Source organism: Mytilus edulis, chromosome 11, assembly GCF_963676685.1.
Source record: "Mytilus edulis chromosome 11, xbMytEdul2.2, whole genome shotgun sequence".
NCBI lineage: Eukaryota > Metazoa > Mollusca > Bivalvia > Mytilida > Mytilidae > Mytilus > Mytilus edulis.
Window position 1 is genome coordinate 23,666,243 of NC_092354.1, and position 72,089 is coordinate 23,738,331.

The window sequence follows — 72,089 nt, forward strand, 5'->3', positions numbered from 1 at the left end:
TGCACATCAGCTGATAACGGATGTGAGTGGAAGTGTATCCAAGAGATTAGGCCATCGGTTGGTGTGGAACAGAACCGTAAACATGAAAGGGGACAATAATTTCAACATTGAGATGGACCTTCAAATGGAATTCTTCAATAGAGAATTTAAAGGTAATACATGTATGATAAATAAGTTTATGTTTATTATATTATGAATAACCATATAAAACAGCTTTATACAAATACAAAGATAACAACAAAATATGTGAATAATATGTGAAAACTTGAATTAAATAACTTAGCTACACGTAGTAACAGTAACTCTTATGTAAATTAATTGCATGATAACTGCACATTGTCATTAAAAATAATTCAAAATTGTTGCCTGTTATTAACACCGATTTATTCAGTACATGTATTTTTCTAAATCATCATACATATAAGAAGATATGATAGGATTGTCAATGAGACAACCTTGCATTCAAGTCACAATTTGTAAAAAGTATCAATTTAATATATATTTCAAATTATGGCCTTCAACACATATTTAATATATAACAACTCATTTAAAAAACACAAGGTTTCAAGACTTTTGGGATAAGAATGTAAGTACATGCACAAAACCTTATTTATTAATAATTATAGTCAATTGATAAAGTAACAAATACTTCTTTTTTTTGATAAATTTGAAAATTTTATAATCTATGTTAGACATGATTGAATTTATGGAGTGCTGACCAAGTGTTGTTACTTTGTAGCCGATCCATCATCCAAGATGGCCGCCAGCGGGGGACTTAGTTTAACATAGGACCCTATGGGAAATGCATACAAATGACTTCTTCTAGAGAACCACTAAATGGAATGAAACCAAACATAGCATGAATGTTCCTTATGGAGTGCTGACCAAGTGTTGTTACTTTGTAGCCAATCCATCATCCAAGATGGCCGCCAGCGGGGGACTTAGTTTAACATAGGACCCTATGGGAAATGCATACAAATGACTTCTTTTAGAGAACCACTGAATGGAATAAAATCAAACATGACATGAATGTTCCTAATGTGGTGCTGACCAAGTGTTGTTACTTTGTAGCCGATCCATTATCCAAGATGGCCGCCAGCGGGGGACTTAGTTTAACATAGGACCCTATGGGAAATGCATACAAATGACTTCTTTTAGAGAACCACTGAATGGAATGAAACCAAACATGGCATGAATGTTCCTTATGAGGTGCTGACCATGTGTTGTTTCTTTGTAGCCCATCCATCATCCAAGATGGCCGCCAGCATGGGACTTAGTTTAACATAGGACCCTATGGGAAATGCATACAAATGACTTCTTTTAGAGAACCACTGAATGGAATGAAATCAAACATGGCATGAATGTTCCTAATGTGGTGCTGACCAAGTGTTGTTACTTTGTAGCCGATCCATTATCCAAGATGGCCGCCAGCAGGGACTTAGTTTAACATAGGACCCTATTGGAAATGCATATACAAATGACTTCTTTTAGAGAACCACTGAATGGAATAAAACTAAACATTGCATGAATGTTCCTTATGAGGTGCTGACCAAGTGTTGTTACTTTGTAGCAGATCCATCATCCAAGATGGCCGCCAGCAGGGGACTAATTAGTTTAACATAGGACCCTATGGGAAATGCATACAAATGATCGACTTCTTTTAGAGAACCACTGAATGGAATAAAACTAAACATTGCATGAATGTTCCTTATGAGGTGCTGACCAAGTGTTGTTACTTTGTAGCCGATCCGCCATCCAAGATGGCCGCCAGTGGGGGACTTTTGAATGAAATTAAACATGTTCCTTTCCTTATTAATGAGGTTGTTTCGTCACTTTTAGCCAAATTATATATTTTTTCATATGATTTCAAAAACCCAAGTAGAATCAGGTGAGCGATACAGGCTCTTGAGAGCCTCTAGTATTTTTTAGTAAATTCTAACCTTTTCTAATAATTCATTCTGATATAACATTATATCGACCATATTCTAAAGATAGTTGTATAGAAAAATATTACCAAACCTGTCAACGGTTTTAATCACGATTTTTTGAAAATTTCACTGCAAATTTGACAACTTTTTCGATAATTGTAAAATTTATAATATGTAATGACAATTGTATCTGAAGTAAACTTGAACCAACTTAATTTCTTTTAACAATTTATATTTTTTAGTAAATTCTACCCCTTTTTGATAATTCATTCTGATATGACATTATATCGACCATATTCTAAAGACCTTTTATAGTGGCATAGCACATTCATTGTAACTTGACCTAGACTATAACGGAGATTATACTTGGTTTCATAATTAAGAATTGAATGCTTCTTTTTGTAAATTTATTGGGTGGTAAAAGCGTTTACCGAAGTACATTTTGTATGAAGCGCGGAAGCGCTTCATTCTAAAAATGTACGCATGGTCAACGCTTTTACAACCCTATAAAGTTTCAAAAAGAAGTATTCAATACTTATAATTACATTTTTTTAGCTAAAATCATGAAAACACGATTTTTATCCAGTTTTATTTAATTAACCTGTGCACTTTTTTATGGGACCTCGTGTCATCATGCATGATAAATGTTATTGTCTGATGTAATTGTTTACGGAATAACATGTTAGCCAATCAGAATAACGTATTATAATGAAACTTACATCTAATGTAAATATTTCAATATGAACAATATATAATTTGAATTAACAAACTTTTTTCAAAATTGATTATTGATATTCATATCCGTTATGAAAATACAAAGAAATATAGGAATTTATAATCTAATATATTTTTTTTATATTTTTACCTGTGATTACCTGTAAAATGAATGCGCGCAAATGTAATCGAAAGCTATGCGCAAACGTAAAACATTTTAATCCCCAAATGCGCGCAAACATAGTGCGCCAAATTTTCGAGTTGACCTCTATAGTCATGTGATGACCATATAAGCGATGTAAACCTAAATAAAGTTAGATAATAAATTAAGCGAACTCGTGCTGTTGGATGATACTAGGTCTATTTAATATCATTTTTAAAATGAAAAATAAATGTTTATCATTGTTTTTACGTGTATAAAAAGGAATGTTTGTCACGTTTGTAGAACGAATCTGTCAATCAAATGATTTACCAAAAATGCATTGTTTCACTTCCAATGTTAACATTCTTTTCCTTTAACATTTGTTTAAATAACTTAACATATATACAATTCACATGAATACAGATTCAATGAGGTTGCTTAATTCACTTGCAAGTGAATAATTTAAAACCATTTTTTTTGGATTATTATGACAAACTTGAATAATACCGGCTGCTAGAAGGTAATTGTTTTCACTTTTTGAATTGCATGCACTACAACTATGGACAGGATATTAAAAGAATTTGAGTTAGGGTTCAACCTTAACTACAATTTTATTAGACTCATCAGAAACTACATTACTTAAAACTACCATGAGAATAGATACTTTATTTTAAAGTTCAGTGAGCCCTAAAATTGAGTTCAAAACTTTTACTTCGCACGAATACTTGATGGAAACAAATATTCATTACATAAACTTTAATTGACACTTACATTCAAAACATTTGTATCTTCTTTGGTGGATGGAGAGGCATATTTGTTGGCTGCAACTATCGATTCCAGAGGTATATCTCTTGGTTTTACAAATATAGACTTGTTGACATTACTTCTTTTAAATGCAGTTGGTTTTTCTAGTAGATGCAACATATTTTGTCGAGGCTGTGTTGGGTTACACTGGTTGCTGTCGTTGTTCATTAACGATGCTTGGTTCCACTGGTAGCTGTAGTGGTTTCTTTGCTGGTGGGGTTCCATTGGTTTAGATTCAGGTATCTTTGAGGGTTGAAGTGGTCCCATTGATGTGGTATCTGTAATTCCTGTCGATGTTGATGTGGAAAAGTTGGATAACCTTGAAAGTTGTAGCCATTGGGAGATAAATGATAACCCTGATCGGTAGGTTGCCTTGCCTGCGGATTTACCAAAGAAGGAAGTGGCTCTGCAAAACAAATGTCATCATAAGATATGTGGTTGATCAAAACAAAGTTTAAGAATCTGCAATTTTTTTAGACATTTTTTTTCAGTTTACAATCTTAGATACTTGGCCAAACTTACAAAACACGAATGTATCCCCAGTACATTGAGGCCTCACTGGTACTATCATTTTCTATGTTCAGTGGACCTTGCAGTTGGAGTAAAACCTCTAATTTAAAATTAAAACTAGAAAGGACCATCCCCGTGCGTTCCTAACTCCAAGCCGCAGTTACTCTTAGTTTAAACGGTCTTGTATTCTGTCTTCTGACCCATTTCTCTCAGAACTGTCCTGAAAGTTGTAAGTTTCTTGATTCTTACGACTGATCATTTTCTATGTAAATACTTATCAATTCGTATTCCTTCAGTTTTCAATTTTGTTTGCTTTTGTTCTTCATAATTTTAGATTTTTTATCACAAATGTTTGTTTGAACAATGACAATGCCAGGGTGCGGGCCTCTTGTTACTTTTCGTTGCACTGATTTGAGTGTTATGTCCCGAAGTGCTTACCCTTTCTTAAGAAGTCCTTGAACCTTGTTAATTGTGACGACATTGTTATCTTTTTTATGTCTGGTCGTATTTAAGATTTCTAATGACAAATTTATTTCCGTTGATACTTTCAGTTTTTACATGTAAAATTTTACAGATACTAACATCTCCAAAAGAAATTATAGTTTCCGCACATATGGTTATTTATTACTGCTAAATTTATCATGGAATCGTGTGTTTCTGTAATTTTAACGAACAATACGTGGACGCTCCTCAGCACATGCATTAGAGTAAAATTATGTGCTTTATGCCACCCGCGTTAGCTTTTGAAACATCCTCTTTGTACAACAGATATCTTAATTTAGCATCCTTATCTTGAAACGGGCCAGTATTTGCGGATTGGAATTAAGTCGGAGCCGTCAGTGTTCAGTGCCTTCCCTTGATGCAAAATGTAAACCATGTAGATAAAGCAATGTATAAGTTGTTGGGAATTATCCACGCCAAGGATAGCCTTATCATTAATGACGTTTCTTCATCTACCAATAGCACATCAGCCTGCTTGCGCGTATTTGCACAAAAACCTTTAATTGCTCTTTGTTTCATGACAGCATGTAACACTTGTCTAGCCCTAAGAAATCTTCTCCCGTAATCAAACCAAATGGCATATAAAATAGAGGGTCAGTGAACTCGTTTTCAAGTTAAATAAGTTTAAATGATAAAATGCAGTCAAAAACTTAATCTTTTCCCGATAGTCATAGTTTGACGTGGTGAAAATAGCAATTTACGATAGCAACGTCATAACCTCCCCTGTAACTGTATGCCTTTAACCTGTTGCCACATATTGCAATAATTAACAAAGTTTAATTAATATCAATTAAAAAAATTTGGACCTGAATTTTATTTGTCTTGTACATCCTTCATCGGCAATGGCCCATAAAAGTTGTGTCTAACCCTTTTGTCGTTTTTGTCAACAATAAAATATGTTAAAACTTTCGGCTCATTTGTTTAGAAGTTAAGCTTACAAAACATGTGGATAGACGTGCAAAAGTTATAAATATAAATAATTATTATACATCTACCTTTGTAACTGTACTGCTGTAAGTTTCTAGGACAGCTGCATTTCAATAATGTCTGATGGCTTTATGTAAGCAACTTCTTTACCATAATTTAGGCAAACCTTTTGATAATATTATTTGTAGAAAAGATCAGTGTGTTATTACTAGATGTCGTATTGGTCATACTAGAATAACACACGAGTATCTTTTAAAAAATGAAGATGAACCACAATGTGTTCCTTGCAACTGCAAGTATACTATTAAACATGTTTTAATTAATTGTATTGACTCTGCTGATATTCGTAAGAAGCATTTCAATGTCAATAATATGTATGATTTATTTAATAATGTTCCATTTACAAATATTGTCGCTTTTTTAAAAGAAATTGGAATTTATTATAAAATATAAAAATGTTATTATATTTAAATCGATTTTAATTTTTATCACGTTATTTTACTGTTGATTTTTATTTGTATATACTCAATTTGCTTTAGTCAAGAATTTTAGTATATGGAAGGACTTTTTGTCTTATTTTAAAAATATGCTTTACATTGTAAAGATATTCGAATTAGCTCTCACCGCGATATAGCCTTTTTGTGCTGATGCGGCGTAAAGCAACCAACAATCAATCAATCAATCAATCAATCAACCTTTACCATAATTAGAAGACTGTAAATAATATATAATTTTCATTTAATTCTACAAAATTGAATATATATACAATGCATCTATGCAATATTAGGTAGACTTAAAAACTGGCTGTTATCCTTGACCCCATGTGTTTTATACAACAAATCTTATACAAATATCCAAAGGATCATTCACAACAAATCTTATACAAATACCCAAAGGATCATTCAGCTAAAGTTTGGATGTCATTGGCTCATTAGTTTAAGAGTAGATGATTTTTTAAGTCAACGATGAAAAATAGTGTATTTAACACACATACTTTTTTGGTTCGTCCTAGGCCAAAAGTTTCATTTTAAACCTTTCAATGTTCTATTTTCAGCCATGGGGCAGGTTTTTGCCCAAAAAAAATAAAAATAAAACCATACACGTTATACTAGATACCTTGATTATCATTCAGCTTGAGATAAGTTGAAATTGGATCAGTGTTTAAGAAGTTCTATAAAATTAGTTTACATTATTTGAAAGACATATGCCAAATGATGGCATGAGCGCACATTTTAGAAAAGGTGAGCTAAACATTTTTTTTTATTTAAATCATTCATAAAAGAAAGAAAACAAACGAATCGATGAAAATTATCACATTGCTGAATAATAAGAAAAACATAGCATTCAAATGCAACAGTTTCCTCTTAAAGTACATCAAAATATAAATGATATGTTTCACACTGGTATAAAAGAGGGACGAAAGATACCAAAGGGACAATCAAACTCGTAAATCTAAAACAAACTGACAACGCCATGGCTAAAAATGAAAAAGACAAACAGAAAAACAATAGTACACGTGACACAACATAGAAAACTAAAGAATAAACAACACGAACCCCACCAAAAACTAGGGGTGATCTCAGGTGCTCCAGAAGGGTAAGCAGATCCTGATCCACATGCGGCACCGTCGTGTTGCTTATGTTATTACAAATCCGGTAAATAGTATAATTCGGTAGGTCAAATTCATGATAAGTCTGCTACATTCCAATGAAGAAGCATAAGTAATTGTCTTAATTTATAAATTACTTCTGAGAGAATAGGTATAGTTTAGGGTTGAACCCAAGTTGAAATTATTGACTACAGTCATTTTATTTCATTTGTTTTAGACGGGGATTGCTTACATTGTAACTATTGAAATATGTTTGCAATTGTTTGTGTTCATTTATATGAAAGGGCATGCTACTTTACATAAATTGACTTTTTTGGTGTCGTTTTTTCAATTGGTTGGTTATTTTTTGTTGTTATTGTAGTACAGTGTGTACATAAAGTTTTCATCCTCCTTATATAGTTAACCAACATTTAAGGAAAATCATTTTAAAGTGTTAAAATATTTGTCTTTTTTAAGGAGACAATAGGAAAAATAATGAAATCAAAATAAGAATTTGAAAATAACCATAATATACCGACTACAACCTTGACAAACACATATGGTTTGCAATCTTACAATTAATGAGAGATAATATTTTGGATTGTCTCTCTTTGATTGTTGAAATTTAGTTTGAGTGGGTATAAATTTGTTAGGTTTGTCTCCATTTACCCTTCTCTTTGGAAACAGAAAATCCAAAACTTGTTTTTATTTATAAAAATCAGAAAACATATCATAAGATTACAATCATAATTTTTGTGACTCTTGCTTTTTAGCTCACCTGACCAAAAGCTTTTCTCATCACTTGGCGTCCGTCGTCGTCCTCGGTGAACTTTTACAAAAATCTCCTCTGAAACTATATTGCAAATTTAACCAAACTTGGCCACAATCATCATTGATGTATCTAGTTTTAAAATTACCAATTTCAGATAACACCAAATAAAATTATCAAAAAAGTTGTCAAAATTACAGTAGCATATATGACAAATTACCTCAATACACTGATGGCATGGTTCCTGTCAAAATTTCTGTCCCTATCCAAGATACCCTTATTTTCCAGTGGCAGCCCAAATTTTCCCGACCATCATCCAAGATGGCCTCCATCATATAACCTTCCTATTGTATTTATTGTGAACTTGTTCTCGTCCTGAATATGCATGAAATATTTGCCACTTGAAGTTAAGCAACCAATAATCAATCAATTAATGCATTTCGTTCTGGTTATTAAAATAACAGTATCAATTCAATTGCTTCCATCATGACAAAAAAGGGTCTTTGTGAAATTATTATAAAGGTTGTAATACATGTCAACACTAAAAAAAAATGAAATTCGAATTTGGTCTAGAATTTGTCATTTGTATTTAATCAATATCGTCAAGCATGAAAGAAACTGATTTGCCATACTGAAAGATGGACAGAGTTCTAACCTATAGACGTAGTCAGTATGTAAGACTCACCAATAACCATGGTAACCCCAAGGGGGACTGGTGTAGAGAAATATGGTCACTTGGTCTTCTCCCGACCGGCAGTAAAACGCTTGCCGATGTGTGGCGTCCGTTTGGCTGTGCGGGATGTATCAAGTTCGCAGTCACGTCCGGTCAGATGGAGGACGGTAAATCCGATGCCTCGTGTAAAGAGAGTGCCACCTTGCAACAACTCTTTGAGGGGTCCGTAGGTGGCCTGTTATAAGGCAAAATTTCTGTCCCTATCCAATAAACCCTCTTTTTCCGGTGGCATTCCAAATTTCCCCCAACATCATCCCAGATGGCCTTTATTGTAACAACCTACCTATTGTGAACTTGTTCTCGTTAATTGGAAATTAAGGGCGGTATTAATGAATTTGTCGTGAGGACAGTTTTGGTTATACAGTTCAAAATAGTTATCAAAAGTACCAGGATTATAATTTTATACGCCAGACGCGCGTTTCGTCTACATAAGACTCATCAGTGACGCTCAGATCGAAATAGTTAAAAAGCCAAATAAATACAAAGTTGAAGAGTATTGAGGATCCCAAAGTCATGATAACGCGTGAATATATAAGATACATTAACGCAAAATGTTGTATTATTTTAGGAATAGCTATATATTAGCAGTTACAACTATTCATGAAAATTTTAATTATTGTTTTGATTTATGCATTTTTGCTTTATAAATTTTATAGATCATGCTTCTTATTTTTTGTTTTCTCTTATTTTTGAGATTTAAAGATAAGACGTGGCACGGTACTTGTATATCCCAAATTCTTGTATTTGGTCTTGATGTTATATTTGTTATTCTCGTGGGATTGTGTCTGATGCTGGGTTCGATTCTGTATGTGTTACGTTTCGGTGTTCTTTTATATTTAATGGTTTTCAGTCCATGGATTTATGAGTTTTGAACAGCGGTATACTACCGTTGCCTTTATTTATTATAATACCATATAATGTTCCAACATGACCATCGCACTTCAGCGAATGGACCATCGCACTTCAGCGAATGGACCATCGCACTTCAGCGAATGAACAATCGCAATTCAGCGTCCCATCGCATCTCCGAGTTATATATATATATATATAGACCATCGCACTTCCGAGTCCTACATACATATGAACATTATATATACAAGAGTGCACACACTGAAATGTATCGCCTTCTTTACTAATCCTTGATACTATCTTGATAGACCAAAATATAAAGCTTTATTACAGCTGTCACATAAACTCAACATTAACCAAGAAAAGGAAACATTGATCAATCAACCATGAAAATGAGATCAATGTCAGATGAACCATGCCAGGCAAACATGTACAGCTAACAATTCTTCAATACAACAAATATAGTTGACTTATTGCTTATAAATAAAGAAAAAAATAACAGACCAAAACACAGAAACACTTAAAACTTAGCAATTGACCGTGAAAATTAGGTCAAAGTCAATTAAAACCAGCGTAACCGACATAAAGATCATAAAATATGTCCATACACCAAATATAGCAAATCCGGTCTGACGTTTATATTTGGCAGACTTATAGACCTTGCAAGGAATTGTCCAACTTTTTTTTATTATTATATTGTTTACTATACTTTTTCTATTAGCTTATATAATTTTATCTTTGAACTCATTTTGGAATAATTAGGGTATTTTTCAACCGCTGCATTCCATGATTCTTCCCCAGTTTGTTCTGTGGAAATTCTCTCTAATGCTTGTTCTTTTTTTATTGAGTAACTTCCAGCTGTTTTCTGTAGGCTTTTGTTGTCTACTGCCATATGAAGAAAATTGGCACATGTAACATTGGATTTGCCTGCAGAAATCGAAATAGCTGTGAAAAAAAAAATGAATGTTAATTACTATAGTCCGGCGGCTACAAGCATATTTCAGACGAATTGTGCACATCCTGCTACAAGCATGAAATTTGGCAGATCTTCTTCAACTATTACTCTTTTATTTCAGATAGGGAGGCATGTGAAACCAGATGCTCCGCAGGGCGTAGCTTTATACGACCGCAGAGGTTGAACCCTGAATGGTTGGGGCAAATATGGACACAACATTCAAGCTGGATTCAGCTCTAAATTTGGATTGTGATTAAATAGTTGACACAGCATAGGTTTCTGACACAGAATGAATATGTTCTAATGAACTTAAAATTTTGGTTTTCTCTTACAGCAATTCACAATGCTGTTGATTGATTGATTGGTTGTTGGTTGCTTAACGTCCAGTGGCAAATATTTCATGCATATTCAGGACGAGAACAAGTTCACAATAAATACAATAGGTAGGTTGTTGTAATAGAGGCCATCTAGGATGATGGTCGGGGAAATTTGGACTGCCACTGGAAAATGAGGGTATATTGGATAGGGACAGAAATTTTGCCTTGCAACAGGTCACCTACGGACCCCTCAAGAGTTGTTGCAAGGGTTCTTAACGTGCAGAGAGCGTGGCACTCTCTTTACACGAGGCATCGGATTTAACGTCCCCTTCTGACGGACGTGACTGCGAACTTGATACATCCCGCACAGCCAAACGGACGCCCCACTTCGGCAAGCGTTTTACTGCCGGTCGGGAGAAGACCAAGCGACCATATTTCTATACCCCAGTCACCCTTGGGGTGCAATGCTGTTGAATATTAATCCTCTCAAAAAAATGTTTGAAGAAATTTTCTTTTTATTTATGAAATTTCAAAAGAGAAAATTTAACCCTTTTTTTTTAATCACATCCCCCTTTCCCTTATTCCAAAACTAATCTCAATTAAAATTTCTAATGGAGTTTGCAACAATAACTACTCATTTAAATACATCATAAAATATTAAGATGTAAAAAAACTGCTTGTTATCACTGAATGGTAAAGATTATTTTAATTTATCAGTTGGTAGTAAAAAGTGAATATACATTGTATATTGTATATAACAAAGATTTAAGTTGATTTTGGACAAAGAAAGATAACTCCAATTAAAAGAAATTCTTGCAATTGCACAATATTGTGCAATTAGATATTTCTTGCTTACTATTCTGGACAAAGAAAGATAACTCTAATTAAATTTTTTTTTGCTATTTCACAATATTGTGTAATTAGATATTTCTTGCCATTGCGCAATACTGTGCAATTGAAAAGACTTGCTATTGCACAATACTTGATATAATAATTTTAGATCCTGATTTGGACCAACTTGAAAACTGGGCCCATAATCAAAAATCTAAGTACATGTTTGGATTCAGCATATCAAAGAACCCCAAGATTTCAATTTTTGTTAAAAACAAACTAAGTTTAATTTTGGACCCTTTGGACTTTAATGTAGACCAATTTGAAAACAAGACCAAAAATGAAGAATCTACATACAGTTAGATCTGGCATATCAAAGAACCCCATTTATTCAATTTTGGACCCCGATTTGGACCAACTTGAAAACTGGGCCAATAATCAAGAATCTAAGTACATTTTAAGATTCAGCATATCAAAAACCCAACCAATTCATTTTTTGTCAAAATCAAAGTAAGTTTAATTTTGGACCCTTTGGACCTTAATATAGACCAATTTGAAAACGGGACCAAAAGTAAAAAATCTACATACACAGTTAGATTCGGCATATCAAAGAACCCCAATTATTCAATTTTGATGAAATCAAACAAAGTTTAATTTTGGACCCTTTGGGCCCCTTATTCCTAAACTGTTGGGACCAAAACTCCAAAAAATCAATACCAATCTTCCTTTTATGGTCATAAACCTTGTGTTTAAATTTCATAGATTTCTATTTACTTATACTAACGTTATGGTGCAAAAACCAAGAAAAATGCTTTTTTGGGTCCTTTTTTGGCCCCTAATTCCTAAACTGTTTGGACCTCAACTCCCAAAATCAATACCAACCTTCCCTTTGTGGTTATACATTGATTGATTGTTGGTTGCTTAACGTCCAGTGGCAAATATTTCATGCATATTCAGGACGAGAACAAGTTCACAATAAATACAATAGGTAGGTTGATACAATAGAGGCCATTCAGGGATTATGGTCGGAGAAATTTTTACTGCCACCGGAAAAGGAGGGTATATGGAGAGGGTATATGGATAGGGACAGAAATTTTGCCTTGCAACAGGCCACCTACGGACCCCTCAAAGAGTTGCTGCAAGGGTTCTTAACGTGCAAGGAGCGTGGCACTCCCTTTACACGAGGCATCGGATTTAACGTCCCCCTTCTGACCGGACGTGACTGCGAACTTGATACATCCCGCACAGCCAAACGGACGCCCCACTTCGGAAAGCGTTTTACTGCCGGTCGGGAGAAGACCAAGTGACCATACTTCTATACCCCAGTCACCCTTGGGGATTTGTGGTCATACACATTGTGTTTAAATTTCATTGATTTCTATTTACTTAAACTAAAGTTATTGTGCGAAAACCAAGAATAATGCTTATTTGGGCCCTTTTTTGGCCCCTAATTCCTAAAATGTTGAAACCAAAACTCCCAAAATCAATCCCAACCTTTCTTTTGTCGTCATAAACCTTGTGTCAAAATTTCATAGATTTCTATTAACTTAAACTACATTTATAGTGCGAAAACCAAGAAAATGCTAATTTGGGCCCCTTTTGGCCCCTAATTCCTAAAATGTTGGGACCAAAACTCCCAAAATCAATACCAACCTTTCTTTTGCGGACATTAACCTTGTGTTAAAATGTCTTAGATTTCTATTCACTTTTACTAAAGTTAGAGTGCGAAAACTAAAAGTATTCGGACGCGGACGCCGACGACGACGCCAACGTGAAAGCAATATACGACGACAAATTTTTCAAATTTTGCGGTCGTATAAAAATGTCTCACTTTCGGTGAAATTCAAAATGGCGGACGTCATACTTAAATCAGCCCAATATCGAAGGCTGGTGTGTAAAAATGTGTTTTTATCATGCTACTATCATAATATTTGGTACAAACCTTTGCTTTTTACTACGTTTGCATAAATTAAATAGATAAGATATCTTCCGAAACCCTACTTCCGGTTAAAATCCAACATAGCGGACAATGGACTTAAATAAGCTTATTTTTAGGGAGGCTAATTGAAATGTGTTTTAACGTATTGCTTCTATTTTTGCATTGTGCAGGAACCTTTCTTTGGTGCTTCTGATTGATACAATGTATAAGACATGTGTCCTAAAAACCCTCACTTCCGGTAATATCCAAAATGGCGGACATATAAAAATCAATTTAATATTCAAAATGATTTTTTTATGCTGGTCATTAAACTTTTGGCTATAAGTTATCCCCAAAACCACTTATTCTATCATGTTGTAAATGTTTAAATATAAAGTTGACACTTTCGATAAAAACATGACGTAAATTAAAGATGAGTCCTCAATCCATTTCTTCGATGTAGAGTTTTTGATAGATAAGTTAAAACAAAATAAAATCACTATAGTACTAAAACATATTTAAAATTATTATCATTTGGCCAAGAATACATGTATATTCACAGTCACCACCATATGCACACAAGGCAGTGCACGCAAGGCCCTATTTTCTACATTTACAAATACCGCGGCATCCTTTCTTACAAGCCTCTGACAAAACGATTATGCCTCAACAAGATTTTTTTTTTAAAGTTATCCTCTTTGAACCCGCCTGGAGTGGGTAGCATAAGAATCAATCCTAAGCTCGTCTCCCTAAACACCTACCTACATTGTAAGTATATTGCATGATATACATGCTGGAAAAGACTAGACCAAGTTGAGAGAATAACCTCAAAAAGCCTTCCATTTTGCGCAAATAGTTATTTTCTTGCTTCGTTAACCATGTTATACCCATCTGTTCAGTTTGTGCTATCTTACAGTAAAACCCCGGTGATTTAGTCCGATTAATCATCATTCTTTATGTTAAAGTAACATCTGCAAATGCAAACAATGTCTCCCACATAGTCTCCCCCCCCCCCCCCCCCCCCTAATCCCCCTATCAAGCAAAGAGAGAACCATATCAAAACAGGTAAAGGCATGGATAACAATAAGTGTGTCAGATTACTCATTGCCTAGTGCATTTGAAAGGCCTTTGATAGATATTAATCCAAAGTCTTTTGCTCTCCCAAACACAATCCATAGTTTACCCCTGTCACGGAATAGCGAAACAGTTGTGACAGCATCAGCATAAACGACTGTTCGAATCATGACTCGTTTAAGTTCGGGTTTTATTGCATGGTATTTATTTAGTTTTTTCATCCCTTTTTTATTGTCACAATCCCAATTAATGAACCTGGTTATGGTATGGTGCATTGACAATGTTGGTGAAATGGTCCTTCAGTAGTCCCCTTTCAGAATCAGCACTGCGATCCTTGTTGACCAACCAAGGTGGCCACTAGTACCGTTACTAATAACTTTCAGGTGAAAAAAAAGATATACAAATCCCGTCCTGAAAATGAAATAGATACATCTAGTGTTATAGCATCAATACCACAGATGGAGATGAACCTGGGAGAAAAGTGAACGATAAGTCCGGAAACACAACCAATTGAAAGATGAGAAAATATATAGAGAATTGTAGTCAAAAACTAGGTATTAGTGCCTTAAAGAAAATAGGTTTTGGTGAAGAGCTCAGATATATCTAAAGGGTGGCCAAACTGCCATGGAAAACGCTGAAGTTAATTTAAAAGATGAAGCAAAATAAAAGAAAACTAATGTCTTGACCACCCGTTATTGTCACGTCTTATAAAACTTAGAATTCTTGTTTCCCTTCAATCCATCATTCTATATTTAGTTTCTGGAGAACTGCTCGAGTTCTTTAATTTGGGGCTTTCAATACGTTTCGAAGGTTTGATTTATTAAATTATAATTCATTATTATCTATATCTTAAGACCAAACCAACATGTACAAGTGTACCAGCTAAGATAAATAAATTTATAAATTACATAAGATTACAAGCGACTAATCATTATTTCACAAATGATGCATGCTTTTGTAAGTCTTGTATTATTATTTTATTTTTTTTGTGAAAAAAATACACTGCTTATATAGCAGTTTGACAAACTTAAATTTTGATCATCGAGACGCTAAATATTCCTTTAACAACACAACGTAATTAACACGTTTAGCTGACTTAAGACAGTTATCTCCCTGTAGTGTTAGTTACCACCTTAACTCAATGTTGAATTTCATTTTTTTTAGAAAGATCAACCAATTCCTGTTAAAGAAAAAAATATTGTTCAAACCAGTAAAAAGAAAATGTCCGGCAAGCATTATTATGAAAGAAGTGATTTGCTTACCTGATTTTAAAGTATAATCATATTAAGCGAATGTCTTAGTACTGTTAAATACGCTGCTAAGCGATTTCCCCTTACTGTCATGTGCCATCGTGTTTCTACAGCTTGGTGGAAATGGTAGACAATCAAATGAAGTAAGCCCGCGAAATGTTACGGATTAGTACAAAAAGGGTTATCATTGGTTCCGTAATTGGTCGCATGGAACCGAGAGGCATGACAACCAGCCAGTACAAAAATAAAAGAAAGAAGATGAACAAGCTATTAAAGTCACAGGAAAGTGCGAAAATTAAAGTGTGGGATCACAAGAACTTTCATCAATGTCATTTTAGAGACGGATCCACCTGACAGACAAAGGGAATGAAATATTCTTCTTTAGTACCCGCCATGCTTTGCACAGTGTTTTAAAGGGACTATATATAAATTTGTGTATTTTATTCTAGCAACAACTGACAAAAACACTCTTTTCTAAATTGTTAATCTGATTGTTTACTAGTATAAACACGTTATAAATAGATAATGAAAAGGAATTAAAGCTAAACTTGTTTTGCCTTTTTTGTTACTGTCATCAATAAACACTAACTACTCATTAGAAAAGGGTGTTGTAAAGTATTAAGGACAACATAATGAGGATGTTTGATCTAGGATGATTCAAAAGGTGAAAAACATTCAACATTAATAAGATAGTGTATGAATACCAATGAGACAATGTATTGATTTTGATTGTTTTTCCAAATATTTATAGATTATAGTTGATCATCTCATTTTCGAGCTTGAGCTGGGTTCGAAAGCGAGAAAAGTCATCGAGTTGAGATGACCAATGAATGATGACCTGTTTATCGATAATTTAACAATGACGACATTGTCAATTTCTTAAGCAACGCCAAGATTTAAGGAAAAATGCACTAAATTACGATAATTGTTTTTCTTTCTTGATTTCTAAAATGTAAGTATACACACGATACAGTATTATGAACTTTATCTGAAATGTGCCATTGAAAATCCGAAATGGCAAAGAACGTCTTTAAGTGAATATTACTACAATCGTACAAATAAGTTTCGAAAGTTTTTAGGGAAAAATGACCAATATGAATACATGTCAAATCGATTTTGAACAAAAAGACTTGTTGCAATTTTTAGTAAACGGACACAAGGCATAAATGTACAAATTTGATAGGACAATTTGAAGCCATTTAAGTATCAAGCCACCTAAGAATATTTTTTTCGTACTGTTATTTGATGACATTTATTGAATAAATCTTAGTTACAAAGTTGCTTCATATATTAAACTTCAACCCCCAAGGGTGACTGGGGTATGTAAAATGGTCACTTGGTCTTCTCCCGACCGGCAGTAAAACGCTTGCCGAAGTGGGGCGTCCGTTTGGCTGTGCAGGATGTATCAAGTTCGCAGTCACGTCCGGTCAGAAGGGGGACGTTAAATCCGATGCCTTGTGTAAAGAGAGTGCCACGCCATGCAAACGGTTTAATGTCTAAAAGCAGCACAAACAACATTTTCCAAAGGACCAAAAAAGTGAAAAGTATATTTAAGGATAATGTACCCTTGTGTTGCTTCAATGCTAAAACTAAAAATATGGAAATTTTATAGAAAATCAAATGCCTTTATCCTTGTTATATCATATTTGGCAAATTGATGACATTGCAAGTTTGAACTTGAGCAACAGATTTTAAATCAAAAGAAGCTAAATGTGGTTTAAAACGTAAACCTAACGGAGGAATTTATTTTCATGTTTTGCAAAAATATCTTCATAAATCGGATTAAAACACAGCTGTAGGCAGGATTATCTGAATGGGCTTTTAGTTTGACAGCATATTGAAGTCCAAGCTTCAAACGTCTGTCAGTGAGTGTTCATCAGCCTCTACATACAGACTCTCAACTGGTGAGGTTTTAAATGCGCCAAGACAGAGACGCAAACCTTGGTGATGCACAGCATCGAGAATCTGTATGTAGGACTTCCTTGCAGAGCCATACACTATAGAGCCATAATCTAGTTTAGATCTAACAAGAGATCTATATAAATTGAGTAAAATGTTGCGATCAGCACCCCAGTCAGTGCTGCCGACAACTTTTAAAATATCTAAAGCTTTTAAACATCTCGCTTTTAACATTTTGATATGGGGTAGAAAGGTTAACTTTTTATCGAAAAGTAAACCAAGAAATTTGGTTTCATCAACCATTTTAATTGGGTTGCCGTACAAAGTTAGTTCTGGATCAAGCAAGATGCAATTTTCTTTTTGTTACAAAAATGGATCCCGACCGTTTTTGAAGTGGAAAATTTAAAACCATTTTCCGAGGCCCATTTTTCAATTCTTCCAAGACATAATTGTAATTGTCTTTCAATGTTATTCATATTTTTGCCTCTGTAACATATTAAAAAATCATCAACGTACAATGAACCTTCAATATTACTTTTTAAAACTTCAACAAGGCTGTTATGTTAAGACTAAATAATGTAACAGATAAAATACTGCCCTGAGGGACACCCATCTCTTGATCATACAGATTAGACATGGTCGAATTAACTCTAACATTAAATTGTCTGTTAGAGAGAAAATTAGAAATAAAATTAGGCATATTGCCTTTCAACCCCATATCAAATAGATCTTTTAAAATACCATATTTCCATGCAGTATCATAGGCCTTCTCAAGGTCGAAAAAGACCGACACCACATGTTCATTTTTCTCAAAACCATTACGGACAAATGATTCGAATCGAACAAGATGATCAAGAGTACTGCGACCCTGTCGGAATCCACACTGGATATTGGCTAATAGCCCATTGCATTCCAGGAACCAAACAAGACGATCATTGACCATCCGTTCGAGTGTTTTACAGACACAACTGGTAAGAGCAATTGGTCGATAATTAATAGGATCCGTATGATCTTTACTTGGTTTTGGAATAGGCACGACGGTTGCAAGCTTCCATATTGATGGTAAATCACCAGATTCCCAGATGTTATTCATGAGCTGCAAGAGAGCTTCTAGCGAGGAATCTGGCAAGTGTTTTAAGAGTTGGTAGTGAATATTATCAGGCCCACAAGCTGTATCATGGGCTTTGACAGAGATGTTTTAAGTTCTTCAAGAGAAAATAGTTTATTATAATTTTCACCATTTTTTTATTTAAAGTTTAATTTAATTTTTTCTTTTTGTTTTTCAACTTTTTTAAAGTCTTCCCTGTAGTTATTACAAGAAGAAGACTTTGCAAAAGTTTCACCAAGTTTGTTGGCAATATCCTTTTCAGATGTTAATAAATCATTGCCGTCTTTCAAATGTTTTACAGTGGCTTTAGAATTTTTACCTTTTATTTTATTTACCATATTCCAAACTTTTGTCATCGGAGTGCGAGATGTAATCCCCGAGACAAATTTTTTCCAGGATGTTCGTCGGGCTTGCCTACAAGTCCGCCGTGCCTTAGCGCGAAAAATACGGAAATTACTCAAGTTTTCCGTCGTTGGTTGTTGATTGAACCGTCTTTCAGATTTTTAACGGTTACCTATGGCTTGATCACATGCGTCATCAAACAATGGTTTACTGGGAGTTTTTGGATTTGCCGAGGTCTTTCCTAAACAAGATTATCAGGATTTCAGTTTAAAAGCAGTTGTGCACATACATAATACTGGTAATATATTACTATGTGATTGTAGGTATCCTAGAAAATTTATTTCTAAAGAGAAATATACCAACCAGAATAGTGGAAGTCAATGGAATGATGATATTTTAGCACCTTGTGCCATATTTGCTGAAACCATATACTATGTTGGTGACACTGTCAAATTTTCATTGGGAGAAGACATGTTCATTGGAAAAATTATGACTTTTTTCTAAAGGTAATTTTATAATTCATTTATATTTGTTGTATAATTGGATTCACAATAGATGGTCATCAAAGACTCACTTCGGTGAATAATGAAGAAACACAAGTGTGATCCTGATTTAAAAATGTCACTAATTTTCACTATAAACATAAAAACTTCAGTCACAAGCCTGATCCTCATTAATCACTGGTATTAAAGAGATAATGGCAACTGCAATTACGATAATCCCAATATGGCGACGGTAGATATAGGTAAAATCTTTACACTAATTTTTTTTACATGTAGCATGCTTTTGTCAATAGTTACTCAGCTGCATGGTTTATCTATACCATTACATCATATTTGAAATACATTTTACTGGCGTATACAATTATAATCCTGGTACTTTTGATAACTATTAACTGCAATCAGATTTTTACAATATTTAAATTGAAAATATAAGTGTTTTTTTTTACAGGTGTAGAACATCTGGACATGTTAGCTATGGTTGCAGAAAACAAAGCACTGACTTGAAACTATGCCAAGCTTGTGCTAGAAAATGTAAATTTGCAGCAGCAACTTTCAAAGTTGTATAAAAAGAAAAAGGTGTTATAATAGAAAAATCCTTTTGTTGTGAAAAGTTAAATTCTTACGAGTACCAGTACTACACAGGATTTTCCAAAGATCGGTTTGACGAAATATTAAAATTTATTGTGCCTAGAAAGGGAGAGGACATTATAAAATGGACAAAAGGTATAAGTGGATCTAAGCAAAGACCAACTGCTTTTGATGATGATCAAATTGAGACAAAACTTTGACTTTTCACACATTGCAAATTTCGTCAATTCATCAACACAGGATTGCAGTCATATTTTTAAACTGGATAAATTATATGTTTCACAGACTATGTTCACTTGTCATTTGGCCACAGAGATCAGATCATTGAACATATGCCACCAACTTTTAAACAGGACTTCCCAAATAGTTTGGTCATTATTGATGGTACAGAAGTTAAAATTCAGAAACCCAGTTCATTACATCGTCAAAGTCACTGTTATTCTGATTACAAATCATGCACACTATTAAAAGGTCTTGTGGGTGTTGACCCAAGAGGATCAATAATCTGTTCATCAATGTTATTTGCTGGTTCAATATCTGACAAGGAAATCACCAAGGCGAGTGGATTTTATCGCTTACTGAAGGATTTAATCAGTAGTGGAAAAGTGAATGCAGGGGATGAAGTAATGGCAGACGAAGGTTTTACGATTGAAAAAGAATTGAAAGAAAGTGGTCTGCAACTTAATATACCACCTTTTGCTTCAAGTGGATCGCAGATGAAATCGGCTGGTGTAAACGAGACAATCAAAAGAGCTAAACACCGTGTTCATGTTGAGAGGGCCTTTGCACGTGTGAAACAATTTAAAATTTTATCTGGAAGGATAAATCTATCTTTATTTAGTTCAGTTAATCAAATTGGCGTACATGTTGCTCATAAACAAATTTCATGCCATTCTTGATCCAAGATAAACAATGAAAAAAGCAATTAAAAATAAATTCCTGAACATTTTTATTCATTTTATTTAATTCTTCATTCAATGTAAATACTATAGAGCATGAAAACAGACATACCACATAAATTTAAAATTTGAACATTAATGAACCATGAAAATGAGGTCAGTGTAGGATGATTAATGCCTGACGGTTATTCACACATTTCAACCATTTCCATATATATATATACACAAATTATAACTGAATCAATGGTCATAATGTCAATTTAATGATGATTTAATGATATGGTCATAATATTTGAAAAATACAGCAAATACAAAAAAAAATAATTTGGCACAAGGAACTTTGAAAAAGTGATATTACACCTCACATTTGGACACGCACAACCATTTCATTCTCCAAATATGTATATAGTTGCCCCATTATATTGAAAATGTACTCGTACCTCAGTCAAATCGTACCCAAAGTCAAAACAGTTTAAGTCTGTTATTAGGAGTAAACATCATTTCCTTTGGAAGATGACATTCGAAAATCAAACTGAAGAAAACAATGATATTGAAAAAAAAATTTAAAAAAACAATTGCAGTTTGTTTCTTATTTCAGTGAAAAACAATTGATTATATCTATTGAAAACTTAAGAAAAATCAATCTATCATGAAAATGAATGTTTTTTACAAAAACAAACTTTTTTATATAACATTCTGGGGGGAAAATGTACCCCTCCCCACTAAAGAAAAACCATTAGCAACAACACTTTTCCCTTAAAAATAAAAACAACAATGATAATTTTTATTTGCAACATTAAATTGAGACAACATAAAACCAAAATTAGATTAAGCAAAAGTAACACAAATAAAATTCATGGTTTTGAACTGCTCCACACATGTAACACTTATAACATTTGTATTTTTTTTTTTACAACTCATTTATATTTTCAGCAAATGAGGAATCTCACGATGATGAGATTGAAAATACCAACCAGATGCTGTCACACCTACAAGAGTATCTCTATCTCCAATGATATTGGTTACTAACATCTTGCCTCTAAATTTCACAGTTGGGCTACGAAATATACACTTTACAGTCAATTTAATCATGATTTTATGATAAACAAATGTGTTAAATCTTTGTTTAATTATTATTTTTTTTATTTGGTTATAGATGCAGAGAAATTAAAAGAACCTGGGTAGAGGATCTAAACCAGAATATCAGATTGGATCCAGGAGGACATACGACAGATCTGCTGCTACTGATTGATCCCGAGCAGGTATTTACATATTAAGTCGACAATAAGAAATTGGGGATAGCTTAACTGTATCACTGATAAAGCTCTCTCCTGTTAATTTGCAAATTAACATTTTCCAGCTATGTAAACAGATAGCTGTAACAGAAGAAGCAACATTGATAATCAAAATAAAATTATTCGGAAGTTCGGAATTTAAAAAAAATAAATAAACAGCTGCGAAACGAGCGCATGATACGCAGTTCGTCTTGTGGGAGAAGTCTTTTTTCAGTAATCATACAGTTTCTGAGTTACTGCGAGACATGTGAAATAAAAAATAAAAGTTTCTGAGTTACTGCGAGACATGTGAAATAAAAACTTATTTCATAATATTAAAAAATGTAAAAAACAATTAAAGTTTACTATGATTAATACTTTATTTACTCCAATATTAGGTCAGTAGTTCTGATGTCTTCCAGAAAAAAAGTATGTTAGATGATAATATGTTTTTCCCGGGTGGAAACCACCTAACAACAGCATCTCAGGAAATGTTGGCAGATGAGCAAGTAAATTATTCATAGAGTACAGGTAAGTGATATATTTTGCCACCGCTGTTCAAAACTCGTAAATCTATGGACATATAACAAAATTATATATTGAACTAAAACTTGCATTACATATAAGAGGAGCAAGTTAATGATATATTCAGAGAGTACAGGTTAGTGATATATTTTGCCACCACTTTATTAAGGGGCTAAATAAAGGCAGTAGTATACCGCTGTTCAAAACTCGTAAATCTAGGGACAAATAAATAAATTGGGGTAACAAACTAAAACTCGCATTAAATATAAGAGAACACTGACACAATATTAAAATGTAACACACCCAGAAACGGACTAAGTACAAGACAAAATCCGACGAGAATAACACATAAAACATCAAAACCAAATACATGAACTTAGAATAGAAAAGTACCGTGACACATCTTATAGTAATGTGAATTCACACTCAAATATAAGAGAACACAAACGACACAATGTTAAAATGATACACACACAGAAACGAACTATGATAAAACAATGGTCATTTTTCTGACTTGGTACAGGACATTTTTAAAGATAAAAATGGTTGATTGAACCTGGTTTTATAGCATGCCAAACCTCGCACTTTAATGGCAGTGTTAAATATAGCATTACAATGTCAACATAAAATTACAAGATTACAATACAAATAAATAGGAGAACGTATAAGACAAACAAAATACATGATAAATAGATAACAAAATACATCAGGTTTTAAATTCAACGCGCCTCGTCCACACAAGACTCAATATGACGTAGAAATATAAAAAATCGAAAGTGAAAAAAAAGTACAAAATTGTACAGCACTGAAGAATGAAAGTTGAGTTTGCTGAAGCTTTACTTGTGTGTTAAAAACATGATTTGGATCTTTAAGACTTTACCTTGCTTGGTGCCAATTATATTCCTGTCTTTTCAGTTGATGATTTTTTGGAGTTGATTTCTTTTTATCAAAAATTTGTACTTGTTACCGTAACCCTAAATTTATAAGCTTGGATTTTGTTGTATTCTTTGTTTTATGTTTTGCTTTTAAAAATCTAAATTTCTAATCTTTTTAATTTAGTTGGATTTTAATTTGTTTAGTAGTGTTAAGTTGGAGAAAAGAAAAGAAGACAAAAAAGAAGAAGAAATACAGAGAAGGAAACTGTAAGTTCATCAAGACATGCAAGTTTACTTTCAATTAAAATTGAAACTGCATTTCGATTGGCTCTTAAATGAAATAATCCGTTATTGGGTTTGGAATGAAGATCACTTAAAGTTTCGAATATACACCAACGACAAAACAGTGGTTGAACGAGTTTTACAGTGTTTGTCACTTCATAAATTTATGACATAGTGAATATTTAAAACTAACTGACAACGTGCTATTGTATGTATAGAAAGAACAAGGTAATTATCTTTAAAATGATGCCACTGAATATTAAGAGCAGTAACACTTCTGTTACAGTTTATTTCTTTTTCAAAGGCTCGAGAGCCTCTAGTTCAATTACTCAGTCATATGTTTAACAACAAAACAAAAATACACTTTTCTATTTCAAGGAAAGAATTACCTCACCATTTTTTGGTTTTTTTGTTTCTCGTTTATTTAGTGTCATGAATTGTTTTCCTTTGTTTTTGTTTTTTTAGTTTTGTAAATTATGAAGATTATATTTCTGCTTTTGATTTTAGTACTTTAAAAAACCATACATTGAGTTCTGTTTGTGGTAGAAATCATTTGATACTTTATTTAATCGAATCTTATTTTTCTTTAAAAAAATTCCTGGAATAAAAAAAACAAACATTTCACTCATCTTTTTTTGAATAACTATCTGAACCAGTCTTTGGTGGGGTGGTGATTCTCTTTTTAGAAACTGTATAAGTCTAGAAATTTAAAGAGGGGTTGAGGAAATGTACTTTTTTTAAAACTAACTGATTACGTGCTATTGTATGTAAAGAAAGAAAAAGGCGATTATCTGTAAAATGATAACAGAAAATTAAGAATCTCAACTGTTTATGCTTATTATGTTCAAGTTCCCTGTATTTTTTTAAAAATATTGACAAGATGTATACTAAACAGACAATGACAGAAAATATATGTAGCCAAATGCCGCTGTTTGGTAGCCATTCAACTGTATTTAGTAGCCAATTGACGAATAAATGTAGCCAGTCACCGTTACAAGGTATTCAATTAGTGCAGCAGTTAATGGCTACACATTTGCGGTGAATGGTTTCTTAGTAGCCAAATACCGTTCTTATGTAGCCAATTGTCGATTTTTAAGTAGCCAATTGCCGTTTTTACGTAGCCCATCACCACAATTCGGAGTTTGGAATGTAGTTTGCACAAAGGCTTTTTTGTGTATTAAAGAAAATCTGTTCTATATAACTATTGAAAAATTGAAAGGTAAACATGTTTCCTCTGATATGTTTTGAATAATGAAATCTGTTTTTACATGTTGCTGAAGGTAAAACCGTGGCATCAGGGCCAGTCAATCTTGGAGCAAATCCAGAAATTAACTGTATGTATGCTCAAAAACTATGTAGAAGTGTGTGAAAGGATTCCGCAATTTCCCCCAAAAAAAAAATAAATAAATAACGGGATAGGATTCACGAATTATCAATTTGTTTAATCAGATTTGAAATTCAGGAATACTTTGTATTTTGTAGTATCTTTATTTAGAACTTATCTGCCGTAACGCAGCATCCATTTACTCGCCTGGTTTTTAAGATTTGATGTGAGGACAGTCTAGAATTGAGTTCGAATCTGACTTGAAATTCAGGAAGACTCTGTATTTTGTAATAATTTTATTTAGAATTAAACTGCTGTAATGCAGTATCCATTTAGTCATCAGTGACAAGTTACAAGTCATACCAGTATATCACTGTATACCATTTAATTAAGTTCTTTCCATGTGGTAGATTTTGCGAAAATTATTAAGTCTTATAAAAAGGTGGTTCCTTTCCAATCTAATTCAATAGGATTCACTTGGTGTCCGTCGTCATCGTTAACTTTTACCAAAATCTTCTCTGAAACTACTGGGACAAATTTAACCAAACTTGGTCACGATCATCATTGAGGTGTCTAGTTTAAAGAATGTGTCTTATGACCCCGCCTGCCAACCAAGAGCTCAAAATAAAACATGGGGGTAAAATGCAAGTTTTGTCTATTATTTTGAAAACTGTTATAAATAGAGACAAATGTTCAGATTGTTGAGCTCTACCAATTGTTCATATACGTCATAACTCAGTCGACTCCTTATTAGAGTCGTTGCCCTTTGAGGACCTTTTTTTACCAATTTGTTTGTCGTTTAGCCTTGTATCTTAAAACTTAAAATAGATAGATAGAAATTTAAATAAGCAAAAATGATCAGCAAGACCAGATTTACAGTTAAGACAATATTGAGTAAATTGTCCGACGACACTTTATAGGAGTTGTTGCGTTTTTTTACATTTGCTTCTGATACAGCGAGTCTTATTAGTTGTAGAGTATCTTGAGATATTCATATTATTTGATTTGATAAATAAAATACATTTGTTGGTCAGATATTAACCTCCTTTAGTTTTAAAAAGTTGTTAAAGCATACTGAGTAATGAAAATATTAAATGATCTCACAATTTATAAATGAATTGAATGATTATTATATTTTGTAAATCACTATCACTGTAAATTACACATATACGCTGTCTTTAGTTCATCTGAGGTTTGTTGATCTGATGATGTCCAATTGTTAAAAGTGCGGGATGTAAGTTCCAAAAAAAAATTCCTTGGTAGAGTGTCTGTTATCCGTTGTTACTAACAGTTGATTGAGTCTGTGTTGATGCTTTTGTTCCTGATACTGAAGAGGTATTTTCTTTAATATCTGAATAAGTAACTGTACTTTTGTTGAACATAGCATACGATATGTTTTGAGTTCCAAGCAGATTTGGAGTACGACAGCTATATGTTAACAATTTAGTGTTCTGTTCGTTGTACAATTTCCGTGTCTTGCACTCTATTGGCTTTTTGGTTTTAGATTAAACCCAACCTTCTTTGCACTATGGACAGTGAGTGTTTTATTTTTATGGGGTAGTCTCCGTGGCCATATCTTTTATTATTGATAAAATTAGTGTTTCAAAAGAGGGAAATTTTGTTTGTCATTTTCACTGAATGACACAGGGCTTTAGTTTAAGATAGGTTTATTCCGGCCTTCACTTTTATCGTGATTAAAAATCTGACGATAGCATTATTCAGGTACATTTGTAATGAAGTGACATTTATTTTTTAAGTACGTCACACAGGTAATGGAAAGTAAATTTGTCGTTTACAGTATGAAGAGGTGCAGCTAACGATATCTACATGAAAAAAATAAAAATTGTAGGTAGTGCTCAGAAGATGTGTTTAACTAGCGTCGAGATTACAGCAAATTTGAACTAGTTAGAATCCTTATGAAGTGTGTTTATTATGCACTAGTTAATAATTATAATGTACAGTTTATGTATATGGCAGTGGCGGCTCTAGAAATTTTCATAAGTGGGGGCCCACTGACTGACCTAAGAGGGGGCCCGCTCCAGTCACACTTCAGTGATTCCCTATATAAGCAACCAAAATTTTTCCCAAAAAGGGGGGCCCGGGCCACCCCCCCCTAAATCCGCCTCTGTATGGTATTATAATTCTCTTGTAACTGATGACATAGTGTTGTTTTGTAGGATTTGATAATGTCCCCAATGAAAAAGTGTCCACCGGACATTATTTCCTAGTAAATACGGTCTCGGGACACTATTTGCTTATTTATATGTGTCCTGGACACATTTTTCTATGAAAAACTGTCCTCAGATATGAAAAAGTGTCCCTGACAGTGGACATAATTAAATACTATACTTCAGTGATAAGATGTCCTCCTTTTTGTCCTCCTGGATTTTTTTTATATATATGATTAAATAACATTCATTGCTAAGTTATATTAATAAATTTATTCTAATCTATACCTGCTAATTTTTAATACACTAATTTTGTTACTTTGACGGGAATTACTTGATTATGACATATGAATAAAACAGCATCTAGCTTGTCACAGTGTACCACTAGTTTTTCCACATTTTCTTTTGACTTTTTGTCATAGTACATATAGTACAGTTCATCAAATTTAATTTTAAATTTTTCACATTTCCTTCTTATAGTTCTTCTTTCATTTAGATTTGTATTTTCAGGATATTTCTTATAACTTACATAGTTGTAAATTTCTCTGTATTCCTTTCCATCCATTTTTTATTTTGTTTATAATTATCAATTTTTAATTAAACTTTCTTATTTTATTAAAATTCAAGCATAATAACACATTATAATGACCATTGTATTACTTCCCTTGGAGGACATAATTTGTTAATTATAGTAGGATTTAATAATGTCCTCTATTTCATAACATTCTGTAGTCAAGTGGACACTATTTCATAGATACTGCTATGACAATCTGTCCATTTAGGGGACAATAATCCATGGCAATGGACATTATTGAATACCTAAATTGTAGGAAATAGTGTCCATGTGGACATAATTTCCCAGGACACTATTTTGCCTTACAGTTTCCTGAAATAATAAAAGCATTGAAGGGAATCATTCCCTACTGAGCTGTGTCTGCCTGTTCTTCATCACTAACAACTTTTTGTTAGAGGGAATTTAAGCTTGTTTACAGACAAAATAATCTCATCCTTTTCATTGTACAATCCATCTACAACCACCTTGTGTTCTGACAAAAACTGCAAAATAAAAATTTGGAAAACAATATAACATTAGCAGGACGGATACTTCGTTTGTAAAGCTTTTTACATGTGTTTTTATTTAGTTATGTCAATTATTTTCTTAGGTGATGAGACCCCAAGGGTTACTGGGGTATAGAAATAGGGTCACTTGGTCTTCTCCCGACCGGCAGTAAAACGCTTGCCGAAGTGGGGCGTCCGTTTGGCTGTGCGGGATGTATCAAGTTCGCAGTCACCTCCGGTCTGAAGAGGGACGTTAAATCCGATGCCTCGTGTAAAGAGAGTGCCACGCTCTTTGCACGTTAAGAACCCTTGCAACAACTCTTTGAGGAATCCGTAGGTGGCCTGTTGCAAGGCAAAATTACTGTCTCTATCCAATATACCCTCATTTTCCAGTGGCAGTCCAAATTTCCCCGACCATCATCCTCTATTATGAAAACCTACCTATTGTATTTATTGTTAACTTGTTCTCGTCCTGAATATTCATGAAATATTTGCCACTAAACATTAAGCAACCAACAATCAATCAATCAATCTCAAGTGATGATCCCCAAGGGTGACTGGGAAATAAATATATGGTCACTTGGTCTTCTCCCGACCGGCAGTAAATCGCTTCCCCGAAGTGGGTCGTCCGTTTGGCTGTGCGGGATGTATCAAGTTCGCAGTCACGTCCAGACAGAATGGGGACGTTAAATCCGATGCCTCTTTTAAAGAGAGTGCCACGCACTTTGCAGGTTAAGAACTCTTGCAACAACTCTTTGAGGGGTCCGTTCACGTACCTGGGTGTCTTTTATTCCACACACCATCTGATCTCTTATAAGTGACTCCTCAAGTGCTCCATAGCCACAATGTGCTGCAATCAATTTCAGTTTTGTATAATATTTAGATATGGACCCACCACTCGGTTGTGTCATAGAATTAAATTTATATCGCTCAACTGTCTCATTTTTCAACGGATTGCAATAAGTGCCAAATTTCTGAAGCACAATATCGACTGTTCTATCGTTTTCAGTTTCAGCAAAAGTCAAAGTATCGTACACTTCTCGGCTTCTACTTCCGATAAGTATTTATTAAACATTTTAACTTTAAATTTATCATCTTTACCGTCTAATGCTAGCTCGGCATACAGTGAGAATTCGTCTTTCCACTTTTTTCATGTGTGTGCAAGATCGATAACTTCAAAGTTCAGTTTGTCCGGCGTTTTCAACTGGTTTTCCATAATTATCACTTTAAGTCACTTCAAATATTCTCTTAAAGTCATTCAATCGAAAGCCTGAGTTCGTTTACATTTGCTTGCCACCATGTTATGTTGTGTGTTTGGCTGTTCGGGCCAAAAAAATATTTGTCTACATAGTCTATTGGAGCAACATTGTGACTTTAACAGTGCTTAATCAAAAATGGCAGAAAAAAACTTAAGGGATAAAAATTAGGTTAGGTTGTGGTACAGTTATTTTTATTGGCCTTACCTATGAATTAAAAGCATTCACATATCTCAGAATCAATTTTAGGCATTATAGACATGATAGAAGAGTTTCTTTGTTATATTATCTGTCATTGTTATATGTTAGAAGAAGTTGGTTTCCAGCACCTATTTAGAAGACGGATATCAACAAAAAATTCATTATACAAGCTGAACATATTATATTCAAGTGGCATACAATTCAAATGTGAGTATTATAGTGAATTTTACCATGCACATACATGTATAGAGTTATCTTGAATTTGGGATCTCAATGTGCAGATGTATAATCCACAAAATTGGAAAACTTGTAGTGTATAAAAATACCCGTGTCAGGCAAGGTCATGATGGTGTTTTTTACATACATTTATAATTGAACTCTTATGTTCTATTATAACATATATTGTATAGTATTATTTTGTATTTCATTGTATTGCATTGTATAGTATAAAATTATTGTTTCATTGTATTGCTTGACCCTCATGGGTGTAATTTTGCAATAAAGATATATATTATAATTGAAATGTGAAAAAAATACCTCAAATTTAATCAAGGGTTTTGAGTAGAAGACTTTTCCCCTGAAATGTGGCAGTTACAACACAGCAGACGTTCATATTAATCCCTGCATTCACCTCTAGACGGTCACCAATTGTAACCGTCTCACACCATATGGTGACATTTGCCTCCTCTTCATTGTTTTCAATGGTTATAATGCGCCACCTGCGCTTTCCAAACATTTGCGTTTCTCCAATCTGAGATGTAAAAATAGAGGTTTTTGAAATTCAATACAACATGTACAAAGAGAACAATAAGGCTGGATCTGCTACACAAGTGGTTTCTATTTATCATTTTGTCTGAAGTACATCAAGCCTATATCTATTTTTTCTTTAAAATTTATATTTTTGCAACTGTCAATTTCACTCACAAATTGCTCTGAAAAAAGGTCCAAAGCGACCACATCTCATTCCAAGTTTTAATTTCCCATGTCCTTCAGAACTGAACAGCGCTTTTCTAAAGCTGAGTGTTTCTTGCACTTTAATAATAATCGTCTGCAAGTATGAAAAACAATGAATTTAATGTCAATACTACAAAAATAATATACATAATAATATTCATTTTCATAAAGGAAAACAATAATAAAGAAATTGAACAGAACATCTTTCAATGAAATTTTCTACACATTTAAAGTAGTTAAAATACTTGATGTGTTTTCCTTAATTTTATATGTAAATGATTTTGTATGATACACCTTTAAAACAATATAAAATTACTATAAGAATCATTCAATTCTTATAATTAAATATTAATGCTTGGAACGTGTAAACAGATTCTAAATTTTCTTTTATTTCCCATACATGTTTTGTTGTGATTTAGACGTATGGTGTTTCGTTAACTAATATAACGACAGAAACATACATGGAGACGAACACTCTCTTTACATGGGACAACAGCATACAAATCATGTACATTGTCTCAGATCTTTATATATTTCAACTTATATAGGTTCTTTCATAAAAAATACTAAATAATGCTGAATACTGTACTTGCCTTTAAGTCTACAGTCATGTCTTTTACTGTTATTGATTCATATAAAGACATACTAAAAGGAAAAGACAGAAAAGAAGTCAGTTACACAAAATATTTAAATATATACAACTGGTCTTAAAGCAACAACTGTTTTCATGTTCAAATATCACTCTGTATTATGTTGCACAATATTTGTTGGAGTGGAAAAAAAATATTGCAGTATTTTTGTGAAGAAATATGTCACAATGAGTTAAACGTTGTAATCATATTTAGCCTTTCTTTTTTACCAGATATGTTCACCAATATTTTCAGTGGAGTAATTTTTTTACACATATACATTGAATGGTTTATTCTTTGTAAATATACTTACTTTCTTAAATTCAACCTGCCATCTCTGAGTGCATCACATCCACATGGGAAGTCATCCCTCTCCCCATATTTCCTTGCCTCAACACCCATGCATGTATCATGCACCCATTGTCCACATAAAGTACATTCTACCCATCCAGGTTTTGTATCTTGATTGAAGTTATGCATGAAGCTGCATACTCCCAATCCCTTCAAGTGGTGTTCCAAAAGGGGACATTTGACAAACAGCCGGAACCACATGACTAATTGATGCATATCTAAAATTATAAAAGTGTAAATATCTCATGAATATCAAATATATATAACTGTAACACACTTTGAAGCCTTTTAGAATTGTAACACACTTCAAATAAAAGTTTTATTGTTATCTTTTAGCGTTCTTTTATAGGAAAGTTATAAATTATTTGCTACAAAGTTCTAATTTTCTATTAAATGCAATGAAACATTAAAAAATAATGCTTTGCATCAAGTTTCCCCCTTGGAATATGTACAAAATGGTCCATCTCTACTATTCATAATATCTGTAGTTTTGATGCAATTGAGGTTTGAAAAGTTCTGACAAAAATGGCTACAGAAGGGCTCATAAACCTTAAAATAGTTTAGCTTGTATCAGTTTGGAACATTTACTATTAAACTAATGGAAATAGTCTATTTTTAGCTCACCTGGCCTAAAAGGCCATGTGAGCTTTTCTCATCACTTGGCGTCCGCCGTCGTCGTCGTCGTCGTTAACAATTTTTCAAACATCTTCTCCTCTGAAACTACTGAATGGATTTCGATGAAACTTAGCATGATTGTTCCTTAGATTATCCTGCACAAAGTTTGCTCTTCGATTTTTGATCCGTCAAAAAACATGGCCGCCTTTACTTAAAAGAGGGACGAAAGATACCAAAGGGACAGTCAAACTCGTAAATCTAAAACAAACTGACAACGCCATGGCTAAAAATGAAAAAGACAACAGAAAAACAATAGTACACATGACCCAACATAGAAAACTAAAGAATGAACAACACGAACCCCACCAAAAACTAGGGGTGATCTCAGGTGCTCCGGAAGGGTAAGCAGATCCTGCTCCACATGTGGCACCCGTCGTGTTGCTTATGTGTTTACAAATCCGGTAAATAGTCTAATTCGGTAGGTCAAATTCATGAAAGGGAAGGGGATTGTAGTTACGACGTAAGGAATATATCCGATATCATTTGTGAAACGGTTATTCCATAACGGTGAACCAACTCGTGATGGCGTCCGTAAAATTTACGAAGGGATGATTTCAACTTCACCATTTGGAACTCTTGGTTTAATAGCTTCCTTGTGAGCAGTAACCCTCTATCAAGAAAATCATGATAGGAAATGCAAGCACGGGAATATCGTATCAATTGGGAGATATATACCCCGTATGCAGGTGCTGATGGAATGTTGCTACTTAGAAATGGAAAGTTCACAATTGGAAAGCTGAAATCATCTCTTTTGTCGTAAAGTTTTGTCTTCAACCGACCCTCATTGTCAATTTCTAGATGTAAGTCAAGATATGAAGCCGACTTAACTGTATCTGTAGTCTGTAGTATCCTTTATCTCCAATTCGATGGGATAGATGCGATCCACATAGTCACCAAATTTTGAATTGTTTAGTGAAAGAACGTCATCTATATAGCGGAAAGTAGAGTTAAAGGATATTGCTAACTTCTTATCTTTCTTCCTAAGAAGTTGCTGCATGAAGTCAGCCTCATAATAATAAAGAAACAAGTCAGCAAGTAGAGGGGCACAGTTTGTTCCCATTGGGATGCCGACAGTCTGTTGAAAAACACGTCCTCCGAACGTAACAAATATGTTGTCAATCAAGAAATCAATTTCAGAGAATTTTTTGTTTGAATCAGAATGATTCTTTACAAAGTATGATTTATCCCTCCCTAAGACAAGATACTTGTATCTACGTTGGCCATTCTTTTAAAATAGAACATAGGGGTCAAATGCAGTTTTTGGCTTATATCTCAAAAACGAAAGCATTTAGAGCAAATCTGACATGGGGTAAAAATGTTCATTAGGTCAAGATCTATCAGCCCTGAAATTTTCAGATGAATCAAACAACCCATTGTTGGGTTGCTGCCACTTAATTGGTAATTTTAAGGAAATTTTGCAGTTTTTGGTCATTATCTGGAATATTATTATAGTTAAAGATAAACTGTAAACAGCAAAAATTATCAGCAAAGTAAGATCTACAAATATGTTGATATGGCCAAAATTGTCAATTGACCCCTAAAGGGGTTATTGTCCTTTAATGACAATTTTTTAACAATTTGTTCATCATGTTTGCTAACTTTAAAAAATCTTCTCCTCTAAAACTATACTCCACCAAACTTCAACTGAATGATCAGTAGGGTGTATAAAATATTTTATTTTCTATTTCGTCTAAAAACAGGGTAACATGCAGATTTTGGTTTATATCTCAAAAACTCCAGCATTTAGAGCAAATAAGTTAAAGAATTTATTAGGTCAAGGTCTACCTGTCCTGAAATTCTCAGCCGAATTTGGTAAGTGTTGCCCCTGATATTTGTAATATTGAAGAATTGTTAGCTGTACATGTCTGCCTGGCATGGTTCAATATGTTCAATAAGGCATTGTTTACCAGGTGAGCGATTCAGGCTCTTGAGAGCCTCTTGTTAAGAATGTTTAAAATATAGCCAATTTACAGTTTCGAATTTTTTCAGGGGCAGTTAGAAAAAAAAGATTGTCCGCGGATGCAAGTGACAATGATATTTATAGTGTAATTACGGATTGGTTCCGATATTCCAAAGACAGAGAAGGGGACAGGAAGAGGAGGGCAGGTAAGAAAAAGCAGGCACAGCAGCAGCAAACAGAACAGACAGCAGTTGACAATTAACTTTCAGATCAGATCTTTTAATAACTTGACTTGTAGATTTTAATATCAATAAATTATTCTGTGTCAGTATTTCAAATATATTTGTCTTGTAATTTTGTGATGGAGTCAAAATTGTAAGAGTATCCATTATAAATTTAGTTTACAAATATAACACAGTATTCATGATCGAATGTAAGAATTTCAGAGGACATACATTTCATACGGGAATAAAATCAATATACATGACAAAAAATATATGTATAAATCACACAAAAATGAAAAATAATGCGGTTTACACTACCATCCTAGCTAGCATTTAACAAATTTTCACAATCATATACTTGGAAGAAAGTTTAAAAGCGAAAATACCGCACTCGGAATGTCCTTTATCAAATATCAAATTAAAACTCAAACACATCATATTCCTGACTTGGTACCGGAATTTTCTTATCTAGAAAATGAACAAATTTCCGTGAGACAATTTATCTGGTTCTATTCTTTATTTGATGGATGTTGGTAATAAATCGTATTTCCTAATTAAAAAACCTGTTGGCACACTGTAGGCAGATTGTTGGTTCAAAGGAAAAATTAACTATAATATTGATATTGGCGCATGGTTGGCAGTCTGTAGAATTCATTAGCAAACGTTTGTTGGGCCATGGGCAAACGTTCACCCAACATATTTTCTCACCTTCATACTTTGGCAAATAGTAAACTTTGTTGGCATATTGATGTTGGGCCAACAAAGTCCCAACGGAGGGCCGATGAGCAAAATGACATTGGCCCAACAATGTTGCCAACGAAATACCAATATTGGACCAACACATGCTTGCTATCTGGGATGATGAAGTACGCATCATTCAGTGGAAGAAATTTTTGTTCAAAAGTATGTTATTTATATTTTCACACCACCTGCTTCACTGAATGTACAGTCTGAGGTCAATTGTTATATAGATTAAAACAGCAAACAAGATATTTACAATTGTTTAATTGCCTGTGAAAAAAAAACTTTTTTCCCTAACATGCACCACCTATAATTAATCTATTACAGTTTTCAAACTTTGGCTATGAGAGTTAATAGTAAATTGATATCAAACTAAATATGATTTTATTTTAAATAAATTCGATTATAGCTACAGCTGTTTTTTATTCAAAGATCTTACTAATATAACCCAGTCATATCCTTAAATACACATATTATTGATTGATTGTTGGTTGTTTTTCGCCGCATTAGCACAAAAGGGCAATATCGCGGCGAGGAAAAAAATAAATTTTAAAAAATACACATATAAAAGTCAATTGAAAAATAAAATAAAAACAAAAATCCCCTGGTAAACCTTAACTTTATTTTTATTCCAAAATATTGAACAAATACGCAATTTAATTTTCTGCAATTATAATTTTATCAGTTTTATAGCTTTCGAGAAAGAAAACCTAACAGTTCTATTTTTGAATCAGGATTAAATTTAGCTTCAGTAAGTACAGCTTTATTCAGTAAACACATTACATACATCATATTAGGTATAAAACCAAGAATGTTTGACAGTCCAGAAAAAAAGTAATACATGTACACATTTTAAACAAACTATCATAGGTTAAGTTTGCTTCAGCCAAATTTTTCAAAACTTAAAAAAAAAAACTGCTTATTGTCATTCGCGTCGGCGAATGACTATTTAAAGATAGACAAGACTTTACTTTGAAAATATAATCTTTAAAACGTTTAAAGTGACGGAATTTCTGTTTAGACGCTTGATTTTGTCTCCTGTCAGGGACGTTGAAGTGTTGGTGATAAAAACAAAAATGTTAATATGATGACAAATTGGCACAAGATAAGGAAGTGGAAACAAACTTTTGTATAAACAAGTATAATTGATAAATATAAATTATATTTTATGTGAAAAAGTATCTCATTAGTTACATTTTATTTCGAAGTTGCATGTGTTGACATTGATGTAAATATACACTTTATGTTGAGTTATGATTTATTAATAAAAGAAAAGACGGTGAAGTGTTGATGATAAAGAATACTTTATACAAAAACGGTAATATGATGACAATTTGGCATACGATATGGAAATGTAAAAAAACTTTTATATAAACAAGTTATAATTGATAAATATAAATTATATTTTATGTGAAATACTGAATCATTAGTTACGTTTTATTTCGAAGTAGCATGTGTTGACAATGATGTAAATATACACTTTACGTTGTCTCATGACCTACTAATGAAAGAAAATATGGGTATTCTGTTTCTGAGCTTCTAAAAACAAATTTGTTTTAAAATGTAAAAAATGCGTTGAATTTACGACATATTTTTATGAATAAGAATCTTTTTATCTAATCAACCTTTTTTCGCTATGAAAAGATTGTTTTTGCCAAGATTGTTCTTTCACTTTCGTGCAATTTATTTTGATTTTGAGATGGTCCCTATAAAGCTTTAATCATACCTGGGGTTTACATTTGCACAATCACGGTTGTTTTCGCCTTTTAATATTGCATTGTGGGATCGCGCACAGCTATCAATTTACCTGTTTACCGACATTGAAAGTGGATGAAAATATGGCTGGAAAGGGTAAGTAATTCTAAATTATAACAAAATGAACAGCAAAAGAGGAAATAAGCATCAAGGGGTGCCATATTTTGACGATAATTATAGCGGTAGACAATGTACTATTATTGCATTGGTTGCTTTGAGCTTTCTTTCGTTGAAACTTGCAAGTCAGTGGACTTCATCTGACATCGACAGCGTTTTAACAGAGGGTCATGTCAGATACATAGAACATATTATTTCTATGGGTATCGAGCCTAGGAATCTTCAACACAACGAAGTTCCTAATATTATTCGAAATGTTTTAAGCTCAGGAACTGACGTATCTCTTGCAATGGATGCAAATTATTACGGGGTTGTTGGTGGAGATGGTGATAGAGGTTCAGGGGCTTATGACTTCGAGTCGAGTCTTGTTATGGCCTTTTCTTCTTCTCCATTCGTGATTGCGACATTTTCAGATTACACTGTCGCTCTTTATTATTGTGAAACATTAGACACCTATTACTTATTTGATTCACACTCTTGTGGTCCATTTGGAGAAAGAGGGGATCCGTTTGGCACTGCTATATTGTTAGAATTTTGTGATTTACAAATGCTTCAACAATATATTATAAACACATACAGCTCCTCTTTCTATGAATTTTCTGCTGTAATATTCAGACATGTACCCAGAAGAGGATCTCCATCGGTCCATCATCAAGCAGTTTTTCCCAATTTATTTACTGCAGTTCCTATTGAAGATTTGAGTGCTGAAAAATCTAGTCATAAAATCAATTTTACCACGGTTGCATACATTAAACAGAGAAATGCAAATATAAATATTACCGAACGAAAGAGTCTTGAAGCAGAGTGTGGCCCAGTACATGATAAATTGGCATCACGCGCGAATAATTTGTTTTCAAAGAATGAGAAAAAAGGTGTAAAAGCCAGGAAAAGGAGACGTACAACAGTTTCATTATCAAACATTGATCATGATCATACATATCATGAAGTTAATGAGTTGTTTGCAGTGAATATTGATGACTCTGATAGACCTGTAAGTATGCATGTAATTATGCCAGGAGAGCCTTTGAAGGATTTGACAGAGGTTTTGTTACCTAATTTTTTTCAAGAACCTTTAGCAAGTAATGCAAGTATGTGCACTTCAAATTGTAATAAAAACAATGTTCTTTCAATCGAAAGGTCAAATCTCTACGTAAAAGAAATTAATATGAAGCCTGAGTATGCATGTAAAGTGTGTAAAAGAATTTTATTCCATAACCAAATATACAGGAGTCCGTGTTCTTATGAAGGTCATGGCATTGAGAAAAAGGATATATTATGTCAGTGGTGTATGAAAACCTTGAAAAAAGGTGATATGTGTTTTCTGGATTTTCAGCAAAATAATTTAAATGCTGGGGAAATACCGTCTGAATTGAAAGCTTTGTCTGTAATTGAAAAGAGATGCATATCTTTAATTAACACTTTTTTTACCTTAATTGTGTTGCCTGCATATCCTGTTGGACAATTGGGTATGAAAGGGCTTGTAATTCATTTGCCAATGTTTGTTGATGATCTTGTTGTTAAACTACCAATATTTTCAAATGAATCAATGATTGCGTGTATGTATCCTTCATCTGTTAGTAAAGTGCCATCTTTTGTTGATTGTAACAAAGTCTTAAAAGCACTCGAGTGGTTGAAACTTAATAATCCGCTTTACCATAATATTACAGTAAATATGTCTCCAAAGGATAAAATCCAATCACAAAATTTACAAAATTGCGTGTTTGAAGAAATTGGTACTGTTCCTGTTGATTATTGCATGCCAAATCTTGCAATAGATGAAGTTATTAAGTCAAAGAAGTTTGTTTTGCCTGTTGCAAGTGGAAGAAACGGTTCTTTAGTTAATTTGACGAAGTTGGCACATGGTGAAGAAAAAGCTTTTCCTACATTATTTCCCTTTGGAAAAGCTGGTTTTAATGCAAAAAGACCTAAAAAACTGACTTTGCTTAAGTATTATAAATCACGATTGTACAATGTTGATGAACGGTGGCGTTTTGATATACCTTATTTATTGACTTCTGTTAATTCTTATGAGAAAGATGCATTGTTTCAGCTTGTCTCAATATTTTTGAAAGTTCGTAAGCCAGGTGTATCCACAAATATGTTGCAAGCTCGAAATATTACATGTAGAAATGAAAGCAGCAATGCTGATATAATGAAAAATTCCTACATGTTTATGAAATCTTTACGAGGTACAGCTGCATACTGGAAAGATGTGTTATTCAACTTACTTGCAATGGTTAAAAACCTTGGGTCACCAACTCTTTTCATGACTTTGTCTGCTAATGACTACCATTGGCCAGAATTAGCTGATATGTTGGGGGTCTCAGTAAAAGAGTTACCAAACGCAGTGAAACGTAATCCCCTGATGACTGCATTACACTTTGAAAGAAGATGGAGAGCATTATTTAAACACGTCATAAATGGACCTAGTAAACCTTTAGGTGTAGTAAAAGATTATTTTGCAAGGGTTGAGTTCCAGTCGAGGGGCAGTCCTCATTTGCATATATTTTTCTGGATAGAAAATGCACCAACATTACAAGCTTCAAACAGTGAAGAAATAGTAGATTATATTGATTCAGTGATAAGTACTTGCATACCTAATGAAAAGCAGCAGGATTTGCATTATTTAGTCTCCAAATTACAAATTCACTCACACAGAAGAACCTGTCGAAGAGGAAATAAATGTAGATTTTCTTTTCCGTATGATATTTGCAATAAAACAAGAATATTGCCATCAGTTGATTTTAGTGAATCAAAAAAATTTTATGTGACTAAACGCCTTAAAACAGATTCTATGGTGAATGCATACAATCCAACAATACTGTTAAATTGGCAAGCCAACATGGATATTCAGATGGTAAATGGTCCAATCAGTGTTGCTTATTATGTGTGCAGTTATGTATGCAAATCAGAGCCAAACATTTTACGAAATGCATTGTCTGAGACTATTCGTAACATAGAACAGTCGGCTGAGCCAGTTTCTATTCGTAGTAGAATGTGCAAGATAGGATTTTGTTTATTAAAACATAGGACTTTAAGTAGTCAGGAAGCTGCATATCGTATTGGAAATTTACAACTGACTTGGTCATCTAGAAATTTTGTAAGAATTACTCCTTTCTTGCCAGAAAGAAGATATAAACGTCTTAAATCACAAGAAGATCTCGAAGCACTTGATCCAAATTCAACTGATATTTTTTATAACAACATCATTGACTATTATTATGCTAGACCAAGAGCGCTACAAGATATGTCTTTATTTACATTTGCCAGGAATTATGATGTTGTTCATAGTCAAACCTCCCATAAAAACAATTTGAAATTAAACGTTCCAGGTAATAAATATTTGAAAAAAAGAAAGATTTCATCTGTTTGTAGAATATCTTTTCCAATAAAAGGATCCGATGAATATTATTACAGTTACCTATTATTATTCTTGCCTCACAGTGATTCGAAAAATTTAACAGTACAAGGTAAAAGTTATAGAGATATTTTCCTCATGAAATATTCTTCTTTTGACAAAGAAGCTGTCAATATAGGTTACAGATTTTCAGATTTAGAAAACCTCGTACATTCTATTCAACTCGCAAATTACAACTCGACCTGTTTTGCTCCTAGCACACATGAAAATGACACTGAACCAGTAGTAGATGAAAGTTTTGGAGATCTTTCTGAAATAGAAAATGTCAGTGGACAACAAAAAAGTAACAACGGTAACACTAACAGTGAAACATGTACAAACAAATCTCAATTCATATCTTCAGGTAATCATTCTATTGCACAAAACAATAATTTTGCTCAGGAAGAAAATCTTTGGCATAGAATATCTGTTTCTATTCCAAGCGATTTCTATGAAACTATAAAACTTTTAACAAATGACCAAAAAAGAGTATACAATTATGTGTCACACTGCATTCATCACAAACATGATATCAAAATATTTGTTACTGGGGGAGCAGGGGTGGGAAAGTCCTTCCTCATCAAAATGCTAGTTGATTTGCTAAAACTTGCTTCGTCTGAAATAAGTGGGCACAATCCTGTTTTAGTTATGGCACCAACTGGAGTTGCTGCACATAATATAAATGGAGAAACTATACACAGTGCCCTAAAAGTTCCAGTAGAACACAATTTTGGATTTGATAATACTGAACTTTCATCTGCAACTTTATACCATTTAAGATTAAAGTTACAAAATGTTAAAACCATAGTTATAGATGAAATAAGCATGGTAAGTGCAAAAATGTTACAATTTATCCATAGTCGACTACAGTATGTAAAAGACAATGAATTACCATTTGGTGGAATTAATGTGATTTTAGTCGGAGACTTCTTTCAGCTTCGTCCAGTAAGAGGCCAGTTTGCATTTAAACATTCCATATTATGGCAAATGTTTAAACCATTCTTATTGTTACAAAATATGCGTCAGGCTTCCAACCAAACATATGCTTCATTATTAAATAGAATAAGAGTTGGTCAGCTATTAAATGAAGATATGGCTTTATTACAAACAAGATTATCTCGAGTGACAAATGCAACCCAAAACTCATTTTTTGATTGTTTGCATATTTTCCCCACTAGAGAACAAGTAGCCGCACACAATGATGAGGCACAAATGTTGTTACAAGCAAATACAACTGTTATCCTAGCATATCATTATTTTTCTGAGAAGGATATTGAGCCAAATGGCCCTTTGAACAATGCTTCTTTGATCCCAGATGATGATCGCATAGCTGGAGGTCTTCCACACACATTATCAGTATCTGTTGGCAGTAAAGTTATGCTGTTACGTAATATTGCTTTGAATTATGGTTTAGTAAATGGTGCAAGAGGAGTTATTACAAGCATTGAGATTAATTCACATACTGGAGAAGCTACTCATATATGTGTAAAATTTGACAATGTAAAATCTTTGCCTGCAGGAATCATGTCTAATGATGGTTCTGTTGTTATTACCAAATACAGACAAGAATTTCTTTACCAAGGAAGAAGAATTATAAGAGAAATCTTTCCTTTAGTAAAGTGTTGGGCAGCCACAGTTCATAAAGTACAGGGGTTGTCTCTACCTTCCGCTGCAGTATCCTTAGACAGTAATATATTTCAACACGGACAAGCTTATGTTGCTTTAAGCCGTGTCCATGATTTACACAGCTTGGTTTTGTTAAAATTATGCTTTGATAAAATAACTGCAGACCCTTCAGTTATTGAAGAATATGCTAAGTTGTATCAAAACCTTCAAGATTAATTTATACTGAACTAGACTGATTGTACATAGCGAAAATCATGCTGTATCATATTTTGAGAAACGAGTTGTAAATTTTACATGATAAAACCTTATTAAAATTGTAGTGTATCTGCTTTTTACTGACTTCCCATAAAAATGTTTGAAAACAAAAAAATCTTCATACTATATCAAGTCTGAAAACTGCATCTTATTATTTTTGAAAAAAAAACTATAAAAAAAGCTTAATGTAAATAAACGAGAGTGCACACGCTGAAATTTCTTGCATACTCTCCTGTATAATCTGTAATGGTGTTATATTTGATTTACTTGGAAAAGCATTATAAAGTGCAAAATGATCCTTTTTTGGAAAAATGTGCTATAAAGTTAAATCTTTATACATGTACGACGTGTAAGTATTGAAATTTTTTGGCAGAATTGTTTTTGCATGCCATTAAATTATATTTTTAAAGATATTTATAACGATAAATGCATTTTAATATGGGGAAAACAAACAACTTATGATGTTATTCTCTAACCCTCTAGTTTTTTAATGACCGAAAAAATCTGCGGTTGTATATTGGTATTGTCTCTGTCGTCGACATCTGGATTTTTAGTTTCCACACGGTAACTTTAGTTCTAATTGAGCAAATGCTATGAAATTTTAACACAAGGTATACAGTACAGAAAAGGTGTTACCAGGAAAATAGTTTCATACTGTTCCGGAAGTACCAGAACATTAGATGATTAGATTGGGATTATAGCATAAAGACTTTTCACGACTCATCACTTTTATTATGAGAACTCGTTTATAAATACATTTTTCTGCATTCTTGGTTTTTTTTTCTAAATTGTACACTACAAAATTAAAGTAGAATACTGACAATCCTGATGTAAAAAATGCAAGTACAACTACAACAACTCTATAGTTTCAAATACATGTATATAAACTTTTAAAGCCTTCACACAAGTTAACATGTATATTATTTTTAATATTATATTGCAGATACACTAGAAGAATTAAAGCTTCAACCTGAAGAGCAGATAATGAAAGGATTCTACACAGTTAAATGTGTAGAAGTCAGTACACCAATTACATACAAATCAGAGTCCAGAGGTCAATCAAAGATGATGAATGGTATCCTTGCTGACAGCACAGATTGTGTTAAATTTGTATTGTATGATGAAGCTAAATTCCCTCTGTTTAACAAGGGAGATTGTTTTGTATTAAATGACTTCATCAAAAAGCCAGGCAGGTAAGTTTTACACCAAGAAAAAGTTACATGAGTTTTACCTCTTTTTGTTATTTTTTTTCACATTTTAATAAAGGAGCAACCATTTGATTTTTTTCATGTCAGCATTTAGGGGATTGGAAAAAAATCCAGGCTCCAAATTTTGATGAAAAAAAAATCCAGGATCAAGACTTTGTAGAAAAAAAAGACAGGACCTGATCTTAGCAGATAAATGTTTTGGTTAATTTTGAAGAAAAAAAAATTGACGCACGCCAAAAAAATAAATATTTGCAAATTCCATTGTTCAAAATCTACTAGCATAAAATATAGTTCACATGCAAATTTTGACAAATTTTCTTTATTGCAAAAAAGAAACCTTGCATTATTAATCGTAAAGTAATTTTTTGGATCAAGCTACTATCATTTAATAACATGGATAGTTATTTTAAGGAATTAAGTCTACCGGTATTTATAAATTATAAAAATTATGATGCATCTATGCAGAGAGAAAATAACCAATTATACATATAGATACATTCATCTAAAATGACATATCTTTAAAATTTCAGCACAATTATCATTACCTCAAAAACTGATGTTTTTGCAACATCACCAGATGCCATTAAAGTTGTGGATGACATTACCGAGAGAATAAAAAAGTTGACAGGATCTCAAAACATGGATATAATGGATGCCTGCACCTCACCTAAGAAAACAAGATGTTCAATTGAGGGGAAAGTTGTTCTTGTAAGTAAACAGACTAAATACAATAGAACTTTGGTAGTCATATTATCACTGACTTCAGTCGGTATTTCTTACGAAGTTTGGAAGGGAATAATGTTTTTGACCTGTCACTTATTTTTGTCAGCACAATTCCTCTGAAACTACACCACATAACTTTATGAAACTTTATAGTAAGTAAGGACACAAATTTTGATTCCCCAAATTTTATTGCAGTAATGCCTCTTTTTTAACTTGGAAATTTGTTCTGAATTAGCTTGTTAGCGTGTTACTGCTGAAACTACTCTAATAAATTCCTCTGCAGTTTCAAAAGTCATTTATTTTTCAGTAAACAATGTTGACCTAACTACCTTTCCGTTCACCTTATAGATTCATACGCTAGGATAATCAAATCAAAATTGCCATTTAGATTACATATAGAGGAATTTGACAAAGTCAAAAGAATAATAAGGATTAAATGAGTATGAACCGCCAATTCACTCACAAAAAATTATATTAAACACTGTTTTAAAGGAAATTATTGGTGTATAATCCCGACCAAGACAATAACAAACGTATCTTTAAACTGCAAAATCGGTGTTTAATCCTATAATAATTGTTCTAGGAGTACTATGAATTATGAAACCACAAACCATTGATGCGTGAACAACTAAGAAATTTGGTTTCTATGTATATAAGAAGTTTATTAAGTTCAAACATTATCACAACATGAACATTTTGTTTCTTCAGAGTTCCAGACCTTGTACCAAAAGAGTATCATCCTCAAATGAAGAAGTGCCATTCAAAAGGCTGAAGATTAAAGACAAAACTAGCAGTGTCAATATTGCTTTATGGAGAGATTTGTCTATGACAAACGTACAGTCTGGATCTTATGTCCGATTGGTAAATTTCAACAGAACATCAACTTATGACAAAAAAACCAAAGGACAGAAGCCAGTATTGGCAAACATGACTGGTTCATCTATTGAGGTGAGTATTCAACATTAAAAAGGGTTAACAAACACTGAAAAAAAATTATAATCAGACATGATACTATAAACCAACTAATTTTCGCAAGCGTTTTAAATTTGTGCATTTGAAAATACCCAAAAAATTTTTTGCTAACATTCCTAAATATTATACAAATGCAGCAACAGAACAATTTAATCGAGAAAATTAGTAGCCACTAAGTTTATCTGTAGTAACAAAACGCGAAATAAACCGGTTTACAGTCTTGATGTGTGTTATCACATTAATTCGTTTAAAAAAAAAGATTTCTATTAAAACCAAAATGTACATGTTTATTTAAAAAAAATTAGCATACAAACTTGTGACCATTCCTTAAAATTTGATATTTCTGGCATGCCTTCAGCAAATTTCAACCGCGACGTTTCTAATTTTTAAATCGCCTCTACAAAGTACATCGGGACTTATGGAGTAACCTAATTGTTTATGTCTGTGTGCACGTCCACACCAAGAAATATGGCTCTTACTTATATGCATTTTATACGATTGTTACTAGTACAAAGTATTTAAAAAAAAATCAAGGTGAATTTGTAATCAAAGATTACCCTATGTTTTATTTGCAGATTCTTCCCACACCAGAGGAGGATGACATATCCTCAAATGAGGAGGATTCCGAAGATGAAAATGCAAACTATAGCATAAATGGTAATCTGATTGGATTAGATTCGTCAAATAATTATAGGTATAAAATTTTAGATTGCACCGTTCTACTGTTCTTTAAATTATACCACAATGATTTTGTTGCCGTTTTGCTTTAACCAAGGTTTATTCAGATAGCGTAAGCAAACAATTGTTTAAAGAGATTAATTTCTAAAGAAGGTCATGTAAAACTTTACTAATGGTACAAAACATGAAAGTTTGGCTTTTGATACTTAATATTCTAATTTTAGTGGGAAAAGGGAGGTAATGCTTATAGAATTAAATAATAATTATTAGTAATGGTTGATAACCCATTTTTGCAATTCTTTCTTTATTTTCCTGGACTATTGGATCACTAGAAATTGATATTTTTTATTACAAATCGTTCTAAAGATTTTTATAAAAGGAATTATGCACAATTTTGATATTTTGCCAATTGTATTAGTTTCCTTGTATATAATGTTAAAATAGTGAATCATTGGTCATAGAATGGCATTTTTTATATTCATTTACAAATTTGTGACATAATTTCAACATAAAAATAAATGGCAAGTTTTCAATTTCTAATAAGTATTTTATATATATTTTTCAGGTGTTGTCTTAATGAAAAATGCTATTATAAAAAAGTGAATGACAAGTTTACCTGCCCAAAATGTGGGAACATATTTACACCAACAACAGCTGGACATGCTGTTGTTTTAAAGACACTTATCCAGTGCGATCAAAAGATGCAGAAACTCACTATCTTTACACCACAACTCAAAGTTTTGCTGGAATCAGCTACTATCCCAGTGAACAGAACAAATTTAAATGAAGCAATATCTTCTTTAAAGAAAAAGCTGCCATTAAAAGTGTTCTTCCAAAATGAAGGGGACATCATAAAAAATATTAAATCAATTTAATTGTTCTTTTACTATTTTGTCTGCATTTGATAAAAAGTTAGTTAAACTTTTGTACTTTTGTGTTTTTAGACAAAACAAGACATGCAGGTAGATATAAATACCATTGATGCTTAACGTTTGGATTAATTATTTTAATATATCTTTTGAATTTAAAGAAGAAACTTTAAAAGAAGTGCAAAGTTTCTAAGCAATATTAAACAGTTTAGTTTTGATATCTTAATGCCATGTTTCATATATTTTAACTGTATATTGTAGACTAGTTATACCCCCCCCTCCAAAGGAAAGGGGGGGTATACTGTTTTAATTTTGTCCGTCCTTCTGTCAGTCCGTCCGTCCGTAACACTTTTTCGAAACACTTTTCTCAGATACTATGTATCACAGCTATTAGATATTTGGGATCAAGCTTCAGGTTGGGGTGCTGTACCGTGTAAGCGGTTTTCAGGTCTGTCGCTCTTCGACTCCTGTTTACGGACTTAGTACATATATTAAGACATAGGGGTATAATGAAAAATTTTCGTAACACTTTTCTCAACTACTATGTATCACAGCTATTAGATATTTGGTATCAAGCATCAGGTTGGGGTGCTGTACCGTGTAAGTGGTTTTCAGGTCTGTCGCTCTTCTACTTCCTGTTTATGGACTTGCGGATTCCTATAATGATATCGTTAGCGGGGGTATACTTTTGTCAGTATTACCTCACAGTTAATCTTGTTTTTTATATGTTTCTTTTTGTACTTCAATCAAAGTTTGATATACTTATCTAGTCAGAATGAATAACACTTAAGGTGCTTTATTTAAACTTGGATGTAAAAGTTTTGTTTTGGATTTGCATACTTTGAGTTTTTTTTAACATAAATATTTACAATTGTTATTTTATTTCAGTACATTTAAGTAACATTGATGCTTTAAAATTGAATTAATTTCTTCATATATTTGTTATAAGTCAGAAGAAATATATTGTACACCAGTTTTTTTATGTTTTTTTCATACCATGGTTTGGTATGCTTATCTTGTCAATAACAATCAAGGTGCCATGTTTACTGTTTTTTGTAGACTAGTTTTTTATATGTTTATTTTCATATGATGGTTTTGATATGCTTATCTAGTCAGTATGACTACACTTAAGGTGTTATGTTTTGTATACTTTTACTGTATACTGTACACCAGTTTTTTACATGTTTATTTTCATACTTATATCAAGGTTTGATATGCTTATCTTTATGTACTTTTTTGATGTAAATTTTTACTTGTTGACATTTTCAATAAATTGTTTTATCAAAAATCCTTGTTCATTTGTTTAAGAGAAACCAAGGATTAATATACTCGACTGCAATAAGTGATCATAATTATATTTGAAATTTGTCTTCCCTATGACAAAAAAATTGTTAAAGCAATACACAGGTATTTCTTTCAAGCAGCAAAAAGGGTAATTTGGACAAAATTGTTATTAACATTAAACTGTAGTAATATAATTATTCCCCACACAACAAAATAATAATTTGACCTTGAAATGGAGGTCACAATGGTGCATGAGAAATCACCTTAGCCAATTACATTTTCCAACCATACATGATTCGTCAATGTCATGGGATAATAATATTATGTCCTGGACAACACAATTGGAAAAAATCAATAATTTGATTTAAAGGTCATAGGTCAAGGTGATATGAAGGTATCAATGGTGTTTGACACACCATCTCAATTTAATACACCTACCAAATATGATAAGTCAATGTCAAAGGATAGATTTATACCCTAGACAAAGTTGTATGAGAAGAAGAAAAACTACTAAAACAGTATGACTCCCTTCATCTGAAGGGAAGACATTATAACAATGCAAAACATTGAGAAATGACAAAAAATAATAGAACAAAAATTACAAAACAATGCAATAACCATTGAAGGTCCAACATTTACTCTCAGAAAAACAAATATAACATTGGAGGGGCTGGAAGGGTAAACATGTGAAGATGACAACTTAAAAACTTTTAAAAAACATTTCTAAAACACATATTTTTAAAATAATTATCATTCGTTTATTCACAAAATGCCAATCGAATGACCTCAGCTTTTTTAAAAAGCTAATCTTGTTATCACTAAATACAGACCAAATTTCCATTCGTTCTCTTACTTTAATTTATAGAAAAGAAGATTCGGTATAACTGCCAATGAGACAACTCTCACCAAGAGATCAAATGACACATCACCTTATGACCTTTAACAATGAGCATAACCCATATTGTATAGTTCGCTATACAAGGCCCTTAAATGACAAATGTCAAACAATTCAAACAAGAAAACTAATGGCCTTATTTTACTGACAGCCAGTACAAAGCCGTTTACAACAATGAACAAAGGATAAACAATAATGTAACTCAGACTTAATTTAGTTTGCTTCAACAAACCGATATGAAAATTGTGCCAAATGCTTATAACAACAAAACGCATATCTATTTAGGGGGCTTCATTTTTACCATTCTGTGGTTATGCCCTTTTAAAAATAGAAGAAAAAAAAACAATGATTTTTTGGTTCCCTTTCGCCAAATATTATGCGACTTATACTCAGTTTTTATTCCCACAAAATAAATTTATACTTTTGTCAGAATATAACTTCATGACATGCAACACAAAGTGCTAAATAGGTTTAAGGAATTGTTATGTCTGTCACCCTTTGAAAGTGAGGAACAAAGCCTTCTATAGTTTTGATTTTTTTCAGCAACTGTCTGCATCTACCCAGAGTGACAATTTAAGCCAGATATCAACATGGAGTGATGACATGGACACTTCCTTAGATGAAATTAATAGCACAATACAGAAATTATCAAAAGGTTCCACAAGTCCATTGAAGTATCAATTAAGAACAGATTATGAACAACAATTAAGAGTCATCTAGATGGCTGTGAAGCGAAAACCACACACTGATGTAAATGCTGTTCTTAGCTGCATAGCTCCGGGTAAAGAGAGAACGCTGCTTAAATTAATCCAGCCAGGTGAAAGTGATGATCAGGAAACCAGGTGTACCGATATGGTTCAGTTGATAGTCCATCTTTTCTATAAATCATCAAATGGGCACACAAAAAGACAACTTCTGTCAATGATTTGCCAGAAATACACCAACAAAAAACTGCAGGACACGATTCCTGGATTAAGTACATACTGCATAGACCAGGCACGACTACATGCCTCAGAACATGGCAAAGGTAAATCATTGTGTTGATTTAAACAATATATATATATGGATACATCTGTTGTAGGGTTGTCACTGACGTACTTATAAATATAATTATTTTCTGTGACTGTATCTTACATTAATTTGTAGGATCCTTTACTATAGATAATTTAGCTGATCTTTAACAATAACATCTTCATGCCTTATATATCATGTACTGTAGTACGCCGCTAGATTAAAACTGACGTGGAAAGGTAACAGATGACCAGCGAAAGCTCTTTTTTTGAGATCCCAGATGGTTCTGTGGTCTAGCGGGACGGCTGCAGTGCAGGCTATTTGGTGTCGCGATATCACAGTAGCATGGGTTCGAATCCCGAATGATGATGTGTGTGATCTACTTTTTTTGTGTAACCTGAATGGCAACATGTCTTATAACATGTTATTGTTTGTTGTACTTTTACCTAATGGGTAACTGTATGGAACAATATAGGGTAGCCATAGGGTTATTTAATTCATGTAAATTTCATTTTTTCGGATCAGATAATTTTTGTTTCGACGGAGAATTTTTTTCGGAAATTCTACTTGGGCAGCAACCATTTGATTTTCGGGGGGGGGGGCTATGGGTTTTTTTTTCGGCGAAAAACAACTAATTTTTTTAACAACAACATGAATCAATTTCTTTCTTTCAATTTTAGCATTACATATAGTGGCAGTTAAGGGTGAAACAATTTTTTTCCCAGGATAAAAAACAAATTATTTTTTTCTCCAAAAACTGGAAACAAACGTTTTTTACCAAAAAAACCGTAGCACCCCCACCCAGAAAATCAAATGGTTGCTGCCTCACCAATTTTCGTTGTTAATTTCTCGTCGTCTCCTCGTCGCTTCTTCAAAGCCTTGATCCAAACACAAATGTTTTATTCCTTCTATTTGTGTTACATTTTCTCCTTATAATTAGAAGCGTTGAACAAAATCCTGTTCCAAATGAACATGAAAACGATTTTTTCTCGTGAAACTGATAACTCCATATCAATATGCAATATTAACATTCGTAGTTTACGAAATAAGATTGAGTTCATTCAAAATTTCACAGAAGAGTTTGATATTGTAACAGTCACTGAAAAGCACATAGATCCAAACATAAATAACGAAATATTAGTGATATATTCCTTTTCACAAAATATATTCCGTATAGATCGAAATAACGCCGGAGGAGGCTTACTCATTTATAAAAATTCTACACATTCACTGAATGACGCCGTCTTGTATACATAACTTCAATTGGCGTAGTGAGGAGCTGGTGAGGTTTATTTTCGGCAAAACATGTGTCACGGATGGACATATCACAAACAGTTAGGCTATATGTTTCTGTCCCCTACCCTCTCATAACGGGAAAGTTTATTTTACTGTTTGCAATGGATGTCGCTTTAGTACGAATAAAATATAATGAATAAAAAAAAGATTTTATGATGTGTTTTCACTTTAATACCCATTGCATCTGATGACTGATGACATCGTTTCACAAATAACAATTTCTTCTCCAGATAAAAAATCATCACCATAATAAACCATGGAATCATTATATACACTATTTACACACTGGTAAGACTCCTGAAAGAAAATATATATTGATATACTTAATAGCTGAAGGACGCATTCGGGTGCGGGTTTTCTCGTTACATTTAAGACCTGTTGGTGACCTTCTACCGTTGATTTTTTCTATGGTCGGGTTGTTGTCTCTTCGATACATTCCCCATTTCCTTTCTCAATTTTATTAATATCCTATTTATTACATTGCCGCATAATGCAGCATGTTTACAACATAAATTATACGTATTAACGAGGCTTACCATTCCTTAAAAGTAATTTGAAAATCAGTTTATTCATTGTTAAGGTTTATTCCGTGGACAACTTAACGGAATAAAGCGTAAATAGAAAATTATTTATGAGGTGTATTCCGTTAAGCGTTTAAAGGTAAATGAACTTGTCTAATGTCTTGAGACTTCGATGAACATAATGTCGGACAGTTCCATCAATATATTCATAGCGACCCGTTGTGACATTATAGCCATACAACTTATATTTTTTTTTTCAAATAGTTTGATTAAGGCTTCTATGTGCCTTATGCAACTTCCATCCCTGCATAAACCCACCAAATTGGCCCATTCTTTCAGAAGCACTGCTTCACGTCTTTAGTCCAAAATATTTTTCTAATATTCTTTGGCAATAACTTTGCATCACCAATAACATCCTGATTCACCACCAAGGCATCACCTATTTCTTTGTTCCTCGAAAGGAGAAGGTCCGGTAAGAGCCCTTTTTGGCCCCAAAATATAGCAGTTTTGCAAAATTGTTAAAATGTAAACGTTTAGTTATTTATTGGATAGTAGAATGGTTCTTCTACATAAATATTGGCTGTTTTTGACAATACAATGCACATATATTGAGTACTAGCACCATTAAGTCATGCTAAATTACTGAAATCTTCACAATTCCAGCATTTTAGTTAAATTTTAGACGGTTTCCGTGTAAAACGAAAGTGGCCGCATTCGTGTTCATCCAAAATATTGGAATGGAAGTTGTATTTGATGATAATACATTACATATATAAAGATTGAGGATGAACACGGATGCGGCCACTTTCATTTTTGACAAAAAACATCTGAAAAGTGAAATTTTTTCCCATATTTGGTAGATTTTTCATATTTAAGCTTGAATCGGATCGTTTTGAATGACTAAATGAGATAAAATCTTTCACAAAAAAAAATTGAATAAAATTAAATAGACACTTAAGTGTTTAAAAAGTGGTCAAAATCTTTCGTCAGATGAAACTGAAATTTGAGGCCAAAATCGGTCCTTACCGGACCTACTCCTTTTAGCAATTGAAGTTTAAAGAACAAAATTCTAATGATTCTGATATCTGTGATATCTACTCACCTTTGAAAGTCATCGTTCTTGGACATATCATAAACATACACACGATTTCAGCTAAATGTTGCTCGAAAAGATTTGTATTGGAACCATTAATACGGTGAAAATGGTCCTTGACCAACTCCCAAGCCCCCTTGATACAGCAATGCACAATCTCACCAGTCTCATTGTTCACATACAGTAAAATGTTCTATTTGATTAAGAGTTTGGTATGGTGCCCACGAGTCGGAATAGATACGGTATCCTGGCTTTACATGTTTCTGTATCAGAGGAACGAGAGTATTGACAGATCTGTTATTGACAGGATAAATCACCAGTTTATGGCTAGCTCTTTCTATTAAGCCGAAGATCCAAATTATAGTCCCTGATGGCTTCCCATGGTTGTATTTCACCTTGCGTCCAAATAGACTCTCGTCTATTTCCACCTCACCGTCTGGGACAGTACTGCTGCACTCCCGATACACATGCTCACAAACCATTTCACGAATGTCACTGGCCCAATTCACGGAAGTGTTCTTATAATCCATGGTAGTAGTTTTTGCACTCATTGACAAACTATGGCCTTCTAAATAGTACTTCACGAATAATATGAGGTCTCGGACATTAAAGGATGATCGTTCAAAGATAGAATACTTCATAATGCCAAACTCGTGACCATTTTTACACCGAAATGTATAACCATCTGGTTTGTTGCTTCTTTTGTTAATTCGGCATATTTGGGAACAAACTGAACATTCAACATCGTCAACCAATAGCCCCCTCTTACATTCGAATATAACGGGATTTGATGAGCGAATTAAATTGGTAAAACTCGAAACATTGCTAAAATCTTGAAAGCAAATATCAACAGCATCCTACTTCTGAACTACCTTCTCCGTGCTTTTTCCTACGCCGCGTGTCTTGTGTCATTTTCATCAATGAATACGTACCTTAAAATGTTCGCATTTCATACTTTCATGACTTAAAAGTATTCACTTTCTCATACTAGTATACTAGTAATATAACCCTCTATTGTATACTGTCATGACTTAAAAAAGTATTCGCTCTCTTAACAAAAACACTATACCTGTCTTCAAATCGATAATATACCTGTCCAATATTTTGAATAAAATTCTATCTAAAGGTATCTACGGAATAAACCTCACCGAATAAATAAACTTACATCCTAGCTCCTTACTTCTAACAAGGGTGATCTGAGCCGAATCACCCTTCCCATATCACCCCAGTTTGAGTTTCTTTGTTATGCATTCTTTCCGTTGTTCTGTAACATTTTTGGTGGAAATGTCAAATCCACTTTAAAACTTATTATTTATTATACGAAAAAGACTATCTATCAAAATTCACGCAGGAAAAATCCAGTGTATATGCGTGGATTTGAACTCAAGACACATACCACTACACCAGGATGACTGGGTTCGAAGTAATAGTAATTGACATACTTGAAGGAAGCAAGATCTTTTTATAAGGGGGGCGAGTTGTCAGACCTTTATTCAGTGGGGTTTTAACCTTTTTCGTTTATAAGCGAGTTTTCAGACTGATTGTTCAATTTGATTTTATAATGTTTCGAAGTAGGGCAAGTCGGTAAACAAGAGTGGGACGATATTTGTATAAAGTTGCGATATAGTTTGGGCTGATTGACAAGAAGGGCGAGTTGACATTGTTTGATATCTACTCTATATTGAAATGTGTTTTTTTTTTTAAATGAAATGCATTTATGTTATATGTATGTATAGGAATTTCTAGAATAGCCTAGGTTATGTTATATGAGTAAGATTATATCAGCTATGTCTAATATATTAAGTGAATTCAAGACTTAAATAGGTATTCTGCTATAGGTATTCTTTTATCAAAATTTGATTACATAAACGTAGTGTGAAGAATTGTTAACTTATTTTGTCACTCACATTGGTTGACTGCTTTAGCAAATCTCAAAGATTGCCAATCTTCAAGCTTTCTAAACACTCTACTACAAAGTGTTCATTGCTTTAGGACAGATAAGGTTAAAATTATAGAACATGGCTTCAATTATCTTTTTTACAAAGGTGGGTTAATGTGTAACACATTAAAATTAGAGAAAAGGCAAACATTATCTTTTATCCAAATAATATTTTTTCAATACATTAAAATTTAAATAGTCTTAGATCCAAAAATATTTTATTCCCCCAGAACTACCTTCAATTGAACAACGTACATTTCATTTGTAATACAATCCATTATTCTACTACATAACTGTGATAACAGGTGACAAAAGCTGTTGTGCAAGTTATATATAAACCCAGTTTTTGTTTCAAAATTTGATTGATTGATTGATTGATGGTTGCTTAACGTCCAGTGGCAAATATTTCATGCATATTCAGTACGAGAACAAGTTCACAATAAATACAATAGGTAGGTTGTTGTAAAAGAGGCCATCTAGGATGATGGTCGGGGAAATTTGATGTAAACTTTGAAACTACAATTGCTGAATCTTTTCATCTGTCACCTACTGAAACCGTAGAAAGCAGGAAAAACACAATGGAACAAACACTCAACATGTACATGCAATCTATTAACAATGCATTAACTGACAATGACAATGATGTTAGGCAGTTTATAACATAAGGGGAAATCTTATAAAAGCCATGATCGCGAGAGGAGGATATTTTTTTCAACCAAAGAAGAGGCAGGAAGATCACTCAAAAAAAACAAGAGCTAGAAAAACTTGGAAAACCCAAACCAAAAATACAGCAGGGAAATTTTAACACATAAAAATTTGACAGAGAATTTTTTTTTGAAATTATAAACAATTGAAGAGGGTCAAACTATAAATTGGACAAGCATTGCAAGAAAACACAACTTTAAGAATATGAATAACTAAATGCCACTGAATTCAGGACAGAGTTTAATGGCATATACTAAAGAGCAAGGTATAATGAAAGCAATTTTTAGTCTTCTAAATCTTTATTCTTTGAAAATTTTGATAGATCAATGGAATGCTTTAAACTCTTAATTTAAAAGTTTGCTATTAAAAGTAATCCACAACTCCTGAATGGCAAAAACAGTAAAAAATATTGGTTGTAAGACATTTCTAAGATTAAATGTTGTGCTTCAAGTTATCAAATTGATTTTAAAAAAGAAAGAATTGCTATTATTACCCATTCAGAACCATAATGTAGCATTTATAGAATGTGTCCATAGTAAACAGATGCTAAACTTTCTCTAGCATATTCTATGTTAAGTAAATTCATCAAAAATCTAATTTGGCTTCCCTCTTGATAATTTTTAAATTAACTCCGATTTCTGATTGTCCGAAACAGTTGCTTTTAGTCTGTTAATGTTAGGCAGTCGGATGTTAGAAGTGTGACATTTAAGAGGAATTAGCAAAAGATGTTGAAACATATCCCGTTCATCCTACAAAGATAGTTTATATTCAGAAATCGTCAGGAATCACCATCAACCCTGAAATTTATTTCTGTAACCGTCGTAGGCATTTGGTTAAATCTTCTGAAAGCTTTAGGAAAGTGTAAATTGTTCAACTGACCGAGTTTTCAAAGAACAGTTGAAGCATGACCTGACTCAGTCAAGAACACTGTTAGGAATGTTTACCAAAATAGAGCCAAACCTAACTATTTACAGAACAACCAATCTCTATGGATTGCGCCATTAAATTTATTCCTGTTAGTAATAGAGAAAGCCGATGTGATTGGTTTGGCAAAAGAGGTTTAAATTTGCATGCCACAGTCAGCTGTTTGCCCAAAAAAAAGCTGACACTGATGGTATTTCAGCACAGTGCATATGTGTATTTTTTTGGATAGTTGTACATTAAATTGGTTAGTTTTTGTTTTGATATCATGAATGAAAGGTAAAGGTTTATTAATGAAGCATTTATAATATCTTATAATGCCGGATGTTATAAATGTGCACCTTTATTGAAGGTCAATTTAAAGCGTTTCAACTACGGTGATGCTCAAAAAGGTAAATATATATGTGATAGAAGGATTGCATTTGATTAAGTTACATTTGAATGCTTATCGAATGAAGGTACCAATGAAAGAACAGCAGTTGATACGAAGAAGGCAATCGCATCTTATAAAGGTATTGCGATCACTTTGCGTGTGTAGCCCTTTCTGATCGTCTATTTGATATTCTGAGGGGTGATTTGGAAAATAAATAACTCGGCCTTAACAATCACAATAATAAATAGTTTGTTCTGTTGTAGTTTAAATATAAATAACCTGACTTACAATGTATTGAATATTGAAAATGAATACATGAAATGAGAATAAAAAGATAGAAGCTGATAATGACTCAGTCTGTACAGCAACCATATTTGTTAATTTTAAAATTGGTCATACTTAAATTTATTAATCAAAAGGAACAATGTTCCCAAGGTAGGAACTAGCAATGACCATGATGACAGTTTAAATGTACATTCTTCATTTTCAAGTTGAATTCTAACATGTTTATATTGAGTTGTTAAATTAACCTTCCCAACACGGGCAGCTGATACTTATTTGCATAATTATGTTATATTTTAATTAAACATTTCGAACAATTTTCATTGAAATATTCTTCCCGTTATTTTTTTAAATATGTACAAAGTTTCCAAATGACAGCACACACTTCAATATAAAACATTGTACTATAAAAATCTGTCAATTATCACCATGGCACCCTAGGGAGAATGCTGAATTGCTTACTTATACTTTAAAAAGATTTAGCTATGTAGTTCTTCAGTGTGGATTTTTTCCCTCTAAATTTAATGTTTATTTTGAACCGCTTGATTGCACAAAGCGACACAGCCAGTAATATGAACATTCAAGTTTATTTCGTCATGCATTTTTTGTTATAATGGTATTGTATCATTTATTTTAATTATTATTTTTCAGGTTCAATGTCTGTTCGTATAAATCTACATTTTCTGTTTTAATCAAATTTACCGTTTTTTTTGTTTTTGTTTTTTTAACCGTCGGTCACTAGCGCTGTGACTTAGGTAAGGACATTATTTGACCTTGAAGATCAGGAAGTCGTGCTAACATACCTGGGAGCAGAACTTACAAGGTCCGTGAGGTTGGAGTTGCTGCCATCGATAGCAAAACTCAGTCAACTTAAAATAAGCCACCAGGAGGAAGTGACTGTGACGGACCCAAAACACTAAACAGAATACAATTTGTTATGTAAATACAGTCATATTTGTTTAGATATCCAATGTTTAGAAAACCTTTCACCCATCAAAATTATCGATTTAACATTTAAATGCTGAATAAAATACGCAGAACGTTTCAAGATGAATAAAAAGAGTGTGAGAACATTTTTAACAACATCCAAGACAACTATTTCGAAAACTACTAAGAACTCAATATATTTACTTCTTACAGTTCGATTACGCAAAAACCGATCTTACGACACCAAAATTTGATGAGACCCAAAGCAATTACTCTCTATGGTCCCTGTATAGTTTAAAGGTAAAAAGAAAAAAGAAAAGGAGGCATTTCAAACAACAGCAATCTACACAGCCGTTGGCAGTAAGGAAACTATTGTTAAAAGTGTTGTTTTTTTTTAAATAAAAGCAACATAGATTGTTATTCTTTTTGTCTTTTTCAATTTAGCCATGGCGATGTCAGAAAACACATCATAATAAAAGTATGAATGTGCAGCAGAAATGAATGTGTAGTTACGACAAACATCGGTCAGAATGTCTAAATATGAGATTTATTTAACTTTGTCTTGTGATTATGGAATTTCCGTATTGATTTTCCTCTGAGTTCAGTATTTTTGAGATTTTACTTTTTGGTCAGTTGTCAAGTAGCTGCTTTAAATTATCAATTTTAACTCTTGGAGCATGTTTCTTCTAATACTCCGTAGGCAGGCATTTATGTAAGACGCATGAAAACACATTCTAGTTTAAATTTCATGTTCAACAATTCATCAGGAGATTTTGAGAAATTTTTGTCGTTTATGTGGGAATAAGCGGGCCGTAAACAAGTAAATAACATGTTTCAAAATTCAACTTGGGAAATGAAAAAAAACACTGGATATTGACTCCTCATTTGATATTTTATATAAACATCCACCATTTATATGCGATTGTTTTGGTTTAAAGCTCTCGAGGTGGAGGAAGAGAAATAATTTGAAATTAAAAGCAAGCATAAATATTAATGTTTTTGAGTTTTTAAGAACATGACAACACTTCCTGTTTGATATGTGAAGATCTTGATGACAGTGCAGTGATCGATAGTGATTTTTTTATTGATGAAAACATTTTGGTTATGAGGTTTTCTAATTTTTAAGACTGCTGTTTCTACAGAAAGATTTAGTGAGCAAATTTACATTAACAAAATGAATAGAAATTGGCAATTTGTTATTCATGATCAATATATCCAAAAGCAAGCACATTGAAAATATACCGGAAATTTTAACTTAAGAATCCTAGAAAGAATTATAGAAATTGTTATCAAAGTTTGGAATTTGTGAAGGTAACAGAGGATTTGACGAACTATGTCATGGAAGGTCAGAGACCAATCCAGCAGTACTTCTTGCTCCTACTCAGACTTTGTAAAACGTCCTCAGTGTCGGAGTAGAATGTTTAAGAACCTTGGGTATGTCAAAGAACGTCTTGTCCTTTTTCTAAAAAAAGTGTCGGAGTAGAATGTTTAAGAACCTTGGGTATGTCAAAGAACGTCTTGTCCTTTTTCTAAAAAAAGTTCATCTGAAGGTATCAAGATCTTGCTGATAAATATTCCGTATCAACTTCTAAAATAATACACGATGGTTTTCATGTATAGATTCTGCGTACTGATGTTGTTTATCATCTTAACAACGTGTTTTATTGTTCCTTCATTTGTGTTTGTTCTATTATAATATTACTTTTACTGTTGAATGGTTTTATGTGATACTCGTTTGACGTGGCTCGGCACTTATACATCTCGTCAATGTGTTTGTATTGGCTTTCATTTTTTAGTGGTTCGTGTTGTGTATGCGACTTTTTGTATTTTTATTGTTCTTATAACGTGACTCTGTACGTTAAAAGATTCCGTCAGTATGAAATTGTTCTTATTATATGTCATTATCATATACTTCTATTCTGAATTACTATATTCGTTGAACCACAATCGTCAAGATCATTAACCGTTAAGAAATTGGGGGCCATAAACAATACTGTGTATGAATTGTTTGTTTCATGACCAATTTCAATGGGGTTTAATTCAAAGTTTTGAATTCTTGGGGTTCCTAAATATACCAAATCTAACTGTGTATTTAGATTTTGGATTTAGAGACTCGTTTTTTTAATTGGTATTGAGGTCGAAAGGGTCCAAAGTTTAACTTTGCTTAATTTCATCAAAAATTGTTTTATTGAAGTTCTTTGATATGCCGAATCTAACTGTGTATTTAGATTTTCATTTTGGACACCTTTTCAGATTGGTCCATATTAAGGTCCAAAATTAAACTTTGTTTGATTGCAACAAAAATTGAATATATGGGGCTCTTTGATATGCTGAATCTAACAATGTATTTAGATTATGAATTTTGGGCTCCGTTGTCGAATTGCACTTTGAAGTCCAAAGGGTAAATGTCCAAGTTATTGGACCATATACAGTCCGTGTCAGAAACCTATGCTGTGTCAAATATTTAATCACAATCCAAATTCAGAGCTGTAGCAAGCTTGAAAGTTGTCTCCATACTTGTTCCAACTGTTCAGGATATGACTTACACAGTCAAATCAAGCTGTGCCCTGTATTTTATTGTATTACATAACTCTTATTAACTGAGTATTTGGACAATAGGAAGTTTATTGTTCCCTTTGACACTAACTATTTCCCTGCCCTTCATGTTTGGAAAAAGTTGGTGTCTCGGGGATAATGAAAATAAGTGTATTCTATTTCCATAGGGCAAATAGTCATGAAGACTATTTCCCTGGGGTGAAAAGGTATTAAAAATATTAACTGACAGGTGTCTTTCAGAATATATACAGGTAGTCAATCTATTTGGTTGTAATATATCATAATACTGCTTTATTTTAGTTACTTAGCTTGAAGGAAAATGAAATTTGATGGCTCTGCAAACATTTAGGGCATACTAAAAGTGTTCATACAGAGCATTATAAACAGTTGTCAGGTTATGTAGAGAGAGTTGAAATTGGAAAATTGATGATGATACAAGACATGAACTTGGCATCCAAATTTAAAGGAAAAGATTTGCACAGCGTTAATTTTACAGGTAACAAGATCACTTGTCTGAATATGTTGGCTTTTATATTGCAACTCATTATTAGACAGATTCTTATGGAATTTATACACAGGCCTACTTTCAATAATTTCTTGATTAAATTTATAAACCAGATTTTTTTTACCATTTATAGACATATGAGAGTTATTATCCTTTAAAATGTTAGATCATCCATGAAAATGGTCAATCAGATTTACAAAAAAATCCTTTTTAAAAGCAGCTTGGCTTATAATATGCATCTACGATGCATTCTTCAAATATAATATCATGGTACAACTCCTTGTATCAGGGGAATGATCTGTAACAGTGCAAGTTTAACAGCAACAAATAGCGATGGAAAGCATTCAACTAATGAGACCCGAGACAAGAAGCAAACCATGACATCTTTGAATTTATGAAGTTATTCAAAGTTTATTTCTTTATGTCATGTCATCTGTGGCCGTTGTATCATTCCATCAGCTAGGTCCCTAGTGCACTTTTGTGTTCTTCGTGCACTAAGGAGGTCCTTTGCGGTATTTCTACGGACCCCCTTTGATGTACACATTTCGAGAACTCTATATCCACTGATTCTTGCACAAATGCCATAGCAAGACTGTTGGAGACAAATTTGCTCTGTGATGACATATTGATGGGAAGCATTAGCGTTATAAATTCGTATACAATGTACAACCTCAACTGCTCCATAATTTCAGGAAATCAGTGTTTGAGAGTTAACCTTTAAAATAGTGTTCTGCTGGAAGAGAATGCTAACAGAAAATAACTTTGATGTTCATCTGCATTTCATCAATCGTACTTGCGAATACATGACGAGATGTTGTTACAATGGTGATTAAATTAAATTCACTTCAAATATATTCAGAACACTACATTCGGAAAGTCGAGGAAGATCAAACTTAGAAATACAACAACTATCAAAGCGAATGTCCATATAAGGAGATTCGATGAGGAACATGACTTTTTCATTTGAAACTCGTTTCCGACTTGTTCTTTCTTTTTGACTGGAGTTGAATTTGATCGTGAACATCTTGAATCCCCTGTTTCGTACATTTCTACTGCCGCAAACAAAGAACTTTTTAACATAAAATATTGTTGATGTGATCTGTATAGTAGCAATTTAGTCACTATGTAATATTTTTGTTACTTTATGTATATCACATACATTTCTCGCAGGGAACTGCCATGTAAATTCCGATTCTTTTGCTGAAATAATATCTATGCATAACTGTGTTTAGAAAGGACAGTATAGACAATTTTCTAAAAAAAAAAAAATTGTCTTCATATTAATATTTTAGGAGCTATGGGTTCTGATTCTCGATGATTGCCACAAGCGGAAATAAGAATCCCCACTATTGAGGTACACATTTCGAGAACTCTATATCCAATGATTCTTGCACAAACGCCATGGCAAGACTGTGATGACAAATTGATGGAAAGCATTAGCGTTATGAATTCGTATACACTGTACAACCTCAACTGCATGGTTGTACATCATAACATAAAATATCCAGTCGGCATAAAGGAAACAAAAACCAATAATCCTAAACCAATCGCTGAGGGGTCGAATTACAAAGAAGGAAATAAAACAATCGCGAAACCACCGAATTATTCAATTTATCCAAATATCTCTTAATTCGTAGTAAAAAGATCTTCACAAAATAATTTTCCTTTTTTTTTTTTTTTAAGACAAACACATTTTTTTAATGAACGTCATTTATTTTTCAGAAATGAAGATAACATGTAATTTTGGAGAGAAAACAATAGGTGCGAAATCTTCTTCGTGTAACAACTACAGAGAAGATTTTAAAAAAGTTGAAAAACAAAAAGAAAAATTTAAATTAAACTTTAAATAAAAAAATGGTGAAAAATATAATACTGTGGATTCATTTTTATTCGTGGTATACCAATTTTCGTGGGTTTCGTGGGTCACAGCGAACCACGAATTTAAGAATTCAACGAAGAATCCCGATAAATGTGTTTGAAGTCGGATGTTTATTTCCGGTTTTGGTATGCAGTTTTAGTATAGTGTTGACTAGCAATAAACATTGTAACATTAAACGTGTTTTTTTTTTTATTAAAAGAAGATACAAGTATTTTAATCAAATCAATAATAAATATATTGAATATCAGTGATAATTTACTTTTTAAAATTGATTAAATGATTGATTGATTGTTGGTTGCTTAACGTCCAGTGGCAAATATTTCATGCATATTCAGGACGAGAACAAGTTCACAATAAATACAATAGGTAGGCTGATACAATAGAGGCCATCTTGGTCGGAGAAATTTGGACTGCCACCGGAAAAGGAGGGTATATTGGATAGGGACAGAAATTTTGCCTTGCAACAGGCCACCTACGGACCCCTCAGAGAGTTGTTGCAAGGGTTCTTAACGTGCAAAGAGCATGGCACTCTCTTTACACGAGGCAGCGGAATTAACGTCCCCCTTCTGACCGGACGTGACTGCGAACTTGATACATCCCGCACAGCCAAACGGACGCCCCACTTCGGCAAGCGTTTTACTGCCGGTCGGGAGAAGACCAAGTGACCATATTTCTATACCCCAGTCACCCTTGGGGATAAAATTGATTAAAACTGTTTATGGAAAATAACTGCAAGTTGCTAATTACCGTGTCATAGTTTGGTTTACTAGTGATTAAAAATCAATAGGATTAAGTACGGGGATATTGCCCGTAGGTAATATTGTTTATGACAGGAACATTTATTTTCACACCTTTTACTTATATGACTGTTTATTATATCGTGATTAGGGAAATGAGCTTTCAATCATAAAGTTTTGATTGCCTTATAGAATCCCGACAACATTTATAAATTGTAAAACAAACAAATAATTAGTTGTCTTTGTCCATTATTGTAATAGAAGTTTTCAATGAACACTTTAACCTAAAATGACCAAGCGAGGATTTTGACAATTCAAAACTTTTTCAATGAATGCCTTCTTTTTTATTTGTTTTATTATTGATCAAACCAAGGAGGTTATATGATCTCCTAAATCAAAAAGAAATCCACGAATTACGCATCTGATTCTTTTTTCTTTTGTAATCAGCGATCCACGAATTTACGTATACCACGAAACGTCTTTTTTTCTCTATCCACGAAAATTGATACCAACGAAAATAAATGAATCCACAGAAACTATTTTCTCTTGGAGAACTTAAAACATCTCTGTCGAAAGCCCATGATACAGCTTGTGGGCCTGATAATATTCACTACCAACTCTTAAAACACTTGCCAGATTCCTTACTAGAAGCCCTCTTGCAGCTCATGAATAACATCTGGGAATCTGGTGATTTACCATCAATCTGGAAGCTTGCAACCGTCGTGCCTATTCCAAAACCATGTAAATATATTTTTTCGGGAAAGAAAAAGAGATCAGACACTGAGGCAAATGAAATGCATGAAAATGAAACCAAGCAAAGTCCATGTACCGAGGAAGGTAATCCATCTGTTAATTGAAAAAGAAATATGAACAAAAACAAATTAAAAGACGTTAAGCAACCAACAATCAATCAATCAAGTGTAAATGGACTGCAGACCTCTCTTAATGAGCTGTCATCTTATTGCTTGCAGTGGAACTTGAAAATAAACTATGACAAAACTATGTGTGTGATATCTAACACATCTGGTCGCTTATTAAGTTCAAAATCTACCATCATTAATATCCCTTTAGAAAATGTTAAACATTATAGGTATTTGGGAGTTGTATTTTCAGCATCTGGTGCATTTACAGAGGCAAAATCTGAACTTTATAAAAAGTGGTTAAAGGCATTTTTAAACTAAGAAAATCATTTAGTGACCCACTTCCAAAAATTTCAACATTCATTCATATATTTGACCATACAATTCAGCCAATTTTACTGTATGGATCAAAAATATGGGGTGCTGGCAGTCCATCGAAACGGATTCACTATGTAATGATTTTATACTTGACAATTGAATGTAAAATGTTGTAAATATATACTTGGTGTGAACAGAAAGAGCACAAATAATGCTGTCATGGCAGAAGTGGGACATTTACCAATACAATTGTCTAGTTTATACGTTTCGTATTCTGGTTCCTAATACTGCATTAAAAAATCGTTAACCAGTGCACCAGAAACGTGACTGGTTAGCTGTTCACATGTTTGCGCATCCTTAAACCCTGACTTCCGTTTAGGAACCAGACGATATCAGGGCATGGTTTGTTTACTATGTATGCACCAGTGTACATCCATCTGGATGTAAACGTCCTAAATAATTCAAATTTATCAGACAAAAAATTAGGGAAATGCCTTCGTCATGAAGCCATAGGTCAAGTTATTAATGAACAATTAGAAAACTTTTATGTTGTTATTGAAGAGATTAGGGTCGGAAGTTGTGACCACGGCAAAACAAATGACAATGAAACCGTTACGCCTGAAAGTACTACATAAGAGACCAAATGACACAGAAATAAATAACTATAGATCACTGTACAGCCTTCTTCAATGAGCAAAGCCCATACCTCAAAGTCAGCTATGAAAGGCCCCAAAATGACAAATGTAAAACAATTCACGCTAGAAAACAAACAGCCTTATTAATGTAAAAAAAATGTACTAAAAATCTAACAAATATGTAACACAGCAACAAACAATATTAAACCACTGAATTTCAGGCTCCTGACAGTAAATTTCTGTTTATACTTTTAAATACTGTCTGATATGCTCTGTCCTTATAGGTGTTGACATGCAATATGCTCTTAGATTTGCCGTTGTCTTTCAATATTGACTTGTTCTATGGGGTGTGTTTTGTTGTCGCATTTAATAATTCCATAAAACCTACAAAAGATGCTGAATATAAGGTATTATCAAAAGGCATCAAGTCAATCAAGTTTACATTTTTTTTACCTCCTACCCTATTTTTCTGAAGCTGATATCCGTAAACCAAGTAAATATAAAACTGGAAAGATCTAGTTTACATTTTTTTCCCTCCTCCTACCCTAAGTTTTTTGGGCTGATGTCCCCCAAGGGTGACTGGGGTATAGAAATATTGTCACTTGGTCTTCTCTCGACCGGCAGTAAAACGCTTGCCGAAGTGGGGCGTCCGTTTGGCTGTGCGGGACGTATCAAGTTCGCAGTCACGTCCGGTCAGAAGGGGGACGTTAAATCCGATGCCTCGTGTAAGGAGAGTGCCACGCTCTTTGCGCGTTAAGAACCCTTGCAACAACTCTTTTTGAGGGGTCCGTAGGTGGCCTGTTGCAAGACAAAATTTCTGTCCCTATCCAATATACCCTCATTTTCCGGTGGCAGTCCAAATGTCCCCGACCGTCCTGAATATGCATGAAATATTTACCACTGGACGTTAAGCAACCAACAATCAATCAATCAATAATTTTTTGGGCTGATGTCCGTAAACCAACTTATTAAATAAAAACGGTATAAGTATGATGTTTAAATGTTTTACATTTATGTTAAGGTTTTTATTGTTTTATTTATGTATTCATTTATTTGACAAAAACTCTTAGAACAAAGAATATTTCAGCTTAACATCATAGATTACAGATTATGTTGAGCGTTTGTCATAAAAAAAAGTTTGTTGCATAATGATTGTAAAAGAAAGGTCAGGAAGTCTGTAGTTCAGTGGTTGTCGTTTGTTGCTGTTTAACATAATTGTTTTTCGTTCATTTATTTGTACACTAATAAGGCCGTTAGTTTTCTCGTTTGAACTGTTTAACATTTGTCAATTTCGGGGCCATTTATAGCGGACTATGCGGTATGGGCTTTGCTGATTGTTGAAGTCCGTACGTAATTCATATTTAACAACTTTTCAATGCTTCGGTTGCACGTCTACCTGTTTTTTTCAATATCTTCATTTAAAAGCCTGTTTTCTTTATGAAGGTTTGCGTTTTTTTCTGATATTTGCATTGTCAAATTCGACACTGTCTATTCTTTTACTTAGGCTAGATATCTCTGACTTAAAGTGCTGTCCAACGTTCTCTTTATTGGTTTGAATCACAACCATCATTTCTTTATTTACGATCTTTTTTTCATTTGGGTCAGTAAGATTGTAACTATTTCAGTAACAATCATTTTAACATCTTCTTTTTCAAAATGTTTTTCTTTCAATGTCTTATCTCATTGAATTTCATTCAGATTTGACCTTTATTGGTAATTTTTCAACAATTTACTGTAAACTTGACATTTTTTTGGATAATTGTATACGATGTTACCTTAAATCGGTCATTTCAAGACAATTTTTTAGATGTATTGACAAATATTATAGAAGTAAAATTGAAACAACCACAGCTTTATTTAAAAATTACACCATTTCCTCAGTATTATTTTTTCAGTAATGTTTTCTTCTTTTTGATATTCATTCAGATTTGACCTTTATTGGTAATTTTTTAACATTTTACTGTTAATTTGACATTTTTTTTGGATAATTGTATACGGTGTTACTTTAAATCGGTCATTTGATCAAGAAATTTTCTAATATCTTTTGACAAATGTATTAGAAGTAAAATTGAAACAACCACAGGTTTATTTAAAAATTGCAAAGTTTTCTAAGTAATTTTTTTTTCAGTTATTTCTTTTTACTTTTTGATAGTCTTTCAGATTTGACCTTTATTGGTAATTTTTTATACATTTTACTGTAAATTTGACATTTTTTGGGATCATTGTATACGATGTGACTTTTAATCGGTCATTTGATCAAGACAATTTTCTAATATGTATTGACAAATGTACTAGAAGTAAATTTGAAATAACCACAGCTTTATTTACAAATTCCACCATTTTCAGTATTTTTTTACTTTTGTTGGATAATTGTATACGGTGTTACTTTCAATCGGTTTTTGATCAAGACAATTTTCTAATATCTTTTGACAAATGTATTAGAAGTAAAATTGAAACAACCACAGGTTTATTTAAAAATTGCAAAGTTTTCTCAGTAATTTTTTTTTTTCAGTTATTTCTTTTTACTTTTTGATAGTCATTCAGATTTGACCTTTATTGGTAATTTTTTATACATTTTACTGTAAATTTGACATTTTTTTGGGATCATTGTATACGATGTGACTTTTAATCGGTCATTTGATCAAGACAATTTTCTAATATGTATTGACAAATGTACTAGAAGTAAATTTGAAATAACCACAGCTTTATTTCAAAATTCCACCATTTTTTCAGTACTTTTTTTCAGTATTTTTTTACTTTTTTTGGATAATTGTATACGGTGTTACTTTCAATCGGTTTTTGATCAAGACAATTTTCTAATATCTATTGACAAATGTTTTAGAAACACAATTGAAACAACCAAAGGTTTAATTAAAAAATTGCAACGTTTTCTCAGTAAAATTTTTGGTGTAAAGGAGTAGGTCCGGTAAGGCCCCTTTTTGGCCCAAAAATATAAGTTTTAGAAAATTGTTAAAATATAAATTTTGAGTTATTTATTGGACAGTTGAATGCTTCTGCTACATGAATATGGGCTGTTTTTGACAATACAGTAAACATATATTGGGTTGTAGCACCATTAAGTCATGCTAAATAGCTGAAATCTTCAAAATTGTATCATTTTAGTTAAATTTTAGACGGTTTCCGTGTAAAACGAAAGTGGCCGCATTCGTGTTCATCCTTAATATTGCAATGTAAATTGTATTTTATGATAATATATGACATCTGTAAAGGTTGTGGATGAACACGGATGCGGCTACTTTCCTTTATGACAAAAACCATCTGAAAAGTTACGTTTTTTTGGCATATTTGAGAGATTTTTCATATTTTAGCTTCAATTGGATCGTTTTTAATGACTTAATCAGTTAAAATCTTTCACATAAACTAATTGAATCAAGTGATATAGACAGTTAAGTGTTTAAAAAGTGGTCAAAGTCTTTCGTCAGATGAAACTGAAATTTGAGGCCAAAATGAGTCCTTACCGGACCTACTCCTTTTACTACTTTTTGGATATTCATTCAGGTTTGACCTTTATTGGTAATTTTTCAACATTTTACTGTAAATTTGACATTTTTTAGATAATTGTATAAGATGTTACTTTAAATCGGTCATTTGATCAAGACAATTTTCTAATATGTATTGACAAATGTATTAGAAATTAAAATTGAAACAACCACAGGCTTATTTAAAAATTGCAAAGTTTTCTCAGTAACTTTGTTTTACTAAATTTTACTACTTTTTGGATATTCATTCAGATTGGACCTTTATTGGTAATTTTTAAAACATTCTTATATGTCCCCATTCAAATGCATTGATCGTCCAAAATAAAGGTGGGGTTCCAACCCCCGGATCTGCATCCGCGGCCGCCTAAACCATATTCATTCCTGTTTTTCATTTCAAAAAGATTGAATGACATACAAGGTCAAGCTAATAGGTGACACATATGCATATCACTTTGCTAGACCCTAACAACTGTCATTTTATTCCGAACTTAGACATCATGGACTTGGGGTGAAGGTGGGAGTCATTTAATTTACTATGGACAGGTCAATCAGACCTCACCATTGATCCTTGTAGTAGTAAACATTTGTCTGATTTGTGTCTCATAAATTTTGTACATGAAAGACTCATGACCATTCGTGGTCATATGCCATGATATTGAAAACCTTGATAAAATATGATTTTTTTATGTTTGTTCTTTTAATCTTGCCACATTTTTCATAATTATGTTTGGTTTTTGGTTAACTGCCTACAGTGCTTTCAGCGCTTTGAATAATTTTTAAAACATGTTTCTACATCAAATCTATCGTAACTTTCTACTTTTCGAAGTTGTTTCCCCACAAGAACCTCAACATCAGTTCTATAAAAATTGACCCAATATTCATCTTTATTGATTATCCCAAGGTCGGTGGATGTGTTTCAAGACTTCCATCCAACATAACATGAACTTATATAGTCAAATAGGGTCTATTATAACAAGAACTTTACCTGATATTGTATACTGAAAAAATTGATGGAGTTTTGTTTTCCATAAATCCAACCGTTCATATCCAATTCTGTTGCTAGGCAACAATCGTTTTTTTCTCTTAAAAATGTTGTTCTTTTCTTGTTACCTTCAATAATGACTGTAATTATCAATTTATACTTAGTAACACTTTAAACTAATATAAATTATTTCTACAGAGTTGAAAAAGTTGTAAACCAACTCAGTTTTATGGTTGCTATGGCAGCCCTGCCAAAAATAAAATTTTGGCCGTTGGTACGATCATTTTTTTTTTTTGGTTTTGTTATGTTAACTGTATCAAGTCTAAATCAGTGAATACGCATAAGATTTCAATGTTTTTATTTTAGATTAAGCAGATGGTTGCTATGGCAACAGAAATACTCATTGTATGCATCAACATGAGAAAAAAATGATCCGTTTATGTTAATTGTTTTGGTTAATGTAAATTGATATGATACCAATAGTATTTGAAACCATTTTTTTGGCTCTTTTGTTATTATAGGAGATCTAGGGTATACTACTGAGAGTTCAATTACTAGTATACATAAGTTTATGTCCACAGGTGCTGCATAAACCTACCTTTTAAAGAGATCTCTGTCCTTGTCTTCTGATGTTGAAACATTCATTCCCCATCCTAGCCAAGAACTTGATAGTGTTGATATTCAATTGTATCTCAACACATATAAAGTCCCCAGTAAGGATAGTTTGTTTTTTTCCTTTTCCATTTTTTCTCCCTAAAAAAATTAAGTAATATTTAACATAATACTTCTTTATTTTTCTATCCCATACTTTTTTCATTTTCCTTTTTTTCTAATCATTAACTTATCGAGAACTATAAATCATTAATACATAGTACATATGTATTGTTAATTTAACAGTGGACTGTTAATGCATGATGATTGTGACATTCACAACAGTTGATTTTTCTTTCTGCCATTTTCTTTAACACAATTTCTGACTAGTTTTCCTTCAACACTATGCCATTGTTTTGAAGCAGTTTCTTTCAGGTACTAAACATAGACACACTGAGCATTTTTCACTATAGATTACAGTTTTAGTATGTTGAACAGGCAAACTATACATTTTTGCATGAGCATAACAAAACGTACAATGCATTCGATTAGAGTTTCATTAAAAGACGGGGTGCAAGCAAATGATTCATGCTTCCTTTTTAATGATTCAACATCTAATAATGATCTAACCTGACTCTCTGAATTCTAATTGGCCAAAATGTGCAGGAATTGATCCAAATTTATTTGGAAATTCAGTTCTGAATTCCTGGAAGAGAATAAAAGAATTAACTACCATCATATCAAGGCAATGGAAAAACAATACTTCCCACCAAGATATTTGACAGATATTGGTTTGACTTGTCGACACCAAACATACCTTCATTATAACTTTCAATACTCTCTGGTTGTTTTACAGCCTGTTTTTTTTAAATATTTCTTACCTGATCAATTTCCGCAAAAAGGTTTAAAGGGTGAATGCCATCAGTATACATATCTTTAAAATTGTAAGAGTATTTCGTCCTCATAGTAGATCGTTCGCGCCCTACTCTGCTGGACTTCATATGTCCAGAGAAAATATTGGTCCTGTATCGACCGAATTTAGAAATATTATGATAACTACTTCCTGTTTTTGCCAATATTTGAATTATGATT

At 33.0% G+C, this 72,089-nt stretch overlaps 1 protein-coding gene and 1 pseudogene across 1 annotated transcript; both read left to right on the forward strand.

The window, feature by feature from the left end:
• Nucleotides 1-19,885: 19,885 nt before the first annotated feature.
• On the forward strand, nt 19,886-21,166 carry LOC139494093 (uncharacterized; annotated as a pseudogene).
• Nucleotides 21,167-36,929: 15,763 nt separating this feature from the next.
• Nucleotides 36,930-47,236, forward strand: LOC139495382 (uncharacterized). Its single transcript, XM_071283689.1, has 6 exons — nt 36,930-37,438; nt 43,681-43,930; nt 44,476-44,653; nt 45,377-45,616; nt 46,216-46,334; nt 46,884-47,236. The coding sequence occupies exons 1-6, from the start codon at nt 37,426-37,428 to the stop codon at nt 47,191-47,193; spliced, it is 1,110 nt and encodes a 369-aa protein (XP_071139790.1). The 5' UTR covers nt 36,930-37,425; the 3' UTR covers nt 47,194-47,236.
• Nucleotides 47,237-72,089: the final 24,853 nt, after the last annotated feature.

Excerpts from the sequence above, each read along its gene's own strand:
- LOC139495382 (XM_071283689.1), top strand. Across the intron at positions 43,931-44,475 it reads TTCATCAAAAAGCCAGGCAG|CACAATTATCATTACCTCAA; the intron begins GTAAGTTTTACA and ends TTAAAATTTCAG. Across the intron at positions 46,335-46,883 it reads GATTCGTCAAATAATTATAG|GTGTTGTCTTAATGAAAAAT; the intron begins GTATAAAATTTT and ends TATATTTTTCAG.